This window comes from Serinus canaria, chromosome 25, assembly GCF_022539315.1.
Source record: "Serinus canaria isolate serCan28SL12 chromosome 25, serCan2020, whole genome shotgun sequence".
NCBI classification, from domain to species: domain Eukaryota; kingdom Metazoa; phylum Chordata; class Aves; order Passeriformes; family Fringillidae; genus Serinus; species Serinus canaria.
The window spans coordinates 10,126,576-10,183,381 of NC_066338.1; the positions used below are offsets into that span (position 1 = coordinate 10,126,576).

The 56,806-nt window shown below is 55.1% G+C and overlaps 4 protein-coding genes across 6 annotated transcripts; 2 read left to right on the forward strand and 2 right to left on the reverse strand.

The window, feature by feature from the left end:
- The first annotated feature begins 6,009 nt into the window (after window positions 1-6,009).
- Window positions 6,010-7,106, forward strand: LOC103823908 (glucagon-2-like). Its single transcript, XM_050984798.1, has 2 exons — window positions 6,010-6,104; window positions 6,953-7,106. Exons 1-2 carry the CDS (start codon window positions 6,010-6,012, stop codon window positions 7,104-7,106), a joined length of 249 nt encoding a protein of 82 aa, XP_050840755.1.
- Window positions 7,107-11,064: 3,958 nt separating this feature from the next.
- Window positions 11,065-37,053, reverse strand: SLC4A8 (solute carrier family 4 member 8). Its single transcript, XM_018924162.3, has 24 exons — window positions 37,009-37,053; window positions 31,797-31,878; window positions 30,840-30,974; window positions 30,296-30,431; window positions 29,442-29,602; window positions 28,080-28,265; window positions 26,613-26,967; window positions 26,199-26,286; window positions 25,021-25,167; window positions 24,769-24,860; window positions 23,961-24,135; window positions 23,564-23,697; window positions 22,466-22,711; window positions 22,272-22,377; window positions 20,970-21,131; window positions 20,247-20,360; window positions 19,643-19,804; window positions 18,833-19,084; window positions 16,739-16,807; window positions 15,503-15,676; window positions 13,682-13,819; window positions 12,596-12,693; window positions 12,060-12,163; window positions 11,065-11,319 (listed from the first exon to the last, which is right to left on the reverse strand). Exons 1-23 carry the CDS (start codon window positions 37,051-37,053, stop codon window positions 12,076-12,078), a joined length of 3,345 nt encoding a protein of 1,114 aa, XP_018779707.2. The 3' UTR covers window positions 11,065-11,319; window positions 12,060-12,075.
- A 4,948-nt stretch (window positions 37,054-42,001) lies between these two features.
- On the reverse strand, window positions 42,002-44,513 carry LOC108963463 (uncharacterized). Its single transcript, XM_018924163.3, has 3 exons — window positions 44,396-44,513; window positions 43,225-43,664; window positions 42,002-42,324 (listed from the first exon to the last, which is right to left on the reverse strand). The coding sequence occupies exons 1-3, from the start codon at window positions 44,511-44,513 to the stop codon at window positions 42,172-42,174; spliced, it is 711 nt and encodes a 236-aa protein (XP_018779708.1). The 3' UTR covers window positions 42,002-42,171.
- Window positions 44,514-45,314: 801 nt separating this feature from the next.
- GALNT6 (polypeptide N-acetylgalactosaminyltransferase 6) lies at window positions 45,315-56,504 on the forward strand. Of its 3 annotated transcripts, none has more exons than XM_050984000.1 (8): window positions 45,315-45,460; window positions 50,011-50,581; window positions 51,326-51,498; window positions 52,794-52,943; window positions 53,049-53,283; window positions 54,234-54,351; window positions 54,452-54,652; window positions 56,140-56,504. In XM_050984000.1, the coding sequence occupies exons 2-8, from the start codon at window positions 50,094-50,096 to the stop codon at window positions 56,482-56,484; spliced, it is 1,710 nt and encodes a 569-aa protein (XP_050839957.1). In that variant the 5' UTR covers window positions 45,315-45,460; window positions 50,011-50,093; the 3' UTR covers window positions 56,485-56,504. The 3 variants fall into 3 exon arrangements, with proteins under 3 accessions (XP_050839957.1, XP_050839958.1, XP_050839956.1); XM_050984001.1 differs by lacking the exon at window positions 45,315-45,460 and adding an exon at window positions 48,732-48,994; XM_050983999.1 differs by lacking the exon at window positions 45,315-45,460 and having other exon boundaries at window positions 49,896-50,581.
- Window positions 56,505-56,806: the final 302 nt, after the last annotated feature.

Below are 56,806 nucleotides of genomic sequence, written 5' to 3' on the forward strand. Positions count from 1 at the left end.
ATCCCGAGGAACTTGGGGGGGGCTCAGCCTGGAGAAAAGGAGGCTCAGGGGGGACCTTGTGGCTCTGCACAACTCCCTGACAGGAGGGGACAGCCAGGGTAGCTCAGGCTCTGCTCCCAGGGAACAGGGACAAGGGCCTGGGGAAGTTTAGGTTGGATACTGGGAAATTTCCTCACTGGAAGGTTGTTCAGCCCTGGCACTGGGGCAGTGCTGGAGTCATCACCCCTGGAAGTGTCCAAAACCCACAGGAATGTGGCCCCTGGGGACCTGGTTAGTGCTGCTGATGCTCTCAGAGGTTTTCTCCCAGCCTGGATGGTTTCTACACCTTGGGAAAAGGAGGGCTCAGACAATCCAAGGCAGGCAAAGAGCCGAACTTCCCAGCTCCAGGAGAAGGAGCTGAGGCTGAAGGGTCCTCACTGAGCAGCTGCAGCTCCCGGGGCTCATTCCCGTCCCCAGGGAGAGCAGGAGCTGCAGCCAAGCCTCGGCGGCTGAGCAAACACGGGCGGCTTCTGTCCAAGCAGGCAAGTGAATCTGGAGGCACAATTTGTCATCTAATTGCAGCCACACCCCCCGGGATTAATTGCTGCATTTGAATTCAAAGCAGGGCAGATTTACGGCCCCATCAGGTTTCATCAGCCCTGCTGGTGATTGATGCCCCGCTAAAAGCACTGCAAACAGCCAAAAAAGGGCCCTAATTGGGGTTTTTTTTCAGAGTTTGGAGTATTTGGGTTGTTTAATCATCCCCAAGCCTGCAAGAGGGGCAATTAAAACCTTGGCCACGTTTGCTCCAGGCTGCACTGAAGGTTTCTGGCTCGTGCCCGAGGAGAAGTTGCCTCGGGAGGGTGTCTAAGATTTCCACAGAATTACGGGCAGGAAGAAGAGTCAGGGAAACAAAACCCTGATGTTTTTCCAAAGGCAGAGGGACATTCAGCAGAAATAAACCTTTAACCAGGATGAACCATTAACTGCCATCTGCCTCTGTCTCAGACAAAGAGGGGAAATAAACCCCACCCTGCCCCAAGATCAGCCGTTGGTGAGGCTGCAGGTGTGTAACCACCGAGGTGCTGGGTCAAAACCCTCCTACAGCTTCCTAAAAACACCCACAGCCTTCCCAAACCATCGCACAGCCATCCAAAACCATCCCACAGCTTCCTAAAAACACCCACATCCTCCCCAAACCACTCACAGCCATCCAAAACCATCCCACAGACATCCAAAACCATCCCACAGACATCCAAAACCATCCCACAGACCTCCAAAACCATCCCACACCCTCCCCAAACAATCCACACCCTCTCCAAATCCTCTCTCAGCCACCCAAATCTATCCCATAACCTCCCAAAAACCTCAGTTTCCCAAACCATCCATAGCCACCCAAACCATCCATAGCCACCCAAACCATCCCACAGCCATCCAAAACCACCCCACATTGTCCCAAACCCTCCTTCAGCCATCCAAAACCATAACAGAGCCACTCAAAACCACCCCACAGCCCCCCAAAACCAGTGTTCAGAGCTGGTGATGCCCAGAGCTGCCCCAGTTCAGCTCCTGTGGGGTCCCAGTATGAACCAGCAAGCACTGGTGCTGGGCCCTGAGGGCCTGAGGCTGCTCAGAGCACCCAAGGGTTCCCCAAAAACATCTGATAGTACCCATAAAAGCCTTTCCTCCATAAAGAAAATTCCATTTTTCACTGCGGGGAATGGTGCTGGGAGCACACGGAGAGTGAAGGAGCACCCAGGAGGGTCAGGGAGCAGGAGGGGTCACCCAGGAGGAACCAGAGAACACCCAGGGAGAGACAGGGGTCACTGAGGAGCTCCAGAGAGCAGGAGAACCCCCCAAGGAGGGCCAGGGCTCAGACCCCAGGTGTGTCAGGCTCAGCCAGGTGTGCCCCACGCCCTGCTCCACCCACCAAGGCCAGGGTTCAGCCAGAAGAGGTGACATGCACCAGTTCAGCCAGGTGAGAGGACTGAGCCTCCAGCTTGACCTCCAGGTGACCCCAAAGATCAGCTCCCAGTGATGAGGAGGAGCAGGGACACCACCAGAGGTGTCACCATGGCTGGGGACCCACAGGTGTCCAGATCCCGGGGGTGAGAGCCCCACACTCCACCTCAAAGAGTTTCACCTGCAAATCCCCTTTTCTCACCCATCTCCCAGCCCAGCAAGAGGCTCAAACTGGTTTTTGCTCCAACCCCCTCTGATGAAACCATTTCCAGCTCTCCAAGCTCACATCCAGGTTTCCCACAGGCAAAGCCTGTCCTTGGCCCCCAGTGACTCTGTGTCCATGTCCAGGGATCATGGACATTGAGAGCTCAGGGAAGGTGCCTGGGGACAGAAGAGTGCTGGCAGCTGGGGACAAGAGGGACCTCACCCAGTTTTTCACCAGTAATGTGAGAGGAGTCATAAATCCATCAGAAATGGGGATCCACCACAGGGATCAGCCTGAGCTGGGTTTTGGAGAGGGCCCAATTTTTGACTTCTCACAGTTCAACCCATCAGGTCCCACTGTTGGCACCAGCTCAGCTTCCCACCCCACTGCTCCTCCCTAGCACCAAGCCTGTGGGACATCAACTCCGAGACGTTTCCTGCCAAAAACCAGGAACAAAGGGGAGAGGAAATAATCCCCAGCCCTTCAGAGCTGCGAAAATACCCGGTGAGAGCACAGAGTTTCACTCTGCAGTGGCCCCTCCCTTGGCTCTTCAATACCTGCAAAGCAAAACAGAAAAAAAACAGCCCAAAAAAATGCTGAGACCAAACCCAGGCCCTCGGTGTCACAGGGGAGGTTCCAGGTGGAACCAGTGGCCCAAGGAGGTTTCCCTTTGCCAGATTTGCCTTGGCCACTGTGGCACCTCCAGCTGTGGTGGGGAGGAGGAGGCCACAAACTCCTTCAAGAGGAAAATGGGGGTGAAAATGCTGATTCCCAGGGCCCCGGGCTTGGAACCACGGCTGGGGGACAGATGGGGACGTTCTCCAGTCTCTGCCCTGGGTTAGAGCCTGGGCTGGGCTCTGTGGGCAGCAAAGACCTCTCAGAGGAGCCAAGGGGAAGCCAAACCCTTCATTCTTCCCTGTTAGCCGTAAATCTCCTCAAAATGAAACATCCCCTGGTTTGACCCCACTCCAGCAATCTGGATTAAATTTAAGAGCAGGTTGAAATATAAACTTCCCTGTCCATGGCAGGGCGTGGAACTGGGTTTAAGGTTCCTTCTAACCCAAATCCTCTGTGCTTCCATGACAAACTCATCGTGTTCCCAGCCTGATTTTAGACAGTCCCAGCAGGACCCCCATGGGAGCAGCCCTGGCTCCTCCTGCCTCTCCCCACTCCTGGAGATCGGCTCACCCTCATGAGAGCTCCTGGGGAAAAATAGGAAAAGGGCTGGATGGGGAATGGATGAGAGGTGATGGATGTGGAGCCTGGACACACTCCAGGAGTTTTCCCTCATCAGCTTTTTTGGTCCCTGTCCCATCAGAACAGGATGCTCCAGAAGCCTCAAAGCTGCTTCTCCAGGGATGCTCCCAGAGACAGAGTTTGACCCCAATTCGGGTGTGATGCCACTGTGATGTCACTGTGATGTCACTGTGATGTCACCGACAGCACCCCCAGCCTTGGACCTCCCGCCCCCAAAAAGAGGAATCGCCGCGGACCTTGGAGGGGCAGGACGGGAGTTTTCCGAGCCTCGAAGGGAGGAGGAGGGGAGAAGGACAGACAGACAAATGCTGCCACCTGGTGTCCGTAAAAACCTCTCAAAGTCCTGAACCGGGATGGATTCAGCTCTGCAGCATCCCAAAGCTCAGGGTCCTGCCTGCTGGGCTCCTCCAGCCCGGGAGAGCCACCAGCAGCTCCATCCAGCTGGGAAAGGGTTTGCTTGGCATGGGGAAGCACCACGTCCCAAAGGGCTGCAGAAAATCCCCCGGGGGCTGTGGGGAGAGGGCCCCATGGGACACTGGGCCACCCCAGCCCTGGGAGCCGCGGGGAGAAAACCACACGAGGAGCATCGGCTGAGCTGAATCTCTCCTCCCCGCGCTGCCACCTCCGCCGGCAGCACCGCGGCCTCCCGGGCCGGGGGGACATTGCAAACGGGGACGTCGTGAGCTAATTTGGTGGCATTAATAACAAACATCCCACCCGAGTGACTGGCCCTCTCCTCCCAAGATTCAGCTAATTGATGTCCCCCTCCCTCGGGGGATGTCAGGCTCCCTCCCAAGGCCGTGAGTAGCCCTCATTAGAGGCTCATCAGGATGAGTGTCCCCCAAACACCGACCTTATTTTGACAGTGGCAGTAATTACAGAACTCTCCGTGGTGGAATGACAATAATTACCCAGGCACGAGCAGAAAGGTCCGGGGGAAGGGCACAGAAAGCTCTGGAGAAAGAGAAAAGAGAAATCTGCGCCTGGAGCCCCCATCTCTCCAGGTGGGAGAGACAAGGCCCAGCTCCCCAGGACTGGCTCTTGTCTCCCACTGCCTGGGAGAAAAGGCACATTCACACCCCCACACACCAAACCCTGGACATTCTTCCTTGGCTGGAAACACCCCAGAGATCCCAAACCTGCCCTGGAAACACCTCCTGCCATCCACACTGGGAATGCAGAGCCCCCAGGAGCCCACCTGGCCCCCAGGTGGGGAGAAACGCTTCAGGGAGCTGAGGGCTCTGCCCTGGGCCCACCTGGGAGCCCCCACCCTCCTCCAGACCCAGACCCAGCTCTTTAGGGTTGCCTTGAGTTTTCCTCTTCTCCTTTTTCCTTTTTCCTTCACTGGATTCAAGGATTTGAAACAAACAAGCCCAGTTCCTATGGGACACCCTGGAAAACTGAACCAATGAGTTCCAGGTGTTCCCAGGGCTCCTGGGCTGAGCCTGGATGTCTCACGGGGATCCAGAACTGCAGCCTCTCATGGAGCCATCATTTCACCGCCACATCCCATAAATCACAGGGAACATCCCCAAAATCACAGGGAACATCCCCAGTTCCAGGTCTGGGCTCAGGGAGCCACACCAGGCTGGGATCACAAGCAGGATCTGCCCGTCTGAGGAGCTGCAGCAGGAATTTCACACGGCAGGAAGTGTTTGGAGACACAAATCATTGGTTTGTGCCTTTGCTCTTTTTTCCTCCTTGTTTCTTTTCTCCAGGGAAGGTGCTGGAAAGGGGAGCCCGTGGGCAGAGGAATCCGTGCAGGACACGCTGTGCCAGCAAGGGGCCACCTCACCTGAGAGGAGGAAACCCACAGGTCACTGCTTTGGTCCAAAAACTGGGGGGGGGGGGGGGAAGAAAATATAAGAAAAGCAGCAACAACAATTAAAAAAAACTTCATTGAAGGCGTCAGTTGAAAAATCCACCAGCAGCAATACTGTCTGCAGCAGCCCCACTCCAGAAAAGCTGTAATGATTCACAGTGACCCATGTGAGGAAAAGCAGGATACCTGTGACCCACCTGTCAGCTCTGGGCATCCTCCAGAAGAGCTTAAAAGCACCAGGGAGGAGAAGAGTTCAGCCAGAACCAGCTCGAGGGAGGGAAATCGGATCTGGCGTGGAGGGAGCAGCTCAATCCCCAAGGTAGGTGCCTCTTCCTCCCTCCCTTCTCCCCATCTCCAAAGGAATCTAACCAGGTGAAGAAAGCGTTTGGGTTTTGGCAAATAAAGGCTGGCTGGTGGCATTTTATTCCTGCAGAATTTCTGAGGTGTCCAGCAAAAACAAGGAATGTAAAATACAAATAAACCTGCTCATCTGTAAGGTGCTTTTCCGAGCAGAGGGAAAGTTCTCCAGCACTGTGGCTATAATTCCAGGATAGAAATGTCATCCCCAGACAGAAAAGGGAGGTTTGGGATAAAGCTCATTGCAACTTTTCCTTTGGGTGCCACTCTGTGTGCCATGTGCCCACGGGAAGGGTGAGGGTGGGTTTGTCACACGTGCCCACCCCAGGCAGGGGCTGTCCCACATGGATCAGGGCTGTGCTGCCAGGGCTCCCTGCAGGGCTTGGGCCAGGAAATTCCCTGGGTTTCTGCCTCCCCAGGAGCCCAGATGGTGCGGTGGCTGTACCTGTCCGGGCTGGTGCTCGCCCTGCTCCTCCTGGCCGGAGGGCAGGTGACTCCCAAGGACCTGGAGGAGCCGTCCAGGTACGGGGGTGGGTGGAGCAGGGTTGTGGGAGCAGCTTATCCCTCTCCACTCCTGAGGCTGTCCCAGCTCTCCTTATTCCAGTGTACCTGTTTATTTTGTATGGATCCAAAGAAACTCCCTCCGGGCTCCCAGAGCTCCTGGGCTGAGCCTGGATGTCTCACAGGGATCCAGAACTGCAGCCCCTCCTGGGGCCACCATTTCACCCCCACATCCCATAAACCACAGGGAACATCCCCAGTTCCAGGTCTGGGCTCGGGGAGCCACACCAGGCTGGGATCACAAGTGGGATCTGCCTGGCTGAGGAGCTGCAGCAGGAATTTCACACGGCAATTCCTGGCAGGGACATTCCCTGTAGGGAATCCTGGGATTTCCTGCTTGGGTCAGAGCAGAGACACCCTGCTCGGGGCCAGGCAGGCTGGGCTGGTGCTCCCATGGCACCTGTCCTGAGGTGAATCCCAAAATCACCCTGGAGCTGCAGAGGATGGTGCAAACCTCGGAGCAGCCCCACGTTCCTGCTCTGGTGGGGGAAGCAGGGACCAGGGTGGAGGTCAGATCCACCAAGCAGGAAAGAGGGACAGGACACTGGATGCATTTATTGGATGCCAGGAAATCCAGGCCAGGCTTGGCAAACCTCCAGAAACTGAAACAAGAATTGTGTGTTTGATTTGTAGGAATCATAATAAATATTCCAGATTTATTCCTCTGCACTATTCCATCTTTTCTGGGGGAAGATCCTCACAGGGACAGGGTTTGGAGGGCACAGCCCTGCCCTGGGCGTGCCCTGGGGCAGGATCCTGCTGAGGTGTCCATTCAGCCCCATTTTCCTCCCTTCTCCTCCCACCCTAAGCAGATGGAAGCTGTTGGGACCCCAGAGCTCCCAGAGCTTCCTGTCGCCCCTCAAGCGACACTCGGAGGGGACCTTCACCAGCGACTTCACGCGGTACCTGGACAGGATGAAGGCCAAGGACTTCGTGCATTGGCTCATCAACACAAAGAGGTGATGGGAGCAGGGAGAGGGGTGGGATTGTGCTGGGAAACGACCACCCACCACCCCAATCCTGATCCTGACGGAGAGCTGGAGCAGTGCCAGGACACAGGGAATGGCTTCCACTGCCAGAGGGCAGGGATAGGATAGGATAGGATATTGGGAAGGAATTCCTCCCTGTGAGGGTGGGGAGGACCTAGAATGGATTTCCCAGAGCAGCTGAGGTTGTCCCATCCCTCAAAGTGTCCAGGGCCAGGTTGAAGCAGCTTGGGATAGTGGAAGGTGTCCTCCACAGCAGTGGGTGGAAGGAGATGGGCTTTGAGGTCCCTCCCAACCCAAACCATTCCATGATTCCGTGAAATCCATGGAGCTGGTGCCAAGGCAAGGTTGGACTCCCTTTTCCTAGTGCCCAACAGCTCCTGGCGATCCTCTGGTCTCTTGTAATAAGGTCAGGAAAATGAAGGCAATTGTGGTGGGATTGGAACTCTGGGATGGGAAGGGGCTGTTTCATCTTCCCTGTGATTTGTCCTCACAGTTTCTTCCTCATTCCAGCCTTACCCTCCTGGGATCCCTGGCATTTCTGTTCCAGCCATTCCCAAGGGGCAGCTCCTCCCTGAGCGAGGGAACCCTCCCTGCCCTTCCCCAGCTCCTGATTTTAGCCGGAGTTTCCACTCCCTGAAGCTCCTTGGGGTTTGTTTTTAAGGTACAATTAACAGCAAATCCAGACAGCAGCTCTCCAGCCACATCCACGTGGGAGGGTTGGGGCTCTCCTCGTCCGCCGGGATTGGAGCTCCGTGGGAAGGATTCACCCATCACCTGCAGCTCCCAGACCCCTCCCATGGTCCCTGGGAGCTCCGTGGGAAGGATTCACCCATCACCTGCAGTTCCCAGACCCCTCCCATGGTCCCTGGAGCTCCAGGGGAAGGATTCACCCATCACCTGCAGCTCCCAGACCCCTCCCATGGTCCCTGGAGCTCCACAGAAGGATTCCCAGCTCCCAGCCCCAGCCCCTGGTCCCTGGGAGCTCCTCCTGAACTCTGCCCCCACGGATCAGCCATCCCTCCATCCTGGATTTCCCTCTGGCTTCCTTCTCCCTGCAATTTTCCCTAAATGCCAATAAAACCTTTGCTCAGTCCTGCAGCTCGTTCCTGATGTCTCCAGCCTTTCCAAGCGTCCCACTGGGATCCCACACAGTCCCAGGGGATTCTGAGCCTCTGACTCCCATCTTGGTGCCTCATTTTCCCTCAGTTCCTCAAGTTTTGGGTAGCAGGGTGTGCCCACCTGACCCCACTGACCAGGGCCAAAAGAAACTTAGGAAAAACCCTGCAGTAATTCCCTTTTTGGTGTTAAATTATCCTATTTAACCTGGATCCAAAGAACCTCTTTGGAGGTAATTTAGTTCTAATTAATTACAGAGTGAGTGGGCCCATGAAAAGCCCAGAAAGGCAGAAGAGGCAACAGCTCTGGGTGGGGAATTTCACCTCTCCAGGGCATTCCTGGAGTCCCAGCACAGCCAGGGTTGGCACAGGGGACATGTGTGACACAGCTACTCCCACTGAGAAAGAAATTAAATTAAATTAAAATTTTAAATATATAAGTAAAAGACAAAATCATTTTTAAATAGAATAATTTTAAGATAAAATCATTTGGAGAAATTAAAGTATAATAATTAGAAAATACTTTTAAAAGAGTAGTTTAAAAATAAATCATTTGAAAAAATGCACAAGTAAATATTTTTAAATTAAATAGTTTTAAAATCAAAAATGTATTCATTTTTGAATAATACAATTCTAAAAATTAAATAAATTTAAAATAACTTTTTTTTAAATTAAAAATTTCCCCCCTTAGTTTTATTTCCAGCCCAGAGTATTCCCAAACTCCCTTGAGATAAATAAAATTATTTCCGCCTCTCAGAAAGAGAAACAACTCCAGAATGTTCACTGAGAGCACACAAACTACGCAAAGAAAGTGTCAGCACCTTGTTTATTTCCTGTTTGATTTATTCCCTGGCTACAGCCTTTGTCTTCCCCATTCCCATGGATTTCCTTTCGGGAATTCTCTCGAAGGGCCTGGGGGGAAGTGGAAGGGGATTGATGTCAGATTTCACTTTCTGGGTCATTCCAAAGATATTTTGGGTTTATCCCTAAAGCAGCTCCAGGAACCATTTCTGGAAGGTTTTCCCTTCGTGTTGCTTTCCCTTGCACAAGGAAATATCAAATCCTCCCAAAATACTGAGCCAGCCTTCCTTCCTTCCTTCCTTCCTTCCTTCCTTCCTTCCTTCCTTCCTTCCTTCCTTCCTTCCCTCCTTCCTTCCTTCCTTCCTTCCTTCCTTCCTTCCTTCCTTCCTTCCTTCCTTCCTTCCTTCCTTCCTTCCTTCCCTCCTTCCTTCCCTCCTTCCCTCCTTCCCTCCTTCCTCCCTCCCTCCCCTGGAAGTTGAGCCCAGCCGTGTCTCTCTGCTCCCAGAGAGAAAAAGAAAACAGGAAAACCAAACTTGTCCAAGCAGAGGATCCCACCGATCCCAATTTTCCCTTTCTCCAGAATTTACTTCATTTTTCAGCCTCCTCTCCTTCCTGAAGGCCCAAGGCAGCTTTTCCTGCTCGGCCACTGCCCACCCCAGGCTGGCAGCAGTGAAACTCCACTTCCCAAATCCCCATCCATCAAACCTGATGGAGTTTAGCCCTGTCTGGGGAGGTAGCACCTCCATCCTCACAGAGCAATTCCACATTTTCTTTTCCGAGTCCTTGTCCTTTTGGGGTGGTTCCATGCAGGAAAAGGCTCCCGGATGGGTGGGATGAGCAGCAGTGGTGGTGCCCCTGCCCTGACTGTGTGTTCCAAGAAGCTGGAACATGTTCCAAACCTCCTGAGGACTGTGGGAGCACCTTTTCCTCTGGAACATCCTCCCTTCCCAGCTCCACAGCCCCCAGACTCAGCCACACATCCCAGGGGGACCCCAGAGCCCGCCAGCCCCCAGAATGTGGGGAGAGCTTCAGGATCTTCGCCGCTTCCCAGCCTCTCCCTGTGAAACAGCAGGAAAAGGAGGAGGAAAAGGCACTTCCCACTTCCCTGCCAGCTCCAAAGAGGCTCTGCAAGGACGGGGTGAAGGAAGAAACAGAGTGCAGGGAGGTGACAGGAAGGGGAGGAACAAGGGTGGGGTTCTGGGGGTGCAGAGCTCCACATCTCACCTGGCTGCCCCCACCACCAGCGTCACTGCCATGTTTTCTGAGAAATCCCTTTGCCAGGATTCCTTCTCCTGGGAGAAGCCTCAGAGAAAAATGTAAATAATAATTATCTGATTGCTTCTCCTGTGTTTGGCTGCTTTGGGACGTGGTCTGGAGATTGTTTACCAACTGGTCATTGTTTGATTGGTTTCATGTGAATTGTTTTCACTTAATGACCAATCACCATCGGCTGTGTCAGACTGAGGAGTCAGTCACGAGCTTTCATTTTCATTCTTGTTAAGCCTTCTGTCTGTATCCTTTCTCTTTCTTTAGTGTAGCTTTATACAGCATTCTTTAATATAATATAAATACATAAAATAATAATCAGCCTTCTGAGAACATGGAGTCAGATTCTCATCTCTCACCTCGTCCTGGGGACCCTCACAAACTCAACACCACCAGGGATTTTATTTTTAAGCTTCCCTTATTATCATTTTAGGGAATTGACTAAAAAGGGACATTTCTAGATTTTACTGCTCTCAGGCTGGTGGCAGAGCCCAAAAAGAACCCCCAAAAAGCTGGGAAAATGGAGCACAGGGAGCTTTTCCTTTGTGTTATCCTGAGTGCTTGGGGTGGTTCATCCTAATTTCTGAGATGCTCCCAACGGTGTCCCATCATGGAGAGCATACCTCTTGTACCAGTAAGGGACAGAAGTTATCCAAAGGAGGATCCCAAACCCCAGCTGTGAGGAAGGAGAAGGCGCCAGATCGAGCAGGGAATGGTTTTGTACATTCAGAGTTTATATTTGGAAAAAAAAAAAAGAAAAAAGAAAAAAAAAGAGGAAGGAGAGGAAGAATTGGAGATTAAAAAAATAGAACTGATGGGAAGCGGTAGCGGAGGCTCCACCAGTGCACAACACACGCACACGAGGACACACGAGGCTGGACAACACGGACCCCCGGGACGCAGCAGCCCGGGGAACGGGAAACTCTGCATGGCTTTGTGGGACCCCTCGGCCGGGAAACGAGCCGCTCCTCCGTGTCTGCCTTGGCACATCCCTGAGTCACACTCCTGCTCCTCGACGTGGGCATGGGGGGAAGAGAGGGAAAGAGGGGGGGCATCATCAGTGGAAGACCCCGAATCAGAGATCTGTGGAATTGTTCAGGTTGGAAAAGGGGTTTAAGATCATCAAATCCAACATGTTCAACCACTAGCCGTGACCCCAGGTGCCACATCCAAGTTTATGGAACTCTTCCAGGGATGATGGCTCCACCCTTGCCCTGGGTACCTGTGCCAGGGCTTGGACAACCTTTCCATGAAGGAATTTTCCCCAGTATCCAACCTGAACCTTCCCTGGCCCAGCCTGAGGCCATTCCCTCTCCTCCTGTTCCCTGGGAGCAGAGCCAGAACCCTCCCAGCTGTCCCCTCCTCTCAGGGAGTTGTGCAGAGCCACAAGGTCCCCCCCGAGCCCTTTTCTCCAGGCTGAGCTCCTTTCCAGCTCCCTCAGGAGCTCTCCAGACCCTCTTCCTGCCGCTCCAGCCCTTCTCCAGCTCCACTCCTAGCTCTGGAGATGCTCCCAGCCCCTCAAAGCCTCTCAGGGCGTAGGGTCCCAGTCTGATTCCAGGATTCCAGGTGCAGCTCCCACACTTCCCTGCAGAGAGGAGCCGGTGGCCATGGTCCTGCTGCTGGTGGCCATGGTGCTGCTGCCTGTTCCCAGGAACGTGCCCCTTGCACAGCAGCACTGGCCAGAGCCCAGGGAGGCCGTGGGCACATGCTGTCCACACAAGGCCACGCCACAGCTGAGCCTTTACCTCCTTCCTCCCGGCTTCAGAGTGTTTCTGTGTTCATGGTCAGAGCCTTCCACACAGTGGTCTTGGACATCTCATCCGAAATGTTGATCTCGGAAGGATCAGCCCTGCAAGGAATGTTCCAGATGGTTTTCCATGAGGATGGGTCTGATCCTACCAGGAGCATTGGCAGCGGCCAGAGGAACAGGAGAGCCTGGAAAACCAGAGCTCAGCAGGTGGGGGTGGTTTGGCTGGATAAGGACTTTTGGGAATCAAAGCCTGGAGCTGCAGACCCACAGCTGGTGTTTCCCCCTGTGACCTCTCAGGTGGGAGCAGGAGGGTATCCAGAGCCCAGAAAGCCACTGATGATGTAGTTTTGGGATAAAACAGGAATTATGCTGCCACTGTGTGGGGTCAGACCTCTGCCATCACCTCCTAAATTGCCAGTAAATTGGGATTTTCCCACCAAAATGACTGGGGATAAATCTGCAAGTGGAGAAATCTGAGCCAGACACTTCCCATGGATCGTACCAGGGATCCTGACCTGGGAGGGTCTTTACCTGTCAGTGCTGGGCTTTGGCGTGTCCACCCTGCTGGTCTTGCCCAGCTTCAGCTGAACAGAATTCGCAGCAGCTGCTTCCATCATTTTCTGGGACTCCTGAAAAGAGACAAGCTCTCTCTCCTTGATCCAAGAGGGGGAAAATTAAATTCCAGTAAAAACCTGGCAGGCTGCCCTCTCCTCTGGCCCACAGCACCTTTAGCAGCAGGTAAACACCTTCCCCTGTGGGTGTGTTTGGGGTTAGGGACACCGCTGGGGGTAAATCCTCACAGAAATATAGTAATTATTTTTATTATAAGGCTCATCTAAAATTGATAACAATGTCTCTGTTCCGGTGTGAAACTCTCTCAGAATTTAGGGGAAAAAGTTCAGAATGTGGGATCCAGGCTTTGAGATCCGTTTGACTCAGTTCTGATGTTCCCCAACAGCTGCTGCCCAGAGGAGCTGTGGTCTCTCCATCCCTCCCCCAGGCTGGACGAGCCTGAAGCACCCTGGGATAGTGGGAGATGTCCCTGCCCACAGCAGGGGTGGCACCAGCTGGGCTTTAATGTCCATTCCCACCCAACCCGTTCCATGGCCCCACAATTCCATGATCTAAGGATGAGCTGTGACAGGAACAGGGAATCTCACAGCCCAGAGGAAATGTCACCATCATATTTTCTGGAAAAATCCTCTTTGCCCAGGATTCTTCTCCTGGGACGCTGAGAAGCCTCAGAGAAAAGGAAAACAATATGATCTCATTTGCTTCTCCTGCGTTTTGCTGCTTTGGAATGTGGTTTGGAGATTGTTTACCCACAGGTGGTTGCTTCATTGGTTTCATGTGAATTGTTTTGACTTACTGGCCAATCACAGACAGCTATGTCTGGGCTCTGGAAGGAGCCAAGAGTTTTTCATTATTATCTTTTAGCCTTCTGTCTGAATCCTTTCTCTATTCTTTAGTATAGTTTAGTATAGCATTCTTTTATATAATATAGATCATAAAACAATAAATTAGCCTTCTAAGAACATGGAGTCAGATTCATGCGCTCCTCCCAATGATGGGGGACCCCGAAAATACCACAAGGAGATTCCCAGCTCCTGGCATTACCTCCTCTTCTTTGGCTTCATTTTTGGCATCGTCCAACTTCTTCTTCTTGCTTTCTGGCATGAGGTCATCCAGGAAGCTGAGCTCCCGCTTGGAGAAGCAGAAATCCATCACTTTCCGGACAAAAACAAGAGCCAAAACCTTCAGGAAGGAAAGGGGAGATGGATGAGGCCAGAAGTGGTGCTTCCCATTCCCCCAAGGGCTGCAAGCACCAGAGGCAGTGAGGGGTGCCGGGAGCGCTGGGAATATTGGGAATACTGGGAACACCAGGAATACTGGGAATACTGGAACACCGGTGTCCTGGATTGCAAGATAAGTGTGTATTCTATTGCCATCTGTCAGAGGTGGAGTAGTTCTCCCCTGTTCATGGGGCAGGTTTTCTTTATCTCTCCCGCAGCCAGTCCTCCCTCCAGGAGAAATCTCCTGTTCATGGGCCATTCATTATTAATTATCTCCTGTTCATGGGCCATTCATTATTAATTACCTTCTATTCATGGCTAGTGAGTGTCCCTGCATGGCTGATAAAATTCCATCATCCCATGGGAAGATGCTCTGCCCAGGGGAGGAGCCAAACATTCCTACCTGCATACAATCTGACCCTGGGAACACCCCAGCAGCCTTTGCCCCCTGCATTCCCAGAGGAGCAGCTTTCTGCTGCCCTGCATTCCCAGAGGGAGCCCAGGCCCATCTCCAGCAGCCCTGGAGCTCCAGAGGAAAACTCCCCCCTTGTGCAGGATCCCTGCTCCAGCAGAGCCACAGCTGGCACTGCAGGAGGGCTGAGCCCCCCTGGGATGGGACTGTGCCACCACCCTGAGCCCCCCTGGGATGGGACTGTGCCACCACCCTGAGCCCCCCTGGGATGGGACTGTGCCACCACCCTGAGCCCCCTGGGATGGGACTGTGCCACCACCCTGAGCCCCCTGGGATGGGACTGTGCCACCATCCTGAGCCACCCTGGGATGGGACTGTGCCACCACCCTGAGCCCCCCTGGGATGGGACTGTGCCACCACCCTGAGCCCCCTGGGATGGGAACTGTGCCACCACCCTGAGCCCCCTGGGATGGCACTGTGCCACCATCCTGAGCCACAGGGGGGCTGGGCCTGCTCTGACTCTGGCAGGCTTGGTTTGTATCACTGCACTGTTTATTTTATTTAGTTTAGTTTAGTTTAGTTTAGTTTAGTTTAGTTTAGTTTTTTCCCTAATACAGAACTGTTGTTCCTGCTCCCATATCTTGGCCTGAGAGCCCCTTAATTTCAAAATTACAACAATTCAGAGGGAGGGGGTTTGCATTCTCCATTTCAGGGGAGGCTCCTGCCTTCCTCAGCAGACACCTGTCCTTCCAACCCGAGACAACTGGGAATACTGGGAATACCGAGGATACTGGGAACATTGGGAACACTGGGAACACCAGGAACACTGGGAAAACCAAGGATACTGGGAATACTGGGAACACTGTGAACACTGGGAACACCTGGGATACCGGGGCCACTGGGAACACTGGGAACACCAGAGGCACTGGGAATATTAGGAATACTGGGAACACTGGGAACACTGGGGATACTGGGAACACCAGAAACATCAGGAATGCTGGGAGCACCAGGAGCACTGGGAATACTGGGGATACTGGGAGCAGTAGGAATACTGGGAACACCGGGAACACCGGGAACACCAGGAGCACTGGGAACACTGGGAACACTGGGAACACCAGGAGCATTGTGAACACCAGGAACACCAGGAACACTGGGAACACCGGGAACACCAGGAGCACTGGGAACACCAGGAACACCAGGAGCACTGGGAACATCGGGAATGCCGTTCCTCACCATCATGGGGAAGATGATGGCGGCGCGGGAAGCTTTGATGGCCCAGAGCAGCACGAGGCAGAGCAGCTGGATGAGCGTGAACAGGTGCACCTTGCGCAGGGGCACGTGGCGCAGGTAGATGAAGTCGGGCTGGTGCTTGGCCGGCATCCAGAACAGCTTCAGGCGGTCGAAGAACTGCAGGGAAAAGGGAACATTGCTGGAGGAGCGTGCTTCTTGGTGACAGAGTGACAAAACTACATTTGTCTCTTTCAAAAGAAAGAACCTGTTCCAGACTGCAAGGCAAGATTTGTTTATTCCCATCTGGATGGCAGCTGGCTTCTGTCAAGTGGGCAGTTTTTCCTTATCTCTTCCACACCCACTCCTCCCTCAGGAGGGGACACCTGCTGATAACAGGCCATTGGATGTCCCTGCATGGCTGATAAGAGCTACAGCACCCATTGGGAGATGTGAGCCCAGGGGGAGGAGCCAAGCATTCCTGCCTGGATAGAATCTGGAGATTCTGGAATAACTACATGGCTTCTCCACTGGATTCCCAGAGGAGCAGCAGCTGCCTCTTGCACTGGATCTCCAGAGGAAGACTCCACCCTTTCCTACAGGATCCCTGCTCCAGCAGAACCACCCCTGGCACTGCAGGAGGGCTGAGCCACAATTCCAGCTGGACTGTGCCAGCACCCTGACCCACAGGGTGCCAGGCTGGGTTCTCACTCTGCCAGTGCTGTTCTAGTGTACTGCACTGTTTATTTAATCCTTTTATTTTCTTCCCTAATAAGGAACTGTTATTTTCTGCTTTTTTTTTTTTTTTTTTTTTTTTTTTTTTTTTTTTTTTTTTTTGCCTGAGAGCCCCTTAATTTAAAATTTATAGCAATTCAGAGGGGTGGGGAGGATTTACATTTTCCATTTCAGGGAGGCTCCTGCATTCCTTAGCAGATACCTGTCATTCTAAACCGAGACAGAAGCTTAGAAGTTTCTGAACTGCCCCTCCCAGTGCTGAGCTGGGCTCTCCCAGTGCTGAACTGGGCCCTCCCAGTGCTGAACTGGGCCCTCCCAGTGCTGAACTGGATTTCCCCAGTGCTCAAGTGGGCTCTCCCAGTGCTGAACTGGCCCTCCCAGCCCTAAAAACTTCCTGAGCCTCCACCCATCAGTCCCTGACAAGAAAACATTTGAATTTCCTGCTCTCAGAAACATTTTTCCCATCCCAAGGCCTTCAGGAGAGGAAATTCCCTGGAACAGCCGTACCTGGATTCCTCGGAGTGACGAGACCCCCATGTACAGAAAGACCCCATAAAGGACTGGCATCGGGATAAACTGGGGAAAAAATGCAACAATAAATGGCTTTCAATTTCATTTGCAGTATTGCCACTCTCTCTCACCACTCCTTTCTCAGGTGCTGCCTGAAGATTCCCAACTTTCCCATGCTGGATTTTATCCAGCACAGATTTTGTTCTCTGTGTCAGGGTGATCTTTTGATTCATTCCATCAGAATAAACCTCATTTCCAGAGAGGTTCATCCACCAGGATCACATTTCATCTATCTGAGACCTCCCGTGGGGGTAAAAAATGATCTTGAAAAACTCTTGTGGGAATGCATGGAAGTGACATCTCCTTTGAGCCTGGAGCTGGGATTGGGTCTGCTTTGAGCCTGGAGTTGAGAATGGGTCTCCTTTGAGCCTGGAGTTGAGAATGGGTCTGCTTTGAGCCTGGAGTTGGGAATGGGTCTGCTTTGAGCCTGGAGTTGGGAATGGGTCTGCTTTGAACCTGGAGTTGGGAATGGGTCTGCTTTGAGCCTGGAGTTGGGAATGGGTCTGCTTTGAGCCTGGAGTTGGGAATGGGTCTGCTTTGAGCCTGGAGTTGGGAATGGGTCTGCTTTGAGCCTGGAGTTGGGAATGGGTCTGCTTTGAATCTGGAGGTGGAACTGGGTCTGCTTTCAGCCTGGGTTGTGTCTCCTCCGAGCCTAGAGTTGGGATTGTGTCTCCTTTGAGCCTGGAGCTGGGGCTGTTTGGTGGGAAGAACAGGCAGGGAAGCCTGTGGTGGGAACTCTGAGGGTTCAGCCCCTGGGAATGGCTCTCCTGAGGCTCTTGGGGAGTGAATTGCAGCCAATAAAGTCCTGCTTGTCTGAAAATGCTAAATTCTAACCCAAAGCGGAGGTGGATGTGTTGAGTTTGTGTGGCCATGTTTGGGGCACAGGGATGGGCTCCGTGAGAAGCTTTTGGAAGTTTCTTCCATGTTTGGCAGAGCCAGCTCCAGCTTGCTCCAGGATGGACCTGCTGCTGGCCAAGGTCAGAGCAAGGACCCACGCTGGAAGAGTCTGGGGAGAGCTGTCTGCCGTGGGATGTACTCGGGTTGGAGGAGTTCCTGGAGCACTGTGTCCCTGGGAGGGGCCCATGGGGAAGGGTTTTGGCTCCTCTCCCTGAGGAACAGCTGGAACAACGTGGGATGACTTGACTGAAACCCTCAATCCTGTCTCCCTGTACTGGGGAGGGAGGGAGGGAGGCAGGAAGGAAGGCAGGAAGGGAAGGAGCAGGGGGAAGGCAGGAGGAGGGAGGGAAGGCAGGAGGGAGGGAGGAAGGAGGGAGGAGGGAAGGAGGGAGAGGAAGGAGGAAGGCAGGAGAGGAAGGAAGGAGAAGGAAGGATGGAGAAGGAGGAGGATGGGGAAGGAGGAGGAGGAAGGAAGGAAGGAAGGAAGGAAGGAGGAAGGAGGAAGGAAGGAAGGAGAGGAAGGAAGGAAGAGGAAGGAAGGAGGAAGGAAGGAAGGAAGGAAGGAAGGAGGAAGGAAGGAAGGAAGGAAGGAGGAAGGAAGGAAGGAAGGAGGAAGGAAGGAAGGAAGGAAGGAAGGAAGGAGGAAGGAAGAAGGAAGGAAGGAAGGAGGAGGAAGGAAGGAAGGAAGGAAGGAAGGAACATTTTAAGGTTTGGTTTTAATTCTTATGATCCTGCTTTGACATTGTCAGTAATAAATTCAATTAATATCCCTAATTCCAGCCTGTTTTCCCATGATCATGACTAATGAGGGATCTGTCCCTGTCCTTATCTCAAGCCATGAACCTTTGGTCTGATTCCTCTCCAATCCAGCTGGGAAGGGCAGGGATGGACCAGCTTTGGTGGGATCCAGCCAGGATCCCTCGCACTACAGAGGGTCTGGAGGACACCTGGGAATTAAGAGATTTCTCTTGTTTGCTTGGCTTGAGCACCCCAAGCTGGGTCTAAAGGGCTGGGAAGTCACGAGGCTGGTTCCCATCCTGCCTTTGGCAACACTTCCTGGGGGACAGAGGCCCTGATTTCACATCCCCTCCCAAACTCCTGTGGGTTCCCAGGGGGTTTCCATTCTGCTCTCACCTTGAGCACGGAGGTGAAGAAAACGGAGCAGCCCATGAGCACAAAGATCATCAGGCCAGTGACCCTCTGCTCCCGGATCCCCAGGAACTTGGGCTGCTCGCCCGGCGCGGAGCAGTCGGACTCCACCTTGAGGCTGTTGACGTGGGTGATGGACAGCACCGTGGCGGCCACGAACCAGGGCAGCCCCATCACCGAGCACACTCCCAGCATCACGGCCACCATGAACAGGTCCAGGTGGTACCCGCAGCCTTTCTGGGGAGCAAAAGTGCAACAGGAGCATCCCTCAGGGACCAGGACAGCACCATGGGTGGGGCTCAAACCCTGCTCAAGCACAAGTCAACTTCTGGAAAATTTAAATAAAGTTTGAAATAAGAACTGGAACCAAACGCGGATTTGATGTCTTGCACGAAAATCTGGCAGGACTCAAAGTGGGTCTGGAGGGTTTGTAGCATCTCTGCTACTCAGAAATAATTTTAAAATGGATTATTTTTTCATTCATAAAGAAATTCCCACCACATGCAGGTAGGACATGGCTCTGAGTGATTCCCTGGAGCTCATTGAGATCCCTTCCCCAGCTACTACTGAAAAAATTTGAAAAAAAGGAAAAACATTTGAAAAAAACTGCCCTTCTATGCTCCAATATTCCCTTGCTGCTCCCAAAAGTTGCCATCCCCTCCCTGTGTCCAAGAGAGCTCCTGCCACACAGCCTGGTTTGGTGTTATCCCAAACCTTCCCAAGCATTTGGGACAGGAGCTTGTCCCAGCCCCGCGGAGCAGGGTGGAGAGGGGGTGACCCCTGGCAGCCCCTCACCTTGAGCCTGTGCTCCTTCCTGTTGACGATGACGGCCGTGATCTGCTGGTCCATGAAGATGAGGATGGTGCAGAGCAGGGCCGGGATGAGCGCGGCCAACACCGTCCACCACGGGTTGGGCCCAATGGGGTTGATGAGCCACCCACGGTCATCCCTGGTGGGCTGCAACACAGGGCGGGATCAGCTCCCAGCCCAAACCCTTCCCTGGCCTCCCTTCCCCTCCATCCCTGTGTCCAAGCATTTCCCAGCCCTGGCTTCATGTCTCCCAGGGAGCTTCACAGTGCCAGTGTTGTCTGTCCCAGAGTCCCCTCTCCCCTGGTTTTGGGGCAGTCTTCCCAAAAGACAGGAAGGAATGGATGCACCTGGATGTGGCAGAAGCTCACACCACCAGCAGCTCCTCCAGCCCAGCCCTGCCCTGCTGGAGATGGTTCTCCTGTCCAGTGTCTGGTTTTGGGGCTGTATCCTGACTTCCAGGGGGGATCAATGCTCTTGGATGTTGAAGAGGAGATGGTTCCACCACCAGCACCTCCTCCAGCCCTGCCCGGACATCACCTGGTGGCACCTGAGGTGCCAAAGACCTTCTCCACCAATCCCAACCTGTTACCTTGAACATGTGGGGGACGTGGAGCTTGGGGGACGGGATCCCAATCCCAAGGTCGATGAGCACCATGATGACAATGGTGAGGAACACAGCAAAGTCACTCACTGTGGATCGGACCTGGGGCGAGAAACAGGGGCTGAGAGGGGCCAGGACACGAGGTGGGAAACCTGGGGACACCCACAGATCTGGGACTGGTTAATCCCTAAAATCCCTCCACTCCGAGGACATGCAGCCAACTCCCTGGTGTAGATGTTGGTGCTGTGTTGGAGATCTGGGGATCTGGTGTGGGACAGTAGAGAGAGTTTAATTAGGGGGAAAATTCAAATTTTAATTCAGTTATTAACAAAAGTACTAAAAATGAGGAAAGGTGCAACGCTTCTGGGTAAAATGGGAATAAGGCACTGAGGCACCATTCATTCCTGTTTTTCCATGGCAACTCCTCATTCAAATACCACTCTAGAAAATGATGCTGAGAAGGGGAAGAGAAATAAATAACTTTGGAAGAGCAGATTTCCCACTGCCTGAGCCAAAAAACATCACTCTGGAACAGGTTGTAAGGCAGGTGGGGAATGCCACAACCTCTCTGCACTCATGGAAACGAGGGAGGGACATCCAAGGTCAGCATTTCCCAGCATGACTGAGCGGGGGCCAATCCTTCAGTGCTCCAGGAGTGGCATTTTGGGAGAGGAGCATGGAATCTGCCCCGGGCCACCACCTTCTACCTACTCTGGTTGGGAAGTAACGGCTGGTTTTAAACTTCTTCAACAAACTTGACAGGACAAAGGTGGAGAAGAAGAGGATGCAGCACCAGAAGAGGACGTTGGGCGCGTAGGGGCCGTTGTGTCCACAGGCAGGTCCGTGGAACTCCCCATGCAAGGAGCGACATTCCTGGAGAAACAGAGCATCAAGACACAGAGGAAAACCAGGATAACAGGGGGGGTTGAGGGTCTTGGTGCAAGATCCATGACCCTGCAGCTGCCAGAGAAGTTATAAATATGAATATGTCAATATATTATAAATATATCAGCATATTATAAATGTGTACATATATTTATATCAATAAATATAAATATATAATATTTATATAACATTATAATATAGCATACATTATAATATATTTATATAAATACGTGGGTGTTTATATACAAAGATAAATATTTGTCTATTTATATAATGCAAATATGGGTGGCAGCAGCTGAACAAGTGACACATGGAGCTGAAATTACACAGAGGGGAGCAGAGGCGGGATGTGGTGGGACACCACAGACCCATGGCACGTCCTCTGCTCCTCCATGGCTGAGGAAAACAATGGAGAAGGGAAAGCTGGAAATTTGTGGATAAAGAGGGACCAGGGAAAGAGGGCTGGGACAACCATGAGATAGAAAAAGTAACAAATTGTCCCTGTGCAGTTGAGGCTCTCAGGACAAGGCCAAAAGGGGCTGGAGATGTCCCAAAGAGCCCCCGTCCCACACCTGGGCTCTGCTTCCTGGAACAATCCCTGTGGGGCTGCTCAGACCTGCAAATTTATGCAAGACCCTCCAGACAGCAGGGCCTGGAGTCATTAGGAACCGACTAAAGGCGCCAATCTCTGCCTTCAGGCTGGAACTTCAGTCCTTCAAATGCTCCAGGAACCAAAGCACTCCCTTAACCTTGATCCAGGTCCCACAGTGCTGAGGGGGACAGTTCTGATCCCCGAGGCTGGGGACAAAGAGGGCTGGACCAGGGGGGCTGGACCAGGGGGGCTGGACCAGGGGGGCTGGATCAGAGGGGCTGGATCAGGTGGGCTGGATCAGAGGGGCTGGATCAGGTGGGCTGGATCAGAGGGGCTGGATCAGAGGGGCTGGATCAGAGGGGCTGGATCAGGTAGGCTGGGCACCCCAGGACTCTCCTTCCCATGACCAAGCAGGTTAAAAGTACTCATGAGATTTAAGCAGGGACTTCTCAGAGCACTTTGAAGCCCAAAGCCATCTGAAGAAGGTGGCTTTGGCACCTGGCCTCCCTGAGGAAGTGGTGGCCCAGGGCACTTACGGTCACTGTGAGGTTTCCCCAGGTGATTCCTGACACGTTGACCCCATTGCTCTGCCAGAACTGCAGGGTCTCGTTGCTGGGATGAGCTGGGGGCTCACACTTACAGCTGGAGGGGGGAAACCAGGACAGGGCTGAGGGAACAGCACCAGGACGAGCCCAGAGGCACCTGCCGGGGGGAGGAGGAGAACACCCACTAATAGATGGTGAGGAGGTCCAGCTTGCTGTGCATGTGCACAGGGAAGGTCTCCCGCAGGTGGCTCAGCTTCTCCAGGGCCTCGTAGATGAAGATGATGCAGATGAGGGAGGCGAAGGCCTCCTCGGTGAAGCGGGTGATGTAGCACACCAGGCAGCTGGCGTCCGTGGCCACCAGCACCACGCAGAAGAACGCGGTCCAGAGCCCGATGCACGTCCGCAGGGACAGGTAGGAGAGCGTGTATTCCCTGGAAAACCACAAAATCTCCTGGGGGAAAGACCAGCACAGGCCTCGGAGCTGAGCCTTCCTCCAGAGAAAATTAGGAGCAATGGGGGAGGGTGTGGAGGTTGCAAGTGGTAATTGAGGTTTCCATGTCCTTGAGGTTGCAGGGAGTGGGTGGAGAAACCAAGTGTTTAATTAGCATTAATTAATGTTGTCTTAATGCCTTGAAGGCTGATTGAGGTTGTGTAAGGTTCTCCCGTGTCTCCCAGAGCCCCGACACCAAAACCAGCTGGGTTTGCCCTGGTCACCCACAGTCAGCCTGGGGGTGAATGAGAAGTTTAATTCTGGTGAGGGGGGTTCCTCCCACACCAAAGTCACCAAGATGAAAGGACTGTCATAGAAAAGAGCTGTTTCCTAGGAAAAGCTCCTGTTTGTTCAATAAAATCACCAAAACTCAAAATATTCCAATTTAAAACTACATGAATATTCGGGCAAAATCTATTTCTTTTTCCAGCAAAAACCAGGTTTAAAAGTTTTGTACTCCATGGAAAACAAACCCTCTGTCACTCCCAAACCAGAGTGATTTGTCTCACCTTCCCTGGGCATCCATCCAGAGCCTCTGGTTCCTCCTCCTCCCATTGCTTCGTTACAACCCTAAAATCCCGAAATGACCCCAAGCCAAAAACCCCAAATGACTCCCAAGCCCAAGGACTCTCACCCTTCCTGTGCAACAGCAGCAGCAGGAGACCTCTGTGACCCAGCAAACAACTTAAATCTGACAATTCCCACCAAGAAAATGAGAAGAAAAACATCTTCTCCCTGCCCAAAAAAAGAAAAAAAATCTTTCCCCCAGAAGAATGAAAGACAAACATCTCACTTGCAGAATTTGTAGAGAATCTTCTCAAAGACCAGGACGGGTCCAGTGCTGCCGAGGATGGTGAGGGGTTGGCCAGCAAAGAGAGAATAAACCACGCCCGTCATGGATGCTCCCAGCAGCGACTCCATGGCACTCTGGCAGGGAAGAGAGGGAGCAGGGAGTAAATCAGTCATTAGGGATAAAACCTCCCCCAAAAACCCAAGGGAAGTTCACAGCAGCAAAGAGATTTCCAAGGTTAAGGAGCGGGTTGGGTTGGAAGGGACCAGCGGGTTGGGTTGGCGGGGGCTGGTTTGGGCCCCAAACACTCCCCACGAGCAGGGACACTTCCCACCAGTCCAGGGGGGTCTGTTTGGGGCGTCTCCCCCTCCCCACGCTCCCTACAGAGAGAGGAGCTCACAATGTGGCCGTGGGTTGCCTCCCCCAGCAGGCCCCCGAAGGTGATGACGGGGGACATGCAGGCACAGTAAAGGAACAGGAAGGACGCCAGGCACTGCAGGCTCAGACCGTCCCTGAAGTCACTCCAGAACCACGGCGCCTTGCGCTTCACGTCCAGGACCAGACCCCCAAAGAGCCTGCAGGGAGGGAGGGAGGGAACACCAGGCTGTTCTCTTGGGAGAGCACAGAGTTTGGTTTCCTTCGGGCAGAAAATGCCTTCGCCTGGAGGTGTTTCCAGACCCGCCCCCATCCCAAAGCCAGGAAACCCCAGTGTGCTGATGCTGGGGCTGGGCCCACCTGCCCAGGTCTGGAGCCAGATCTCCTCACTGCTCAGATCTCCCACCTTCCCAGACCTCCCCCCTGCCCAGGTTTCCCACCTTCCCAGACCTCCCCCTGCCCAGGTTTCCCACCTTCCCAGACCTCCCCCCTGCCCAGGTTTCCCACCTTCCCAGACCTCCCCCCTGCCCAGGTTTCCCACCTTCCTAGATCTCCCCCCTGCCCAGACCTCCTCCCTGCTCAGATCTCCTACCTTCCCAGTTTCCTCACTGCCCAGGTGTTCCCCCTTCCCAGTTCTTCCACCTTTCCAGACCTCCTCCCTGCCCAGATCTCCCCCCTGCCAGATGTCCCCCCTGCCCAACCCAGGGGACCAAGGTGGCACTGTGGAGCCCTTTCGCTGAACCAGGTGACCCCAGAAGCTGCTGGAATGGGAGGTGCCTGCTCAGATTTAGGGGGCAAAACAGAAGAAAACCCCAAACCAGGAGAGCCCCCACCTCCCAGTCCGCTCCAGTTCAGGACCACTGTGCTTCTCCGGTTTGCTGTGGGAAGAATTCTCATCCAGAGCTCCTGGCATCTTCCTCTTTTCCTGTGAACATGGAATTCAGCTCAAAACTGGTATTTTTCAGGTTTTTTATCAACCAACAGCTTGTTGTGCTCCTGGCCTGGGTGTGGCTGTGCCAAACTGGGAATTCCAAGTTTAGCAGAATTTGGGGTGTTGTGCTGCCCGTCCCCCTTGCAGCACCCACCTGGGAGGGGACGTTTTTGGGGGGCTCGATTCGGATGGATGGGTCCCACTCTCCTGGAGGCAACACTGTGACCTGATCCAGGAACTCGTCGATGCCAGCCACAAGGTCAGCCCGGTCCTTGGCTTTGTAGGCAACATCATGGAAAACCTGCCCAGAGGAGACCCCCAGGTGAGAGCACAACCCACCCCAGATGTCCTCACCTGGGCAGCTGCCCTTTAGCTATGGCAGGATCATCTCCCCCAAATCTCCAGCTGGAAACATTCCCCCAGCAGGGAGAATCTGGGCATTGTGGTGCTTGTAATCACTCCTCCATGAGGTCACCGTCCCTCATGGCTTCGAGGAGAAGTTCTACCACCCTGGCAATGCCACCCCTGGGATGGTGCCAGCCCTGGGTGTGGGGAGGATGAGGTGTGGGGAGGATGAGGTGCAGGATGAATCCCAGGTGGGATTTCAGCCCTGCTCCCCATGGCCACACTGGAGGTGTTGGCTTAAAGGTGACAAGTTAGGGGTCACTTAGAGGTGACCTTATCGCTCTCTTAGGGGTGACCTTATTGCTCTCTCAGAGGTGACCTTATCGCTCTCTTAGGGGTGACCTTATTGCTCTCTCAGAGGTGACCTTATTGGTCTCTACATTTCCTGGAGGAGGTTGCAGACAGGTGGGATTGGTCTCTTCCACCAGGCAGCACTGACAGAACCAGAGGACACAGGGAAGGTACAGGTTGGGTATTAGGAAAAAATTTTTCACCAAAAGAATAATAAAGTGCTGGAATGCTCTTCCCAGAGAGGTGGTAGAATCACCATCTCTGGAAGTGTTTAAAAAAAGACTGGAGGTGGCACTTGGTGCTACAGTCTGGTTGAGGTGTGAGGGCATGGGCTGGACTTGATGATCTCAGAGGTCTCTTCCAACCTCATGATTCTGTGATTCTGTGATTAAATTCTTCTGGCCTGGGCAATGCCACCACTGGGGACAATGTCCTGGGTACCCTGTAGGGAAGGATGGGGTGTAGGATGGACCCAGAGGGGATTTCAGCCCCCAGGATTTGGGGTGGTGTAAATCTGCCTGGTTTGGGGTGTGAATGAAGGGCTGGGACAGCAAATCCTCTTCCTCGTTGCTCCAGGGACAGGCAATGGTGAAGAAGCCCAGAAGTGACCCCGAGATTCCCCTTATCTCATCACACCTCATCCGTCATGGTGGTGGCCATGGACCTGCCAATCTCGTGGTACTGATGGGCTTTTCCTCCTGGCCCCAGCAGAACAAAGAGGAACCTGGACAAGGAAAACGAAACTGAGAGAGAGGAATGTGGCTTCACTCCAAGAGCACCACAGGAAAACCCCTGGACCTCAAAGGGAAACACGCTGGTTCCCCCATGGGTTGAATTCCTCAACAAACCAATCACAAATCTCATTTTGGGGCCAATTTCATTGAAATTAGTCCATAGGTTTCAAAGATCCAGCAGGGAAGGGAGGAAGGTGAGGAGCAGCATGGGAGAAACATGCAGCTTCCACTTGTTCCCTTGGGCCCCAAATTGTGGGGTGATTTCAGGTGGGTTTGGGGTTTTTTTAAAGAAAAACTTTGTGCTTCTCCTTCAGACCTTGTTGGGATGGGAACTTCTGTCATTCCCGACAGGAGCACGGCTGGGGTCAGGCGGACAAAGGCCACGAGGGGCTGGTGGAGGAAATCCAGCTCTCCCACCAGCACGTTGGACGCCTCCGCTCCGCTGGGAATCTTCTTCATGAAGTGTAGCTCCGCCTGGGCAGGACCAGCCATTCTCAGGAATCCCCCAAAAGCGAAGCCTTCAGGGCCCCCCAGGGTCTCTCTCACCCCCCTGGAGGTGTGGGAGAGGTGCAGGGATCTCACCTTGCTCAGGTCCATGGCACTGGTCTCAGGGGTCACCCCATTTTTAGCTTCTGCAGTGGTGGGAGAAGGGTGAGGGGTGAGGGTTTGGGCTGGGAGGGAAGAGAAAGAAAGGGAGGAAAGAGGGAGTTGGGGTGTTTGTTATTTACCAGAACACGTCTAATGGGGACAAAGTCACCCAGAAACCCCCATCGGGTGCCAAAGCCTGGAGAAACCCTCAGCTGGTGTCAAATCCCTGGAGAAACCTTCACCTCAGGCTAAAGACAGCAGAAGACCTCACCTGGTGCTAAAGCCCTGGGAGAAAACTTCACCCAGTGCAAATTCCTGGAGAAAACGTCACTTGGTGCCAAATCCTGATAGCAACTTTCAGCTGGTGCCAAATCTTCCAGAAACCTTCACCCAGTGACAATCTCCTCCAGAAACCTCACCTGGTGCTGAAAACTGGCAGGAACCCTCACCTGGTGCCAAATCCCTGGAGAAACCTTCACCTTGTGGTAAAGCCTGGCAGAAATTTCCAGCTGGTGCTAAAACCTGGCAAAAACCTCACCAGGCTCCAAGCCCTGAAGGAGCCTCACCTGGTGGCTCCAAACCCTTCAGGATCTCACCTGGCTCCGAACCCCACAGAACCTCACCTGGCTCCAAACCCCACAGAACCTCACCTGGCTCCAGACCCTGCAGAACCTCACCTGGCTCCAAGCCCTGAAAGACCTCACCTGGTAGCTCCAAACCCCACAGAACCTCACCTGGCTCCAAACCCCTGCAGAACCTCACCTGGCTCCATACCCTGCAGGAGCTCACCTGCCTCCAAACCACACAGAACCTCACCTGCCTCCAAACCCTGCAGAACCTTACCTGGCTCCATACCCTGCAGAACCTCATTTTGCTCCAAGCCCTGCAGAACCTCACCTGGTGGCTTCAAACCCCACAGAACCTCACCTGGCCCCAAGCCCTGCAGAACCTCACCCATTCCAAACCCCACAGAACCTCACCTGGTTCCATACCCTGCAGAACCTCACCTGCCTCCAATCCCTGCAGAACCTTATCTGGCCCAAAACCACACAGAACCTCACTTGGTCCCATACCCGCAGAACCTCACCTGGCCCCAAACCACAGAGAACCTCACCTGGCCCCAAACCACACAGAACCTCACCTGGCCCCAAGTCCTGCAGTACCTCACTTTGCTCCAAACCCCACAGAGCCTCACCTGGCTTCTCCAGCAGGTGCAGGTCCTGTTTCTTGCTGACATCAGCAAAGGAGCGCACGATGGGCAGGAGGTTGTTCCTCTTCCTCTCGTTCTGGTGGTGGTGCTTCTTCAGCAGCACCTCCCGGACCTTGGCCCGCGTGCGCTCGTCGAACTCCGGCGACGGCTCCTGCTGGGCCAGGATCAGGTCTGGGGGAACAGGGACACCAGATCAGAGCATGAACCTGCCCTGCCTGAGCCACTCTGCCCCTAAAGCCCTGAACCCCGGCGTCTGGAGGGAAAACGAAATCAGAGCAATGTGAGGAAATGGCTTGGAGTGAGTCATTATCGAATGAGGGTCGGCTCTTAGGGAGAGCAGAAGAGCCAGGTCCTGAAATACTCCCAAATGTGCAGGACGTTCTCCTTCTTTGCTGCAGAACATTCTCTCTTTTACTGCAGAACATTCTCTCTTTTACTGCAGAATATTCTGCTTTTCCTGCAGAACATTCTCCCTTTTCCTGCAGAACATTCTCCTTTTTCCAGCAGAGTATGATCCTTTTTGCTGCAGACCTTTGCTCCAGTCTCTCTCTAACCCAAAAATCACTTTCCAAAGGACCATACATTGTCAGCAAGAGCTGCTCACCCGAAGCCCACTCCCATCCTAGGAACCTGTTCCAGACTGCAAGGCAAGATTTATTTACTACCATCTGGATGGCAGCTGGCTTCTGTCAGTGGGCAGTTTTTCCTTATCTCTTCCACACCCACTCCTCCCTCGGGAGGGGACACCTGCTGATAACAGGCCATTGGATGTCCCTGCATGGCTGATAAGAGCTACAGCACCCACTGGGAGATGTGAGCCCAGGGGGAGGAGCCAAGCATTCCTGCCTGGATAGAATCTGGAAGTTCTGGAAATACCACACGGCATCTCCACTGGATTTCCCAGAGGAGCAGCAGCTGCCTCTTCCACTGGATCTCCAGAGGAAGACTCCACCCTTTCCTACAGGATCCCTGCTCCAGCAGAACCACCCCTGGCACTGCAGGAGGGCTGAGCCACAATTCCAGCTGGACTGTGCCAGCACCCTGACCCACAGGGTGCCAGGCTGGGTTCTCACTCTGCCAGTGCTGTTCTAGTGTACTGCACTGTTTATTTTATCCTTTTATTTTCTTCCCTAATAAAGAACTGTTATTTCCTGCTGCCATTTTTTTTGCCTGAGAGCCCCTCAATTTCAAATTTATAGCAATTCAGAGGGGTGGGGAGGGTTTACATTTTCCATTTCAGGGGAGGCTCCTGCCTTCCTTAGCAGGCACCCGTCTTTCCAAACCAAGACAGAACCCCACCAGGCCAGCTGGGAGCCCCGGGCACAGGGCAGGATTTCCCCCCGGTACCGGCGATGTCCTCGACGCTGGTGGCGCGCACGTCCAGCAGCACGGTGCCGTTGATGATGCAGCTGCGCAGCTCGAAGAGGCTGTGCAGGGACAGCGTGGCCACGTAGGGTTTGCTCCAGCGCTCACCCCCATCCTCCACATCCTCCTCGAACTTCAGCCACCTGTGGATTTGGGGTGGGATCAGCCAGGAAAAGAAACAGCTCCAGCCCCGCAGCCCCTCGGATGAAAGTGGCTGGAGGAGGTTCCTGCAGCTGGGAAAGTTCCATGTCCCAGAGAACTCCTCTGCCACCCTGCTGGCAGCAGGGATCACGGAATCCTGGAATATCCTCAGCTGGAAGGGACCCACGAGGATCACAGAGTGCAACCCCTGGCCCTGTGCAGGACAACCCAACAATCCCACCTAGAGCTGTCCCTGGCCTCTGGGAACATGGAATCATGGAATGTCCACAGGTGGAAGGGACCTATGAGGATCACAGGATCATGGAAACTCTGGAGTTGGAAGGGACCCACAAGGACCATCAAGTCGAACTTCTGGCCCAGGATAACCCAGAAAATCCCACTGATCCCCAAACCCCAATGTCCAAGCATTCCCTGACTTCTAGAACTATGGAATCTCCTAAGTGGGAAGAGACCCACAAAGATCATCAAGTCCAATCCCTGACCCTGCCCAGACACCCCAAAATCCCACCCTGTCCCAGAGAGCTTTGTCCAAATGCTCCTGGAGCTCTGGCAGCCTCGAGGCTATGACCATTCCCTAGGGAGCTGTTCCAGTAGAAGAACCTTTTCCCAGTATCCAGCCTAAACCCCTCCCGACACAGCTTCCTGCCATTCCCAAATCCCTGGGATTTATTTACCGTGCCGTCTCCTTCCACTCAGCATCTTCCCCCTCCTTCACACAGATCTCATCCAGCTCTGTGAACAAGTCATGGGGGACGTGCTGCTCGTCCTCCTCCGTGCCCAGGATGAACTGAACCCGCTGGGATGGGGTGTCTGGGGACAGGAGGAGATTCCCCATCCCATTATTGAGCCTGGATCCATCCCAGCACGCTCACATTCCAGTGGCATCACACTGGGACCAGTCCAGCCATAAATGCTGTGCTGGCCCCTCTCCCACAGCTCCCTCCGGGCTCTCACTGGGGAAGGTGGAGCCTCCATCCCAGGCTCCATAAGGATGGGCTGCTTTCCTTCCCCACACCTCCAGTTTTACACCAGGATCCCTAAATCCATTATGGATTTTTTTTTTTAATTATTTTATTTAACTGCAAAATCAGAAAAAAATATTTGGAAAAAGGAGAGTCTTGCTAAAATAAAATAAAAAAAAAAAAGTTTTTTCTCAGTCAAACAGCCACACAAAGTGTCCACAGGGACCTGGCTGGTGGCCACCTCAGCAGGACTTACAGTGGTATCCCTGCTCGGCGGGCACCGCGTCCTTCTCCCGCTCCCGCTTCCGGTGCTTCTGGCTGTGGGCGCGGTGGTGCCGGTGGCCCTGGCGCACCAGCGGCATCCGCACGCCCACGTACAGGGTCCGGTGGCCTGGGAGAACAGGGTGGTGGCAATGACTGGGGGCTCAGCCAGCATAGCCACCCCAGCAGGAAGCCACAGAGTCAGGGAAGCTCCTCAGGGACCCGCAAGGTTCATCCAGGCCCCACACAGGACACCCCAAAAATCCCACAGCGACTTCCCTCAATGTAAATTTCAGCGGATCCCTGACTTTGCCAGACCTGTCCTTTTTTCCAAGCTCATTTTACTCAAACTTCACACCAAGGGATGGTTTGGGATCACCTAAATGTGCCCTGAAAGCACCAAAACCCTTCTCAAATTCCAGCTTGGGCTGAACAACACCACCACCAACCCTCGGATTTGCTCATTAAGCAGGAGATAATACAATAATTATAGTTTTGAAATCTTTTTATAGCAGAAGGTGAGAAGGAAAGATCAAAGGAGCCCCATGACAATGAACTCTGGGAGGAAAACAGGGAATCTGCACCACATCAAATTATTCTCCTGCCCTCTCCAAGCTGGGAGCAGCTGCTGTGGGAAAAGCAGATGGGAATTGTCCAACCCCATGGCTATTTCACACCAGGGCTTTAAAAGCTGTTGTGTTAAAAAATAAATCAATAATTTGGTGTTTAATCAAGAACCACAACAGGTTTGGCTGCTCTTGATGTGACACCACAAAAGAGACATTGCAGGGACTTTTTCCGGGCCTGGTGGCTCCTCTAGCAGGATCCCAGCAGGATCTCAGCAGGATCCCAGCAGGATCCCAGCAGGATCCCAGCTGGACCCCAGAAGGATCCCAGCAGGACCCCAGCAGTATCCCACCAGGATGTCATCAGGATCCCAGCAGGATCTCACCTTCCAGCTCCTCCTTCTCATAGTGGATGTTGACCACGTTGCTCGTCCTGCCCTGGTCAATCACAGCCTCCTCATCGTGTCTCTAATGAGGAGAAGAAGGGAAAATCTGGGGATGGGTCCGTGGAGCTGCCTCCGCCCTCCCTGTCTGTCCACCATTCCATGAGGATCACAGCTTCTCCTCCAGCCCAAAAAACAAGGACTTGTGGAAGGCTCTTTTCCCAATCCCAAATCAACCCATCTGTGTTGTACACAATGGGAGTCTGGAATGGTTACTGTGGGGAGGAGGGACTTCGGACCCAAATTTGGGCATTTCAGACCTAAAAATACCCAACCTCCTGCTTTGTTTTTGTGCTTGATTTCTTAAAAAAAGGAAAAACACACAGGGATTTCCAAGATTGGGGAAAAGAGCCCCTTTTGGTCTCAGGGTGGCTCCTGCAGGATTCCCTGGGTGGCTCTTGGCCACAGGACGTGGCCACCAACGACCTCCAAAAGCCTTCAAGGTCCTGCAGAGGCTCAGGCTCCCCTTGGTGCAAGTTCTCAGTGGAAAACAGCATTTCCCATTTTTAAATTGAGATTTCTGAGCAACCTGGGCTCGTGGGAAGTGCCCCTGTCCATGGCAGAGAGTGGAGCAGGATGGTCCAGTGGTTTTCCAACCCAAACCATTCCATGATTCTTTTATGCTTCAAATACTAAAGGAAAGACTCACCACTGCTCACCTGCCCTTTCCTCATGCCCCAGACAATCCAAGAAAGCCAAAATCCCATCATCTGTGCAAACAAACTCAGCAACACCCCACAACCCCTATTTTTGGTCAATTTCCCAATTATTCGTCATTTAGACGCTCAAAGGGAAGGTTTGGGAGTGCATGAGGTCCAACCTTGCCTTGATGCCATCACAGCAACCGAAAATGATTCAAACAACAAAAACAACACACAGATTTTGATTCCTGAAACTGAAGGTGGAAAAGGAGAAAAATCCTGAGGGAACTGGGGGAACTGGAGGAGCTGCTGGATGAAATTCCAGGAGCAGGAGCTCCCCCATGCCCGGGGAACCAGCTCAGAGCAACCACAGCTGGAATCTGTAAGGAAAGTTTCCAGCCCCACCGGGCAGACACTGCCCTTGTCTTAATAATGATGCCATGAGGTGATTGGAAAATGGAGAATAAATAATGGATTATGATTTCAGCTGGAACAACTCTCTGGGAATCTGCTCCCCCCAAATTCCTGCTTTAACCAGCCGACAGAAAACCTTCAGGTCCTTCCCAGGCACTGGTGAGTTTGATGAGGAAGAGGAGCAAACATTCCTGCTGGGAATGATTGCTGGTCCCTGAGCGCCAGTTCCAGAGTCCACTGTCGCTCCCTCTGCCTGCTCCTGGACTTGCCCTCCCCACGTTGCCCAGCAGCCGGATTTTCCTGCGCCAGTGGCTGTTCTGTCCTCGCTCCAGTGACATCCATCACCACCCTCCTGCCCTTCCCAGCACCCTGCTCCCTCCAGAGCCACCAAAAGGGACTAAACCCCAGTCCTGAAAAGGCACAGGGTGAAAGGAATCGATAAATCACAGTTTAAAATGGGAATTTTAATAAAATTGAAAATTTGAGCAAAGCTGTGGGAGTGGGAGTAAACAGGGATTTGGGAGGGGCAGATTCGAACCTCCCGTTGGTGACAGGCAGCCTCTTTCTCCCCAAAACAGCATTTTGTCAAACCTCCCCTCCTGCACTCCAGGGAAGCTCCCACAGGGTCTGGGGGAGGTTTCCCTCCCTCAGGGGGATGCACAGCCTGCAGTGGAGCCCCTGGGATTCTCCCAGACAGGGTCACGTTGTCACTGCTGTGACCTCATGGGTCCCTTCCCATTCAGGCCATTCCTCCATCCTTGTGTCAGTCCCGGTTTTGGGGCACTCCGGATGGATCAGGGGTCAGATTCCCTCAGGACACGGTGGCACCTTGTGTCCCTCAGCTCCAGAGACAAAAAGGAACGGGATCAGAATCCAGGGTGCCAACCCAGGGTGATTTACACTCCCCAAAACTCTGCACACTCAGAAAACCCAGTGGAGGCGAAGAATCCAGCTCTGGTTTATGGAAAATTCTGCAGAATGGGGTGAAAACACCACAACCTGCCAGGGGAAGGACAATCAGCACTTGGGTGGATTTTAAACCCAAATTCTCAAAGAACAAGTGAGGTACAAACTGTCAGGAAAAGAAATATCATGGGCAGGGCTGTTTTCCATCCACATTTCCTGCAGAAAATCAGGGAATTCCTGGAAGGTCTCACTTTGGCACAAGCCCCATCCCTTGGGGGATCCCCATCAGCCAGAGCCCTGCCACGGGACAGAGCCTCTGGACAAGCCCCATTTTTCCTCTCCTCTCTCTCCAGCTCTGCCTGACTTCCCGAGCTGAGCGAATCCGGCATCTCCATCCTCCAGACTCGTTTGCGTTAATGAGCTCCCTCCAGAGGTCACCTGCCCGGAAAGGTGACCCGGGTGTCAAATGAGCCGGCGGGAAGGTGACACCGAGGGCCAGGCGGGGAAAATCCCGCGGGGACCCAAGCTCGGAGCCCCAGTGGGGGTTATTAACCAGGATTGAGGCTCCAGGAGCTTTAGGGGGGGCAGGTGGCCCCCGTGGGTCCAGGGATGCTCTGACATCCCATCGCCCTTCCCGGGACACATCCCCGACATCACAGCGGGGAAATGCTGCCCCTCCAAACTGCCCCAGCCCCAGTCAGGCCACTCAGGCAGACTGGTGGTGTTCTGGTTTTTTAAATTCTTTTAAGCCTTCTGAGGTTTATATTTTTGTAATGAACTTTCTTATGGACTTCATGTAAATAATTAATTGTTTTGCATTCTTTTATGGAGGAGGAGAAATGTGATGGACTCTTGGTTTTGTCCAGTGTCATTGGAGAGGTGGCACTGTCATCCTCCAATCCACATCACTTTTGAAAATCTGTAAATGTTGGAGTCACAAATTAAACTTCCCTCTATTTTACCTTGGAGATTCCAGTTTGATTTCGTGTCCTGGAGTGACAGACTGGGAGGGGCTGTTCCCCCTTGGACATTCGGGGGGATTTGAGGATTTATGGCCCTGGAGCCATGGGTTTGGGATGGGATGGAGCAGGAAGGAGGATGGCTCCAAAGCAGGGGTTATCCCAGGATGCCTGGACGGGTAGCAGCCTTGCCTCTCCACCTCCTCCACTGCCAACAGCCTGGCAACCACCAAACCACCCAAACTGGGCTGCAAAGGGGGTGCCGAGCTTGGCATCGCTCACCCTGGGCTTTCAGAGCAGCCAGAGTTGTTTCAATTTGCTGTTTGCTAAGGAGAAAACTCAATTTGTCTGCCTGGAAGTTGTTTTCTGGGGAGACTGAAAGGAATTGTTGCTGCTAGGATTGAAATCAAGAATGGCTGGAGCAAAGCAGGAAAACCCATTTCCATCCCCCTCCGTGTCACATCCCTTCAGGAATCTCCCAAAACCCACAACCTCCCCCCCATGTCTCCACCTGGCCTCCTCCACCACCTTCCACCCCCCTTTTCCCCCAGCTGAGGCCAAACCCGGCCCTTTGCTCCCCAAAAATCCCCTTGTCCCAGCAGGAAGGATTCAGAAATTCGGGAGGGCTGAGCTGTCACCTCCAACTCTTCCAAAAACCCCACTTGGAAGTCTCTGACTGCCTTGGAAATGCCCTTTTTTATCCCATTTTCCAGTCTCTGCTTCCCCATGTCCAAACAAAGTGTGTCCTGTCCCTCTCTGCAAATTCATATTTTGTTGGGATTTTGTGTCCCCGAGAGGGATCTTTGGGGGTTCTGCCTCAGTTTCCCTGGCTCCCTGCAACTCCTCAGGTTAGGAATGAAAAGCTCCTGCTCTGGGGACGTTTTGGGGTAATTGAACATGAGGAAAAGCCCCAGGACCAGCCCTGAGCCCCCCCTGGCCCCCAGCCCAGGGCACACCAGGGGTGGCAACCAGCAGCGCTGGGAGGATTGATGTCGCTCACCTCGGCCGAGGTGTAATTAATAATTAATTAATTAATAACTGACCCACTGTTCTGATGGGATGAGGGTTACAGGGGGGATCTGGGGGCTGCTGAGGTGGCAGAGAGACCCCCCTGACCCCTCTCCATCTCCCTGGGACAAAGCCCTGCGGTGCCCTGGGCCTTGTCACCCCCAGGGACCCCTCTGGCTGCGATGGGGAGGGGACTCCGGACCCCCAAAACGGGGCTGGGGAGGGACCTGCTGGTCACAGCCAGGACATCCCCAGGACACGAAGGTCACAGGGCAGGAGGGACAGAAGCTCCGTCCATGCTGTCATTTCCGGGCAGATTCGTTAATTCCCAACCTCTCATTAATTAATTCCCACCCAGAGCAGCTCAGGACGGTAATGGAGGGGTGGGGCAGGGGGGCACAAGGACAAGGAGATGCTGAAAGGTGGGGGGGGGCAGCCCAAGGAGGGGACAGCCCAGGTGTCCCCTGTCCCCCTCCTGCCCGGGCACGAGGCACAACCCCTGAGCCCCCAGACTGCAGGGCTGTGACAGGGGACAGTGATGGGGGGGACAGTGACAGGGGGGGACAGTGGTGGGGGATGGGGGGAACAGTGACGGGGGGGACACTGATGGGGTGGCAGTGCGGGGGTGCTGTGACAGAGGGACAGTGACGGGGGGACAGTGACGGGGGGACAGTGATGGGGGATGGAAGGGACAGTGACGGGGGAGACAGTGACGGGGGGATGGAAGGGACAGTGACGGGGGAGACAGTGACGAGGGGACAGTGACGAGGGGACAGTGACGGGGGGGACAGTGACGGGGTGACGCGGGGCTCTGCGGGGACAGTGGCCTTTGTCTCCTCTCCAAAGGGCCGATCGGGGGAGGGAGGGCAGGAGGGAGGGGAGCCACAGGCAGATGCAGAGAAGGAGCGGGGGGGGCCCGGCGAGGACCCCCCAGCAGCCCCACGCAGGTGCCCTTCCCCCCCTTCCCCTCCCTCCTGCGCCCACCTCGAGCCCCCCCTTTGCGAGGCCGGACTCCCACCCCCCACGACACCCCAATTCACGGACACCTCCACCCCCCGCCGATGCCCTTCACCCCCTCCGCACTCCCCTTGCCCCCCCCTTGCAGAATCTTCCCCGCCCCCCCCCGCTCCCCTTTCCCCCCTCGGTCGGAAATGCCGCAGTGAAGCAGGCGCGGAGCATCCTCCCGCCGCCCCGGGGGTACCGGGCAACCCCGCCCGCCGGCCCCACCTGGTAGCTGAGGATGCCATCGGGCTCGTTGCTGCCGGCGGGCATGGCTGGGCCCGGGCACCCCCCCGGGGTGGGGGCCAGGGGGGGCCGGTGCCGCTCACACCGGCTCCAGCATCGCCCGGTGCCGGGGCCAAACCCCGCCCAGGCCGGCAGGGGGGGGGAGGAGGAGGAGGAGGAGGAGGAGGAGGAGGAGGAGGCAGGGCCGGGAGGGGCGATGCCCGGCGGGTTTCCTGCGGCCCCCAGCGCCCCCCGCCCCGATTCCCTCCCGAGCCCCGCTCTGACCTCTCCGAAACGTGCCCAGGACCCTCCTGGTGCCCCCCAGCATCACCCCCATCGTCCCTCCAGCACCTGCCCTCTGCTGACCCCAGCCCCCCCAGTCACCCCCATTCCCTTCAGCGTTCAGTGCCCCCCCTTCCGGAACCGCCCCCTCCCCGCTGCCCGCAGCAGCACCCCAGGATCCTCCTGATCGGCCCCGGTATCATCACCCCGATTCCCCTCCCACCCCGTCCCCCAGGCATCACCCCCGGCCCCTCCGGCATTTTAGTGCCCCCTCCCAGAGCCATCGCCCACCCTCGGTGCCCCCCAGCACCGTCCTGACCCCCCCCCGCACCATCCTGATCCCCCCAGCACCATCCTGTCCCCCCCAGCACCATCCTGACCCCCCCAGCACCATCCTGTCCCCCCCAGCACCGTCCTGACCCCCCCCCGCACCATCCTGATCCCCCCAGCACCATCCTGTCCCCCCCAGCACCATCCTGTCCCCCCCAGCACCATCCTGACCCCCCCAGCACTATCCTGTCCCCCCAGCACCATCCTGTCCCCCCCAGCACCATCCTGACCCCCCCCAGCACTATCCTGTCCCCCCCAGCACTATCCTGACCCCCCCAGCACCATCCTGTCCCCCCCAGCACCATCCTGACCCCCCCAGCACCATCCTGTCCCCCCCAGCACCATCCTGTCCCCCCCAGCACCATCCTGACCCCCCCAGCACCATCTTGTCACCCCCAGCATCACCCTGACTCTGCTTCTCAGCATCCCTTGATCCCCTCAAGTCTCGCCCTCAGATCCTCTCCAGGGTCACCCCCAAATCCCCTCAGACCCCCCCAGCCCTCTCCAGCTTCACCCCAGTTCCCCTCCCCCATCCCTCCCCAGCATCACCTTCAACACCATCCTGACCTCCCCCAGGGTCATCCTGACCCCCCCAGACCCAGCTCATTCCATTCCTTCAGGAATCTCCCACACCCCTCATGCCCCCCATGTCCCCTCCTGGCCCCCTCCACCACCTCCCACCCCCCTTTTCCTCCAGCTGAGGCCAAACCTGGACCTTTGCTCCCCAAAAATCCCCTTGTCCCCTTTTTACACCCCAAAACTCCCCTGTCCCTTTTTTACACCCCAAAGCTCCCCCTGTCCCTTTTTTACACCCCAAAACTCCCCTTGTCCCTTTTTTACACCCCAAAACTCCCCCTGTCCCTTTTTTACACCCCAAAACTCCCCCATCCCCTTTTTTACACCCCAAAACTCCCCCTGTCCCCTTTTTTACACCCCAAAACTCCCCCTGTCCCCTTTTTAAACCCCAAAACTCCCCCTGTCCCAGCAGGAAAGGTTCAGAAATTTGGGAGGGTTGAGCTGTCACCTCCAACTCTTCCCAAAACACCACTTGAAGTCTCTGACTTCCTCAGAAATTCAATTTTTCATCCCATTTCCAGTCCCTGCCTCCTGGAGCTCCTGTCCAAACACAGCAGGATCACGGAACATTTCCCTTCCCTTAACAAGGGATGAACTCGAGGGGCAGTTATTAATTAACAGAGGCATTAATGACTTCCCATCCTCGCTAGTGGCACAGATGGGCTCCTGCTGCAGACCATTCTCCCCCCATCCCTCATTTTCAGCAGCTCCCGGAAGATTTGGGGCAACCACGGCAGCCAGAGAGTTTTTCCTCAGAGAAATGCTGTTCCTGGGCAGGAAATTTCCCTTTTTCCTCACTCTCTCATGAGAGGGATGAAATCCCAGCCTGCCCCACCCTCATTTCTTCTGTCTCCTCTGAAAATGTGGCCCCAAAGGAGTTGGATGTTGGAATTTGGGGCTGTTTGGGCACAGATTCATGCCCAGGGCTCGGTGTCAGGACACCCCCAGCACCTGGGCAGCCCCTTCCCCCTCCCACAGCCCAAACCCTGAATTAGAAACCCTCAAAAGTCAACATTTTCCACCTAAAATCCCATTTCCAGCTGCATTTTTGCTGCTGTGGTTTCCCCGGGAGCACCATCACCATCTCCATCCCTGCTTGGAAAACAAGAGTGGGGCACCCTGAGCTCTCCTGGCACAGCCTCACCCACTCCTGATCTTCCAGCTTCTCCTGCCGGGAACCTGCCCTCGGCCAGCCCCTGCCCTTCCCAAAACAGCTCCCACCCACCTGGAGGCCAGGCTGGCCCCAGCAGCCACAGCCACCCACGGCCCCACCAGCACCCTGCAATTAAAGCTATTTTGGAGCCAGAGCCGCCTTCCTGCCCTGCAGAGGGCTGGATCCAAAAGGGAACCTCCAGATCCCTGGGGACCCTCTGGGAGGGGGGCATTAATCACCCCCAGACCAAAAGTGTCCTCGAGAGAAGCTGGGCTGGTGGAGCTTCCTACTGCTGTTCCTCGCGGGGATGGAGGAGCAGCAAAAAATTCCCTCATTTCTCAGCCCAAAGGCTCCCAGGGGATTTTCCACGGCATTTTGGGCCTTTTCCACCAGCCCCACGCCCGGGGCTTTGACTCTGATAAAAACCATCTGTGCTCCTGTTTTGGGGATTCCATTTCCTGGGCTCGGATGGATCCCTCCTCCTGGCCAGCTCCAATCCATGGGAATAAATTGGTGGAGTCCTTGCTCCAGCTTTGGGGCTGCAGCTTCCAGGGATTCACCTGGGAAATGAGGGTTTCTCCCCTAAGAAGAGCATAAAACCCTCAAATAATCATCAAATAATCCCAATTAATTTGAGGAGCCACAGGAGGAAACCTGGAGCATGAGATGGTGGTGGGAAAGTTCATTGTGGTGTGGAGAAATCCTGGAGAAAATCCCAAGGAAACCTTGAGAAAACCCAGAGAAAACCCTGAGAAACCCCATGAGAAAATCCTGAAAAAAGCCTTTTTCAGTGAAATAAAGGCCCTGGTTCTACCCAGGGCTGGAAGCAGCTCCAACATCCACATGGATGGAGAATCCAAGGTCAAAGCTGCTGATGCAAAGAAAGTTGTGGGATTTCTCTTGGGAAATGGTTCCAGGGGACCAGGGGACACACGGAATTTGCCATAAGTAAATCCATTAATGTGGCTCTGGTTTTGGGGAGAAACTTCACTCCTGGCTTTTCTGTGCTGCCAAAGAGGAGATGGAGCCGGAGATCCCAGTTCTTCCCGATGCCTGGAGTCAGAGAAGAACCTGGCTCTTCATTTCAACACAAGTTTCCTCAAACAGGAGGTGCCAAATCCACTTTGGGAGAAATGTGCAAAATAGAAAAGCCTGAGATGAGATTTTTCCAAAGGAAAAGAGGGACTGGAAACTGAGGCTTTGTGTTTCAATTTCCCCATTTTGGGAAACACATTGGATACCACTGATGGAAATGCTATAAAACACTCAAATTCCTGTTAATGAATTAAAATAACTCTTAGTGGCCCCAAAAACCTTGAGATTCTCCCACCCAACCTTCCAAAGTCCTAGAAAAAACCAACTTGCCTTCCCAAGCATCCCTACTGTTTGTGGAAGATTCATTTCCAGTCAGTCAAAGGCAAATTTTGAGGAATTCCCAGGAGCTGCAGCTCCCCCTCACACCTCCAGACCCAGGATGGGATCGGCTTCGATATCCACAGGGATCAATCAATAACCCAAAACACCAGGGTGATCCAAAGCTGGGACCACATTCCCAGGAGAATGGAGAAAGACAGGGAACATGGAAACTGCTCCCAGTCCAAACCAGCAGCAGGACCCCAGAATCCTCATCAGCTCCAGGGCTGGAGGAGCCCCCCAAGGCCATTGAGCCCAACTTGGAAATGTCCAGAGTCTGTCCTGTGGAGATGGGAATGTCCAGAGTCTGTCCTGTGGAGATGGAAATGTCCAGAGTCTGTCCTGTGGAGATGGGAATGTCCAGAGTCTGTCCTGTGGAGATGGAAATGTCCAGAGTCTTTCCGGAATGTCCATTCTGTCCCTGTGAGATGGGAAATGTCCATAGTCTTTCCCAGGCATGTCCAGAGTCTGTCCGTGGAGATGGAAATGTCCAGTCTGTCCCGTGGAGAATGTCAGAGTCTGTCCGTGGAGATGGGAAATGTCCAGAGTCTTCCTGTGGAGATTGGAAATGTCAGAGTCTGTCCACTGGAAATGTCCCAGAGTCTGTCCCTTGAGAATGTCCCAGAGTCTGGTCCCGTGATATTCCAGGCTGTCCCGTGAGATGAATGTCCAGAGTCTGTCCCGTGGAGATGTCCAGAGTCTGTCCCGTGGAGATGGGAAATGTCCAGAGTCTGGTCCCGTGAGATGGTAATGTCTCAGAGTCCTGTCCTTGGAGATGGGAAATGTCCAAAGTCTTCCCGTGGAAATGTCCAAGGCTGTCCTGAGATGGGAATGTCCAGAGTCTGTCCTGTGGAGATGGGAATGTCCAGAGTCTGTCCCCCTTTAAATGTTCCCAGAGTCTGTCCCCTTGGAGATGTCCAAAGTCTGTCCCGTGGAGAGGGAAATGTTCCAGAGTCTGTCCCGTGGGAGATGTCCAGAGTCCTGTCCGTGGATATGGGAGATGTCCAGAGTCTGTCCCGTGAAATGTCCAGAGTCTGTCCCGTGGAGATGTCCAGAGTCTGTCCCGTGGAAATGTCCAGAGTCTGTCCCGTGGAGATGGGAGATGTCCAGAGTCTGTCCCGTGGAGATGGGAAATGTCCAGAGTCTGTCCCGTGGAGATGTCCAGAGTCTGTCCCGTGGAGATGGGAATGTCCAGAGTCTGTCCCGTGGAGATGTCCAGAGTCTGTCCCTGGAGATGGAATGTCCAGAGTCTGTCCCGTGGAAATGTCCAGAGTCTGTCCCGTGGAGATGGAAATGTCCAGAGTCTGTCCCGTAGTAACGTCCAGAGTCTGTCCCATGGAGATGGGAATGTCCAGAGTTTGTCCCGTGGCTCAGGGTGCAAATCCATGGATTTCCCTCTGGGAGGACGAGTCCTACTCCAGGTGGAGCAGAAGGTGGCTCAGATACTCCGCGTGTCCCGCTGCCTCCGAGGGGAGAATGTCCTGGCACAGCTCACAGCCCGGGGCAGCCTCAGTGCTGGGGCTGAGCATCCCCTCCTCCAGCACCCAGCCCGGAGTCCAGCAGGTCTGTGAGGAAAAGGGGGTTTGGGGACAGAGAAACCCCAGGAGTGCCCTGGGCCAGCCCCCAGAGCCTGACCCCACCCAAAAAGGGCTGGGCTGGAGCCTGGGGGAGCTCCAGCTGCCCCTCACCCCATCCCATAAATCCCACTGGACAATCCCATGTCCATGTGGCTCCCGAGCCTCCCCCAGCGCTTCCCACGGGCCAAACCAGGAGAAAAATCTGCTCTGAGCAGCAAACTGGAGCACTTTTGTCACCTGTCCCTGTGCCATTGTCATCTGAGCACTGGTGGGGTCCCAGACACAGCCCCGCTTCCCCCTTCTCCTTCAAATCTCCCCCCCAAATTCAGCCCAAAATCAGAGTTATCTCCAGGAACACCCTGCCCCTGAAGTCATTAAAGAATTTTCAAGGGCTTCATTTAGGAAAAGGAATGAAAGAAAATGGGTTTGGCATCCCAGGGACCCTGGGTGGGAAGGGCAGGACTGGGGTGAAGGTTCACCAGGAGGAGCCAGAGCTCAGGCAGGTCCTTAGAAATCCTTTCAGAATGACAGGAACTGTTTGGAATGATTTGGAATTGTGTTTTGGGGTGTGGAGAGAGAGAGAATGAAGGAAATACTTTGGAGCTGTTTCACTGGAAGATTCAAAGGAGATTGAGAGAACTTTTCCCCAGCTGACTCTTCCAAGGGACCTGCAAAGCCTCTGTGAGGGTCACGGGAGGGATGTCCTGGCTGGACAGGGGCCAGACCACAGGGGCTTCCCTGCACCCAAATCCCTGGGAACCAGAAAATTGGGTGCCCAGAGACTTTTCAAGGAAATAACTCCACCCTGCCACACTTCCCATGTGTCCAGGGCTGATGGAGAGGAGGGTGAAGGGTCCCTGATGCCATGGACCAAATTCCCCCAGTTACCTTCACAGGCCCTCGGATCTCCACCAGAGCCACATCCTTGGGAGCCTCTTCCCTCTCAAGCGCTTCCGGGGCTTCGTAGAGATCCAGAAGATTTGGGAAGGGGTCCCCAGGCCCTGGATTTAGTGTCTCCAGCTCCCGAGGGCTGCAGGGAGCTCTCCCTCCTTCCCATGGGACCGGGAGGATCCGGGTTCTTCTCCGGGCAGGGGCTTCCCCCTTGTCCCCCTCGGTGCTGCCAGGACCTGCGGCTCCTGCGCCGTGCCCAGGGCTGGGGGGGAGCCTGTTGGTGGCCTGGGGCTGTCCCACGGGACAAGCAGAGCCCTCCAGGTGGGGTGTTTTGGATGTCGGAACTCCTGGGTGGTTTTGGCTGCTCTCAGGTGACCTTTGCCCGTCCCCTGTCCCCACATCCTCCGTGCACTGGACAGGCAGCGACACCGGGATGTCTTTGGGAGAGAGGGAGGCAGAGGGGTCATTCCTGGGAATTCACAGGGGTTTTTCTCTCTTTCCATTGCTCCATTTTCCCGCTGGGTTTGGGGAACCCCTGGGCTGGCAGAGCTCACCTGTCCCCTCTGGAGCCAAGGCCACCAGAGAAAGGACACTGGGGACAGCCGGGGGGCTGAGGGGTGGGGGCCCATCAGCTCTCTCAGGAGACAGGGACATCCCCGTGCTCCCAAACTCCAGGTTCATCCCAGGAAAGCTTTGGTTTAAGTCCTGGAAGGACTCGGGTGGAGAGGAGGGAGCCCCAGGGCAGGGAGGCAGCAGTTTCCAGCACAGCTTTGTCCAGACCGATCCCTCCCGGCCACAAAATTCCCATTTTAGGGTTGGGAAAATGGTGCCAGACCCCATGGGGGGGGCTGTGAGTGTTTGGGAGGGAGAGGAGAGTACGGAGAAGGGCAATCCTTGGAAAACCAGAGAGTTTCTGGGTGTTTTCTGGGCTGCAGATCCTCCCCAGCCCTGCTCCCACCCTCTCCAGGTGATGGTCCCAGGACCAGGAGCGTCCCTGAGCAGCAGCACCCAAAGCCACGATGGGCTCTGGACACGTTCCTGCTCCAAGCCCCTTCACCCCACCAGAGGAACTTCGGAGGGCACCGGGACCAAGGTGGGAATGACCCTGCAGGATAAAGGTGGGAATGACCCAGATGTGCAGTCTGGGGACCCCGCAGGTCCCACTCACCCAGGACCGGTCCCTTCCTGGCCCTCAGCCTCCGGAGGAGCCGCCCCTGCTCCGAGCACAGCTCCTGCAGCCTGGCCACCTCCCCCCAGAGCTGCAGGAACACCTCCTGCATCTCCATCACACCTGGGCAGGGGGCAGGAGAGGGAGCGAGCACCTGGGAACGGCAATAATAATCGTATTAATAATCATCCCCTGGTACCTGGTGTTATCCCAGGGCAGGAGGAGCTGCCGGGGTCATCCTGAGCTGGTGGGATGGGGAGGGCCAGGTGCTGCAGGTGTGTGGGATTGCACAGAGAGAAGCTTTCCCAGTTCTCACACGATTTAGGAAAAAAAAGAAAAGGGAAGAAGATCTTCCCAAGAGGAGGCAAGCTGGGCTTTTCCACCTCTCCCCCACAGCTTCCACGAGCTCCAAACAACACAAAAATCCCGTTTAGTAAAAAGATCTACCTGGAAAAAGTTGTGTTTCCAACTCAGTACCAAAGGATCGGATTTTTTGGGCATGAGAGCAAAAAATTCACAAGAACAAACTCATCCAAGGAATGATGTCCATGGGTGGGGACACAATTCCCTTTCTTGAGCTTTTCATCCCCTTCTCCTCCCAAAACACCCCAGGAAGCACCACCCAGCACCAATTAACCAAATATTGGCATTGTGGAGGAAAATTGCGTTCCCCACATTTGTCCCCTCTTTAGCAGCTGTATTATGGATTAAACTTCCCAGTTTTCCCATCTTGCACCAATTATTACCGGGCAAAAAGATAATAAATAAACCCAAAGCTGGGCACAAATCTGCAAACCATCTGTAAAGGGGATCTGAAAGGTTGGCGCGATCTTAATTAGCATAAATATTCAAATCAGCCTGGCTTCCTGTCAGCTCCTCCAGGTTTGCTGCCGCTCAGCGCCGCAAGTTTCAGCTCGGAGTTAAATTTAAGCTCTGGCTCAAAGTAGGGGTTTGGCTGGAGGGCTGGATGGAGCCGCCTCCGACGCTGTGGATTCCCCGGGAGGGATGAAGGGCAGAAATCCCGAAGGAAATGCACTTGGAGCCAGGAAAACCTCAGAGGCAATGGTAAGGTTTGCTCCCGGCGCAGGAATTGCGGTGCTCGCCCCGCACCGAGGGGTAACTTCACCCCAATTTTGGCTCTTTGGGGTCCTCTCCTCCTGAAAACCTTAAAAGTAAACATTTTTCACCCCCCTCCCAAGGCAGCCGACTCCTTCTCTAATCCAAGGTTTGTTTTGCCTGAGAGTTGTCTAGAAAGACGCCAATTAATTATTAATTAGAGTGTGACACCGAGCCGCCTGTCCCTAATAAGTCTGGGAAGATTTTGTTATTGGATTGTTATTTGGATTTCATTTGGATTTCGTTACGGATTTCATTCCAGCCCTGCCGGGGTTCTTCGGGTCTCCACTCCTCTCATTTCCCCCGGACTGGTGCCACCAGGACGAAGCTGCAGGAGATTATTTATGTCCCAAAAAAGCCTCTCCTCTCCCAAACTGCAATGAAAAGCAGCAATTCGGGAGCACAGAACTCCCGTTTGCGGGGTTGGCAGAGCGGCTCCGAGGGGCAGAGCCCGGCGGAGTGGGGGGAACAGGACCCCCAACATCCCATCCCCACCACCCAGCCCGGCATGGACCCCAAAACCCTTCTCTTTCCCCCAAAAGTGACTTACCGCGGTGGGACCGTGCTGGCCCTGCCCGGTGGCCGCGGTGACGCCGAGCTGAGAGCGGCAGGTCCTGAAAGCCGAGCAGCAGCAAATTTGGGGTGGGAATTTCCCCTTCGGCTTGTGAGCGACGAGCGAAACCTCCGAAACAGGAAACGAAAGGGACGAGAGCGACGGATTCGAAGCGAGCTCGGAAAAGCCCCGGGGAGGGCGGTGGAGGCTCGTGGGGACAGAGGGTTGGCTCCACTCCGTGCCTCAGTTTCCCCTCAGTTTCCCCAGTTAATATTCCAGTTAATATCGCAATAATCCTGATTAATCTTCTCTCTGCTCCGGCTCAAGTCTCCCGAATCCCCTCACAGTGCCGGAGCCAAAGGAAAATCCTGGGCTGGGTGTTGGCCCCCGCCCGGGCCCATCCCCCCGGGGCTTTCCCCGGGCCCATCCTGCTTCTCCCAGTGCCAAGCGCTTACTGGTCCCAGCACACCTGGAGCCGTGATCCTGGCACCTCCATCAATGCCTGCGGCCCCCACTACGCCCAGTGCCAGTCCCTTACTGGTCCCCAGTGTCCCCAGTACCTGTCCCTTACTGGTCCCCAGTACACATGGGGTTCCTACCCTGTGGCTCCTGATGTCCCCAGTGCCAGTTCCTTACTGGTCCCCAGTGTCCCCCGTGCCGGTCCCTTACTGGTCCCCAGTATACGTAGGGTCCTACCCTGCGGTTCCCAGTATCCCCAGTGCCAATCCCTTACTGGTCCCAGTACAGCACCCCAATTTCAGGCTCGGGACCGGCCGGGGGCTCCAGGACTCGGCGTTTTTCCTGGCTGGGCGGCCTTAGGACCCAGCGTTTTTCCCGGGCCTTCCACAGCGGCTTTAGGACCGCGGCAGCCCCGCCAGTGCACCTGCCCGGGAGGCGGGGTCAGGTAGAGCAGGTGGCCCCGCCCCACCCGGACGCACCTGCAGTCCCGCAGCCGCTGTGGAGCCGGTGAGAGGAGAGGAGAGGAGAGGGGAGGGAACGAGACGAGACGGGGGTCCCGCTGCTGAGCCCCCCTCTGCTCTGAGAGGGTCCCAGTGCCGAGCTCCTGCCGGGGAAGGGGGTCCCGGTGGGCAGCCCTCGCCCCCGGGAAAGGAGGTCCGGTGGTCCCGGAGGTCCTGGTGCGGCACCCCTCTCTGCGGAAAGGGGTTTGGGGCCCTGGTGTGAAGCCTTTGCCCCGGGGGAGGCGGTCCGAGGATCCTGGTCGTCCCGGTGCGGAGCCCCCCTCACGGTAAGGGGGTCTGGACGTCCTGGTGTGAAGTCTTTTTGCCCTGGGGGAAGGGGTATAATGGTCCCGGTGTGGACCCCCCCTCACAGTAATGGGGTCAGGAGGCTCTCTGTGAGGACCCCCCCTCACGGTAAGGGGGTCAGGAGGCTCCCTGTGAGGACCCCCCGGCCCGGGGGAAGGGGGAGCAGGGTGGTCCTGGTGAGGGGCCCTCCTGGGGGCTGGGTGTTCGGGGGTCCCGGTGCGGAGGCCCCTCTGTGCAAGGGGGTTCAGGTGGTCCTGGGATGGAGCCCCCCAGGGCGAGGGGGTCCGGATAGAGCCCCCGGAGCAGCTCCAGGGGCCGTGGCCGTTCTGGGCAGGGCACTGGGAGGAGCCGGCCCCCATCACCCCCACGGGGCACCCCAGGGCCCCCGGCGGGGCAGAGACCCTCACACAGGGGAAATGCCCTTCATCTCCGGGCATTCCCATTCCACACCCCGGGAGCAGCTCCAGGACCCCCTGGGCCCATCCCACCTGGACGGGGGAGCCCGCCAGGATCCTGACCCCTGTGAGCTCCCAGCCCTCACCCTCCCCAGCACATGCAGTTCCTCCCACAGGAACTGAATCCCGCTGCACCCCAGCTTCCCAGTCCCTGCCGGTGTCATCGTGGCTCGCTGCCACGTGGAGCCAGTGGCCACCTCACCTCAGGCAGTGTCGGTATTAAATCGCTTGTATTTTATTTCTTTTCCTTTATTTCCTCCACCAGTGTATCTCTGTTTCCGCCTCTTCCCACCATCCCTCCTTCCCTCCCACATCACGGGGAATGCTCCTGGAATTCCCACCGAAATTTTCCCTCCCCTTTTTTCTCCCCCATTCCCCCCAACCCTTTTCCCCCCTCTTCTTCCCCTTTTTTCCCCCCTTTATTTCCCCTTTCCCCCCTTTCTTCCCCATTTTTCCTTTTTTTTCCCCCTTTCTTCCCCTTTTTCTGACCCCACTAGGCTCCCCTGCGTCAATTTGGTGTTGTTTTCCAGGGCGCAGGGCCAGCCCAGCGGCAATATGTGATTTTCGGGATGGCATGGAGCAGAATCCACCTGGGAGTTCACAGGGCAGGGAGCGGAGGGCGCAGGAGCACCAAGAGCTCTCTCTGGAGCTCTGTGCCAAATCCACCCCAGTCTTTCAGAGGGGAAATTCTTATTTGTATTTGGCTTTCTGGACCTTTTTGGGAAGGGGTTGGGGCGCCCTGGGAGCAGCAGCTCTTGTTGTGCACAACCTGTGCCCTCCCCCCCACCCCGCACACCTGACTGTCCCTCTGGTGTTAATTAGCACCGACACCTAACGAGCTTCATTAGCAACGTGGCAGGAAGGAAGCTCAGAGAGTGGTGGGGTTGATGGAAATGGGTTTTTCCCCCAAAATCCGTTTCTTTTCCTTCCCCCGCGTTGTAGGGCAGCGCCGTGCAGTGAAAACCTCGGGGGCACGAGTGGAGCGGGGGTACCTTCGCTCAGCTTCGGGCAGAAATTCCCAGGCCACGGCAGGGAGCACCAGGGGACTGATGTTTTTTTCCCCAGTTCTGCTTTTCCGCGCTGGACGGGGCCGGGCGCTCTTGGCAGTGAAGCGTGGTCCAGCTTTGATCCCGCGGCGCTCCAAGAGGGGACCCCAGGACCCTCCTCCTCCTCCCCAGCCCAAACTTCCTCGCCCTTGAAGTTGTGGCAGGTGCCCTTCCCCGCCCCATTCCCGAGAGAATGAAAAGAAAAGGGGAAAAAGGAACCGAGGGAAGGGGGGGGACCCCGAAGTGGAGGAGGAGGAGATGGCGGTGAATGGATCCCGCCGGGCTCGTCCATGCTCCGGCGGCCGCGGCTCACAAAGAGGAGCCGCGGGAAGTTTGGGGGTGGTGGAAAGCTCAGAGCCTCCGGCGGATCCCGGGGCAAATTCGGGAGCTGGCGCCGAGCTCCCGGTGGCCGTGGCACTGGACACGGCTCCGGACACCGAACCTGCTGCTCCAGCTCTGCCGAACCCGGAGCACTGCATGGTCTGCTCGAGTTTTCCTTCGCAGGCAGGAAAATGCCCAGGAAAAGGCTTTTTTTTCCCAGCGGCCAAAAATATTGTGGCAAATTTTGGGCTTTATTTTAACTTGGGAGCGCGAGGGACGGTGGCGGGGGGAGGCTGCAGCTTCCGGATCAGTCCCTGAAGAAGTTTTTGGGGGGTCTTGTGGAGGGTGGCACATCCTCCGGCATTTTTTAACCTGCACTTTTCCTGGTGTTTTAATTTCGGGATGGATTTAGGGGCTGGAAGGGCTGGAGGAGAATGAATTTTACAGGCGTCGCTTGTGCCAAATTTTATATTAATATATTGCTAATATTATATTACTATATTAATATATCACTGACATTGTATTGCAATGTTGATATGTTAATATCTTACTAATAGTACTTTGCTCTGTCGATATATTACAGTATTATTTTGCTACTGTACTATTATGTTATTATTTGTTGTTAACCTGGTGTAGTGGGAGGTTCCCTGGTCGTGGCAGGGGGTTGGACTGGATGATCTTTAAGGTCGTTAACAAAACTATTCCATGAGCTGATCATATTTATATATTCTCTTTTAGGTACAATACGATCTATTTTAAATACAGTATATTACATCTTCACCACAGCATTTCTATTTTGACACCAAGAGGATGCATCCAGCCCGGGAATTCACTGCAGGTTTTTCTCCTTCCCCCACAGGTCACTGGAGCAAAGCAGGACACCGTGATGCACCTGGAGCCCCCACATTCCTGAACCCTCCAAAAACGCCCCCAAACCCCAGAATGAGGCTGTTCCGCCGCCGCTACAGCGCCTTGAAGGTGGCCTTGGCGGGCGCCGTCTTTGTCCTCTTCCTCTTCATCCTCCAGAAGGACGTGGGTGGCAAGGAGCCGGGCGAGGAGCCGTGGCTGCGGAACATCGTGCAGGGCAAGGGCCAGGTGCTGGACCTGATGCTGGGCGCCGTGCGGGACCTGCGGGACTCGATGCCGCGGCTGCAGATCGGGGCCCCGGAGCCGCCGCCGGAGCCGCTGCCCAGCGGCCGCTCCTGCCTGCCCGGCGTCTACACTGCGGCCGAGCTGCGGCCGCTCATGGAGAGGCCCCCCCAGGACCCCGCCAGCCCCGGGGCCGACGGAAAAGCCTTCAAGAAGGATCGCTGGACGCCCGAGGAGACGAAGGAGAAGGAGCGGGGCTATGAGAAGCATTGCTTCAACGCCTTCGCCAGCGACCGCATCTCCCTGCAGCGTGCGCTGGGCCCCGACAGCCGCCCCCCCGAGTGAGAGCCGGGCCCGAAATCCCCCGGGGCCACTCACTGGCTTGGAAACGGCCCCTTACTCCCTTAAATTGTAGGGAAAATTTAAGCAGAGTGGGGCCAGGATGTCACCCAGCACTGGGTGGGTGAATGGAGGCAGAGTTAAAAACAAACATAATTTATTTATTATGATTATTTCTCCCTAATTTTGGCCCCTTGGGGGCGGGTTTAGTGGCAGCAGGCTCTTTGTGTCTCCCTGTACCTGCTTGGTGGCGCCGGCGCCTCCCCGCCTTTCCCTCCTCTCCCTCCTTTATTCCAGCGGCTCCAGCGGTCAGAATTTTCTTTTCTTAGCCGAGTGGAACAGCCTCGGACCCCGCTGGGGTCGGGGGGAGGGAAAGAGGGAAACTCCAGAGATTTCCCCGCCTGCCCTCGGCCAGGGGCTGCCGGATTAAAGCGGGGCCCACGCGGAGGGGTGGGATGGGGGAGACATGGGGGGAATTCGGGATGGAAAAAGCCTTGAAAGGGATGGAGGAATCCAGCCCCCCGCGCTGGCAGGCGATTATCCGTGCTTAGCAGGTGTGGCGGTGACAAAGGGGGGACACGGAGGCCAGCAATGGGACTCACTCAACCAAAATCAATGGGAATCAAAGCAGGGACGAGTCCAGAGGGGCCCGAGCTGCTCCCCTGCTGCTGTGGGGTTTGGTGGGGGGAGATATCGGGGTCACTCCAATCGTGTCTCCCCCTTCACCCCCCCATTCTGTCACCCAGGTGCATCGATCAGAAGTTCAAGCGCTGCCCTCCCCTCCCCACCACCAGCGTGGTCATCGTGTTCCACAACGAGGCCTGGTCCACCCTGCTCCGGACAGTCTACAGCGTCCTGCACTCGTCCCCAGCCCGCCTGCTCCGCGAGGTCATCCTGGTGGATGATGCCAGCACGGACGGTGGGTGGGGGACACGGGGTCAGAGGGGTGCAGGGAGCACCGTGGGATGTGGGGTGAGAAGGATGCAGGGAGCTTGGTGGGATGTGTGCAGGAGTTGTGGTGGGATGTGGGCCAGAATGGTGCAGGAGTTGTGGTGGGATGTGGGGCCAGAATGGTGGAGGAGTTGTGGTGGGATGTGGGGTCAGAGGGATGCAGAGCCCTGGTGGAAAGCAGCACCCAGAGGGATGCAGGATCCATGTGGGATGTGGATGCCAGAGGGAGGTAGGACAAGCTGTGGTGGGATGCAGGAGCCACAGGGAGCTGTGAGGGAGCAGTGAGGGGATTCGGGGGCCAGAGGGAGGCAGGATCCATGGCAGGATGTGGGATGAGCAGGATGCAAGTAATGCCAAGCCCCTTTCCAAGCCTGGGAGCAGCAGCTCTGAGCCGCTCACACTCCCAGCATCCTGGGATCTCCCAGCAGCCGCTCCCCTCTTCACATCCACCCCTGGGATTTTCCCTTCCCCAGCACCGCTGTTATCCCTGCCCTGGGGACAAACCAGGTGCCCCACAAACCTCCGCCCTCAGCCAGCTGTAATCCTCGTTAATTAGCACCCAGAGCTAATTAACGTTGGGTTCAGTGTCAGGGCACTGGGAGGAGCGGACTCTGCCCTTGTCCCAGATAAATTCTCCTTTTCCACCCATGGGCTCCCGAGGAGCAGGAACCTCACAGTGCCTCAGGGCTTGACTCCCACTGTGGCTGGAAGTGGGCTGGACTCGGGTCCCCTTCCCAGGACGCTTTTCTCGGGGTCCCAGCTCCCTCCTGGCCGTTTCCAGCTCCTGCCTTGGCTGCATCTGCCAAGAAAGCCCGGGTTCCTCTGGTGACCCCTTCCCTCAGGAACAACTTGGTCTTGGTGACACTTCAAGTGCAGGGATGTGACCTCCTCACCCACCCTGTCAACCCCCAGTCCCTCTCCAGAGAGGGATTAGACAGGAGAGGGTTAGACACTTATAAAACTCATTTTCTTTAGCCAAAAATTCACTTAGGTTTGGGGTAAAGGCTCAGGTGTCCCTACACCCAAACCCAGCTGCAGTGTCTGAGCAGCAGGGGATGGGATGGGATGAGGGTGGGATTTATGGGATTTGGGAGATGGGATGGGATTGATGGGAGAGATGGGATTTGGAATGGGGTTTATAGGATGGGATCAATGGGATGAGATGGATAGGATTGATGGGATGGGGGCAGCGGGATGGGCTGGTGGGATGCAGGGACTGGCACCTGCCTCTCTGATGGCTCCAGATGTTCTTCCCACCGGCAGAGTACCTGAAGGAGGAGCTGGATCGCTACGTGGAGCAGCTGCAGATCGTGCGCGTGGTGCGGCAGCGGGAGCGCAAGGGGCTCATCACGGCACGACTGCTGGGGGCCAGCGTGGCCAGCGGGGAGGTGCTGACCTTCCTGGATGCCCACTGTGAGTGTCCCCCCGTGGCACCCTGTGGCACTGTGAGTGCCCCCCATGACACCTGCCCATGCCCCTGGGCACTGTGGGTGGCTCCAGCCCTGCCCTGTGTCCCAGGTGAGTGTTTCCATGGATGGCTGGAGCCGCTCCTGTCGCGCATCGCTGAGGAGCCCACAGCCGTCGTGAGCCCTGACATCGCCACCATCGACCTCAACACCTTCGAGTTCTCCAAGCCCGTCCAGAACGGGAAGCAGCACAGCCGGGGCAATTTCGACTGGAGCTTGACTTTCGGCTGGGAGGTGGTTCCGGCACGGGAGAGGCAGCGCAGGAAGGATGAGACCTTCCCCATCAAGTAAGCCCAGCACAGGGCTCTTTATCCAGCTGGGTTTGTTCTTTTTTCCAACAAATTGGTGTTCTCCTTGGCTTTGGTGCCTCTGGGTGGGCAGTAGTGCCCTTTCCCAGCAGGGTTCTCCCCTGGGAATTTGGGGTGGGAGATGTCAGGAATTTGTGCCTGAGCACGGTCAGGGCTTGGGGGGTGGTGGAGGACAAACCTCCCTTGGGGCTTGGGGAACACAGGGCCAAAACAAACCTTGGAATCCCCTCCGGCCGCCTCTAGCTCCGGCAGAGCCGCCCATTAAGGATTTAATTGCTGTCTGTACCTTCTCACCCTCGGTGCCCAGGTGCCCCTGCACAGAACAGGTCACCTGTGGATCAGGCTGCGCCAAAATCCCTCCTCTTATCCCTCTGTTTTACACACAGACAGAGCCTGGGGGGTTTTCCCACCTGTCCCTGGTGCCCCCACTGGGAGACACCGGACACCCCGCCGGGCCCCGGCCCCACCCCGGCCGCGGGGCTGGCTTTGTGAGCGGGTCACCTGGGCGACGCTCCTGTCCCAATAAAGGCCCCTTTCACCTCCAGCCAGGCGCTTGGCTCCCGGCGGTGTCTCGTCTCCAGCAGCTCAGCGAATCCTTGGCGTTTATTATTTTTCCTGAATAAAAGCAAGGTTCTGTTCCAGCCTCAGATGGAAAAGATTAGGGAAGGGGGAGGAGGGATTGGGGCACCGAGCTCTGACCTCCTCCTCTCTTTGGTGACAGGTTTTTGGTAACAAAATCCTCTTTTCACTTTGAATCCAGCTGGCAGCAAGGCCCCTCTGTGTCATGCCGTCACCTCTGTCCCCTCCCAGCAGCCTGGCCCAGCCTGTCCCCCAAAGCCACCACAGCTGGATGGAAGTGGACTCTGACTTCCCAAAACTCAGATTTCTGCTCTTTTATTTGTGTTTTACCCCTTCTTTGCCCCCTGCAGGTCCCCAACCTTCGCAGGTGGCCTCTTTGCCATCTCCAGGTCCTACTTTGAGCACATCGGCTCCTACGACGACCAGATGGAGATTTGGGGGGGTGAGAATGTGGAAATGTCCTTCAGGGTAAGGACGGGGGGTCACCTTCCAAGGGCACCTCCAGGGAGCTCCCTGCTGGGGGGCCCGTGGGCTGGACCCCCCCACCTCAGGTGTGGCTTCCCTGCAGGTGTGGCAGTGCGGGGGACAGGTGGAGATCATCCCCTGCTCCGTCGTGGGCCACGTGTTCCGCTCCAAGAGCCCCCACACCTTCCCCAAGGGCACACAGGTGATCTCCCGGAACCAGGTGCGCCTGGCCGAGGTCTGGATGGACGACTACAAGGAGATCTTCTACCGCCGCAACCAGCAAGCGTCCCAGATGGCCAGAGAGGTACTGGGGGCTGCTGCTTCTGCTGGGAGGGTGTCTTGGTTTGGAAACACGGGTGTCTGCTAAGGAAGGCAGGAGCCTCCCTGAAATGGAGAATGTAAATCCTCCCCACCCCTCTGAATTGCTATAAATTTGAAATTAAGGGGCTCTCAGGCAAAAAATATGGAAGCAAGAATAACAGTTCTTTATTAGGGAAGAAAATAAAAGGATAAAATAAACAGTGCAGTACACTAGAACAGCACTGGCAGAGTGAGAACCCAGCCTGGCACCCTGTGGGTCAGGGTGCTGGCACAGTCCAGCTGGAATTGTGGCTCAGCCCTCCTGCAGTGCCAGGGGTGGCTCTGCTGGAGCAGGGATCCTGTAGGAAAGGGTGGAGTCTTCCTCTGGAGATCCAGTGGAAGAGGCAGCTGCTGCTCCTCTGGGAATTCAGTGGAGAAGCCGTGTAGTTATTCCAGAACTTCCAGATTCTATCCAGGCAGGAATGCTTGGCTCCTCCCCCTGGGCTCACATCTCCCAATGGGTGCTGTAGCTCTTATCAGCCATGCAGGGACATCCAATGGCCTGTTATCAGCAGGTGTCCCCTCCCGAGGGAGGAGTGGGTGTGGAAGAGATAAGGAAAAACTGCCCGCTGACAGAAGCCAGCTGCCATCCAGATGGGAATAAACAAATCTTGCTTTGCAGTCTGGAACAGAGGGCTGGTCCTACTGGGAGCTCCACCTGAGCAGCAGGAGGAGGTGGGAGACCAGACAGGTGGACAGAAACAGCCAAAAGCTTTTTTTTCTTCCCCTCTCTGGCCATAATGTTCCGTAGTAGGAAAACATTGGGGTTTATGAATTCCTTTTTTTTTTTAATTATTTATTTTTTCAACATCAATATCGTAAAGAAGAGCACCCCCAGTGTAAGGAGTAATTGGTATCTGGCTCTATTGATTCAGAAGGCTGAACAATTCTTCATTAAAACTGTGTTTTATTACATTATACTATACTATATTAAAACATACTATACTATACCTAAGAGACATACTAAAGAAAAACTCATGGCTGTCTGAGACGACCAGGACACAGCTTTGAGTGATTGGCTAAGGAATCAAAACAATCCTCAGAAGAATCCAACTGACAAATCACTTCAAGTAAACAATCTTCCTAGCACATTCCACATGTGCAAAACAACAGGAGCAGCAAGTAGAGATAAGAATTGTTTCCTCTTCTTTTCTCTGTGCTTCTCCAGGAAAAAACCTGGGAGAGAGAATTATGTCTCTCTTATTCTTTTATTTTTTCAACACCAAAACTTCTTATTCTTCACCAAAATATCTCCAAGCTCTTGGTGGAGCCTGTGGGTACCTGCCAGGCGACCCCCCAACTGGTCTCAGTGCTGATCACACCATGAGGGATGATGACAAAGCAGGAGTGACTCCCAGCTCTAAGCTCCAGCTTGGAAAGAGTTTTTTTGGATTTTCCCTACTGTTTTCTGAAGTAAGTTTCCCTTTTTAGAAGACGTTTGGTGACATCACAGAGCGGCGCAGGCTGCGGGAGCGGCTGCACTGCAGGAACTTCACCTGGTACCTGCAGAACGTCTACCCCGAGATGTTCGTGCCCGACCTGACCCCGGCGTTCTACGGAGCGGTGAGTGCCGGGACGGCTCCGCCCTGTGCCGGGAACGGCCGGGGGGAGTGCCCGAAGGGTGGGTTTGGGGGCTTTGCAATGAACCGGGGAGGGGAAGCTGGTGCTGCCACGTCTGTCACCGCTCACTGTGCCTGTCACCTCATCTGTCACCGGCTGGCGGGGCCAGTTTGGGCTCTGGCTGAGCTGGAATCCGGCAGAGCTGGTTTGGGGTGAGTCCCGGGGTGGGGAATCAGTGGGGATGTGGACTTGGGTTAAACTCGGGGGAAGAGCTGAAAACTTCCTTGAGACCCAAACACAGTCCTGGCACAGGGAGGGCTGGAAAAACGGAGCTAGGGATGGGAGGGGGAGCTCCATCTCCATCCCAAGGGAATCTGGGCACGGGTGGGAGGCAGAACACCATCCCCAGCCACCCATCCACAGGGAAATGGAAACAGGCAGGATGTGGAGGGCTGGCTCCGTCCCTGAGGGAGCTGGGAACAGCAGGACACGGAGCTCTGGCTTCACCCCCGAGGAACTGAGGGCAGGCAGGATGAGG

Bases quoted from the DNA above. Each gene is read 5' to 3' on its own strand.
- LOC103823908 (XM_050984798.1), top strand. From the start codon at position 6,010: ATGGTGCGGTGGCTGTACCTGTCCGGGCTGGTGCTCGCCCTGCTCCTC. The intron at 6,105-6,952 runs GTACGGGGGTGG...TCCCACCCTAAG, and splicing joins GACCTGGAGGAGCCGTCCAG to CAGATGGAAGCTGTTGGGAC.
- GALNT6 (XM_050983999.1), top strand. From the start codon at position 49,962: ATGCATCCAGCCCGGGAATTCACTGCAGGTTTTTCTCCTTCCCCCACA. The intron at 52,944-53,048 runs GTGAGTGTCCCC...CCTGTGTCCCAG, and splicing joins GACCTTCCTGGATGCCCACT to GTGAGTGTTTCCATGGATGG. The intron at 53,284-54,233 runs GTAAGCCCAGCA...TGCCCCCTGCAG, and splicing joins GATGAGACCTTCCCCATCAA to GTCCCCAACCTTCGCAGGTG.
- SLC4A8 (XM_018924162.3), bottom strand. From the start codon at position 37,053: ATGCCCGCCGGCAGCAACGAGCCCGATGGCATCCTCAGCTACCAG. The intron at 30,432-30,839 runs GTAAGTCCTGCT...TCCTGTCCCCAG, and splicing joins CGCCGAGCAGGGATACCACT to ACACCCCATCCCAGCGGGTT. The intron at 24,136-24,768 runs GTGGGGGCTCTC...CCCTCCCTGCAG, and splicing joins GAACTGGAGCGGACTGGGAG to GCTCTTTGGGGGTCTGGTCC.
- LOC108963463 (XM_018924163.3), bottom strand. From the start codon at position 44,513: ATGGAGATGCAGGAGGTGTTCCTGCAGCTCTGGGGGGAGGTGGCCAGG. The intron at 43,665-44,395 runs GTGAGTGGGACC...TCTCTCCCAAAG, and splicing joins CAGGAAGGGACCGGTCCTGG to ACATCCCGGTGTCGCTGCCT. The intron at 42,325-43,224 runs GTAACTGGGGGA...TTTTCCTCACAG, and splicing joins AGATCCGAGGGCCTGTGAAG to ACCTGCTGGACTCCGGGCTG.